General features: G+C 43.6%; 1 protein-coding gene across 1 annotated transcript; it reads left to right on the top strand.

Annotated features, from left to right (window-relative positions):
• Nucleotides 1-14,773: 14,773 nt before the first annotated feature.
• Nucleotides 14,774-58,943, top strand: VSTM2A (V-set and transmembrane domain containing 2A). Its single transcript, XM_035135714.3, has 5 exons — nucleotides 14,774-15,154; nucleotides 17,266-17,417; nucleotides 20,644-20,682; nucleotides 27,520-27,853; nucleotides 55,891-58,943. The coding sequence occupies exons 1-5, from the start codon at nucleotides 15,079-15,081 to the stop codon at nucleotides 55,965-55,967; spliced, it is 678 nt and encodes a 225-aa protein (XP_034991605.1). The 5' UTR covers nucleotides 14,774-15,078; the 3' UTR covers nucleotides 55,968-58,943.
• The last annotated feature ends 13,146 nt before the right edge of the window (nucleotides 58,944-72,089 follow it).

Here is a 72,089-nt window from a genome sequence, read left to right as displayed (position 1 = left end):
GGACGGCGCTGGCGCTGGACCGGAAGCCTCGACTTACATTTTTTTCGACTTACGAATGTGCGTTCGGAACACATTAAATTTGTAAGTAGAGGTACCACTGTACAAAAAAATTGATGTGTATTAGGGCAGGCTTCCTCAACCTTGGCCCTCCAGATGTTTTTGGCCTACAACTTTCATGATCCCTAGCTAGCAGGACCAGTGGTCAGGGATGATGGGAACTGTAGTCTCAAAATATCTGGAGGGCCAAGGTTGAGGAAGCCTGTATTAGGGTATAGCCTGCACATATATGCTAGTGAAAATAACATACAAATGCATTATATCAGGGAACACTGCTTGCAAAACTGTATATAAAACATGAAGTGTATATTGTTGTGATCATGGGAAAGAGAGGAGAGGAGCTCCCAGGCTCATCTGACTGTTGGATGTTGGAACCAAAAAGAGGAGGCTGATGGACCTTCATTTTATCTGGCAACACAATTCTCCTGTTCCTGTTGAGCCGAGTGATATGAAGGCACAAAAAGCTTGTTTGAAGTGGGGCCGGCATTACCCACCTCTCCTACTCTGCTTCGCCTATTGAGACAGACCCTATGATTTTCCCCACGACAGAGAATGGCAAGGAAAAATAGGGGTTACATGCCTTAACATTGCCTTACGGAAGGATACATGCCGCACTAAATTCACAGGATGGAACAAAAGCCGTGGCTTAACATTGGCAAAAGCAGAAGAAGAAATGAATGGGAAGTATGCAATGTCCTCTTGCCTCATTTGAAGCCTGAGGTGAAGCCACCCAATTCATTTCCATTAGCCACTTAATAAAACTTTGCCCAAGTCTTTCAAAGGGAAAGAGGCCACAGTCTCTGTCCTCTATACCCCCCAACTCCCCAGGCTCTGCATTTGATGATGAATATTCTTCAGGCACTGCCTCTCCCTAACAACGTGGAGAGCTGTGTGAAACTCCCTTTCAACTAAAATTTCAAACAGGCTTCGTTATAAAAAAAATGTCTTTGTTGGTTCCACTGCTGCCTTCCCTTCCTAATTAGACTCTATTTGTAGCCCAATTGTTTGTGTCTTAGTGTTGGTACCTCTCTGCTCTCCCTCTAAAAAAATAATTAGATTCTGATAGCCACTAATCAACAATTGGAGACAAAAACCACAAAACCCAAAGAGTACAGAAGAATACAGAAATAACATTGGGCACATGATGCTTATGAATACATTAACATAAAAGTTCCAGGGAGGGGGTGAAAGTTAGTATAAACTCTTGTTCAAAAGTGTGACACCTTTTAACTGACTATTGAAATTTAATGAACCCAAAATAATATTGTAAAACAAGTTCTATGTATTGTTCAGTTATCAAGATATAGATCTTGAACATGTGTAATTTCAATTCTGTCACCTACATCTTATGTAAACTCTTAAGATTTCTCCATCCTACAACTTTTGTATGTCCCTCCCTAAAAAGAAAATATATACGTTTGCTCATACTTTCATACTTCATACAATAAGAAGATTAGGAGAGCTTGTGCTGTGTGTTGAAGGAGAACTTTATGAAAATGATGTATTGGTGGTATTTAACACTTGTAAAATTAGCAAAGATGTATAGAACTACTTCAAATGTTTGTTGGAAATGCAAGGAGAAAGAAGTCACGTTCTAACATGTGTGGTGGATGTGCAAGATAACAAAAGAATTCTGGAAAATGATTTACAATGAGTTGGGAAAAAATGTTTAAAATAATGTTTGTGAAAAAACCACAGGTTTTTTTACTAGGTATTTTAGGTGCAGAGATTCCGAAGGAGCAGAAATGACTATTTATGTGCGCGACAACAGCAGCGTGGATACAACTGGCCCAGAGATGGAAAGAAGACAAGGTCCCGACCAGAGACAAATGACTGATGAAGATGATGGACTACGCCGAAATGGCGAAATTGACTGGGAAAATCAGAAACCAGGAAGGGAAGAATTTTAAGAAGGAACAGGAAAAAATTATAACGTATTTAAGAGGACACTATAAACAACTAAAAACTTTGGCAGGATTTGAGTAATGCTTGTAATGTATGAAAAACTATGGTGAAAATGGATTATTTTCCTTAAAAAACTAGAGAAAATAAGGGAAGTAGTTGGGGGGGAAAGATTGATAATGGTAACCATGGAATGGCGGAGGGGAGTAGAAGGATTCAGGGAATTCTAAATGATTATGTGGATGTTTGGTGTTTGGATTTAAATTTGTTATGTAAAACTCAATAAAAATATTTTTTTAAAAGAAAGAAAGAAAAGAAGACGGGGAGAGCTCTGCTGAATCGGGTGAAGAAGTGCCCATCTCATCTTGTCCAGCATCATGTTCTCATGGTGACCATCAAGATATTCATGGGAAAGCCCACAAGTAGAATCTGAGTCGAACAGCAATCTTCCCACCAGTAATTTGCTGAATTCAGCTGACAGGAACATCTTTATGAAATCAGGTGAGTGACTGGTGGAGAATCTGGCCCGCAAGTCACATCCAGTTCCCACCCCCACCCCCATCATAAAGCTAGTATTTCTTGGATGCTTTGTTTTACTGGGTACTCGTGACTCTGCCCTAAGAAAAACGCAGGTATTGTTCTGCATCCAGACTCTGCCTTGCTTAGAGTAGACCTGGATCTGAAATTATTCATGACTTAAGAAGGGATCCAGCCCATTGCTTATTTACAGTATGAATCATAATTCTTAGCAATAACCAGTGGCTAAACTGAGCAAATGCACAGTGAGAGAAAGAGAATTCTGAATAATATGTCAGTATTGCCATTTGGTGATGTAGATTGAATTTTATTTATGATGGTATAGAAGGCAGTTCAGTGTTACTGCAGTGCTTTTAACTAGGAAGCAGATAAGTGCTCCAACTGAAATATTTTAATTAATTCAAATGCACCTTGCATCTTAATTTTTTTGTGATAGGTGACTTGCAGAAGCACTTTCTGCAAGTCACCTTGTGTAGGTAACTTGCAGAAGATTTTTACATCTGAAAGAATAATACTGTTGATGCATTGGCTGTTAGTAATGACTACAAAACTTTAACAGTTTCTTTTCTTATGGGGGGATAAGCAGACAAAGTTGCCAAGTGTGATTTTAATAAAATACCTTCTCAGTGGACAGAGCAAGGGACGGTTCAATGAATGGCAATGGTTTTGATGGGCCAGTGAGTGGTTCAGGATAAGAGGTCAGTAGGATAATATCTATATAGCTACAATTCTGGTCAGAATCCCACACTCCCTCACTCTATAGGCCGAGGGAGCCGGCGTTTGTCCGCAGATAGCTTCCGGGTCATGTGGCCAGCATGACAAAGCTGCTTCTGGCGAACCAGAGCAGCGCACAGAAACGCCGTTTACCTTCTCGCTGGAGCGGTCCCTATTTACCTACTTGCACTTTGATGTGCTTATGAACTGCTAGGTGGGCAGGAGCTGGGACCGAACAATGGGAGCTCACCCCGTTGCAGGGATTCGAACTGCCGACCTTCTGATCAGCAAGCCCTAGACTCTGTGGTTTAACCCACAGTGCCACCTGGGTCCAAAGACCTCCAAAGAAGGAGACTCCACCACACTCCTTGGCAGCAAATTCCACTGTCGAACAGCTCTTTCAAACACGGTCAGTGATCGACCGTGATCTACCAAAACATCGCAGGGATCTACCAGTAGATTGCGATCGACCTGTTGGACAACCCTGTAATATAGCATCTAAAAGATATGAACCAGGCAGAATTTCCAGACATACTGTGCACAACATGGGCATGCATGCTATGTGAACTATAGTGTTATATTCTTTACAGTGAGGATATTGGGTCTGCACGTGTAATAGCATCTTCAGCTTGGCAGGTATAGTTCTTCAACCACAGATAGCCTTCTCCTTGGCCTGCATCAGTGAGCATGTGTGTGTCTTAGGTTGTGGTAGGAAAGGTGAGAGTCGGAGGTTGACTTGCTGCTTCGCTTTTGTTTTGCTGAGGAGTTGGTGAGGACAGACAAGCTATAATTTATGGACTGCACTGAAGAAGTTTTGGAATCAAGAAGCAAGAGGACCCTCTCTTGGGCTCAAGAGAGTGAAGCACATTACATTGGACTTGGTATATACGTGCTGTCAGAGGTTCTTGCGACTACTCTAGAGTAACGATGCTCCGCATGCTTGTCTTTAAACAGTTTTTATTAGTGCAGTCTATTTACAGTGAGACAGGGGTGTAAAACATGTCTGCTCAGTCCGATGCAGAATCCGGCACTGCCCCCCCCCACGTGATCTTCTCCAACATAGGAGTCTCGGGACAGTGAATCTCCTCCCTTTCTTTCTCCTGCGTAATTCCGGAACCGGAGGAAAGGGTCTACGCTCCATGCTTTCCTTTTCTCCCTTCTCCCCCTCTCTTTCCTCCCTCATGTGTAGCCGGGGCTCTCCCATGCTGCTGGAGCCCTGTCCCTCTCTCTCCACTTCCTGACTAGCCTCCTCAGAGCCCTCGCTTCCATCACTGCTTGGGGAAGAGCTGCTTCTGATGCAAGGGGGAGGTTCTCTGTACTTTCTCCCCCTTACACGTATGATACTGCTTGTAATAGTTGCCATCCTGAGAAAATAGTCATCTTCAAAGCCTTGTGTGTGGAGTCTACTTCATCACTAGGGCTTCGAGGGTGAAACCGCTGCATGACTCAGAAAAAATAGCCAACATTCCAGAGCCCTGGCCTTGGTTCAGATAAAGAGGTAATCCCATCCAAGGGAAAACTTACACTTGGAATCCTTTGGGAAAGAAAACAGAAACAGAAAGTATTGAAATATTTCAGCCCCTCACCCTAATGCTTATTGCATTCCCATCACTAAAGCTGTTTTTTTGATAGACTGGTTGGAGGAATACTAAGTTTTTGCCACATGCATTTATGGATAATGCTTTAGATCTCCTAAGAGCATAATTCCTGGTGCTGCTTTTCCAAGGTGTTTTCCTGACTCTTTAAAGGAATGCTTCTTGTCAAGTAAACAGAAACTATTACATAAAAAAGAGCAAAGGAAAGTGCCAGAACAACAGTTGCTAATTTGAAAAAAGGTAGATAGTAAATTAATGTGATGCTGTTTTCAAAAGTAGCTGACAGATTGCTGGCAACACTACGCAGCTCCAGGGGTCTGCAGCCTCAGGCAATCGCTCCATCATCTGTTGTTTTAACAACCAGTTGTTATCAATGGTGGCCCTTAAAATACAAATTGCATTGATTTTGGACAGAATCAGCAAGACTGCAAAAGAAAAAAAGGCCACAATCCTCTTCTTGCCATTGTTACCTGATATGTAGTTACAGGTTACCCAGTTTAAATGCTGCCGTTTATCATCTCCCATATGCTCGTTCAACCCAGCTTCTGGCCTACGGACAGGAGTGCTAATGGGGAATACTCAGCCAGCAGTATCCTGAATTGCCTTTCAGTAGACCCTCAGCCAGCCAGCCAGCCAGCTCTGAAGAACAAGTGCAGCCTCAAAAAGGACACCAATATGGCAGTTTCCAAGTCAGCAGAAGCTGAAGCAGGCCAACCTGGCTCAATTGTCTGCATTATAAGGCCCCAAAGATGACTTGTGGGATTTCCTCATGGAGCATGCAAAGTTTGCGACAGTCATTTTAAGGCCATCACAGAAGATAACATGGGAAGAACACAGTGAGGAGCTATCTGGGAGACAAACCAGAGCTTAGGGGTTGGCTTGGGGCCTGTAATAGCAGCTGGCTTTTCTGTGTTGGTCTAGAATGAACCCCACAGAGGAATTTAGTGCATCCTAGTCACTGAGCCACCCTCTCCCTCCGTCTTATTGCCTGTCCACCAATTTCTCATGAGTGAGCAACTGAGTTTATCTCATCACTGCCAAGGTGGTCAATAATTTTATGCATACCTGTATTTCCCCCGTTTACATTTAAGATTTCCCCAGTGCTCTGAAGCCTCCCTAGGTCTGAGAAAGTTCCGTGGGATGAGTTACATCATGGTGCCTTCCTTTGAACTTGAACCAAAGTGTGGAAAGTGAGAGAGGTTGTCTAGGAAGCACCAGAGATTGACAAGCTCACAGATTTTGTTGACAAGGGAAGCCCTTCCTTTTATCGTGTTTTATTTTTAATCCACATTGATTTCTCTAATAGTAAAAAACACTGACAATAAAAGCTTCTAGGTGAATGGTAGACAGCCTCCTCAGCTTCCTGAGATTATAGGGAAGCTCACCAAGAGATTTTCAGAAAGCATGAATACCTAAGCAGGCTGTAGAATGCAGGCCATTGGATAAATGATTTATTGAATGAAATGTTGTTGTTGTTGTTTAGTCTGACTCTTTGTGACCCCATGGACCATAGCACGCTAGGCACTTTGGCCACCTCATGGGAAGAGAAGACTCCCTGGAAACGACCCTGATGTTGGGAAAGATGGAGGGCACTAGGAGAAGGGGATGACAGAGGATTGAATGAAATAAAGGATACTAAAAAACAAGCAACCCACCCAAATCATATCTCTGTTATTTCAGAATTAAGCGCAATAACACTGCAACCCACCTATATGAATTTTACTGAAATTTCCCCAACCCCGTTGACAATTTTTCCTTCTTAATTGGTGGAGAATGGTCACACACACACACACCATTCCAGCACAGCACTGAATGCCAGCAAGTTATCCTTATGTCTATGAACCAACTGTGCGTAACTTGATAGAAAAGCAGAAAGATGGGATAACAGCATAAACAAATCCTTCTCCATCTCTGCAAGGCAAAAATGTATGCCAGTATTGCTGCAGAAAAGCACCTGACCTCCTGCAGCTCTTGTATGATACTCTGACCTGACATTAGTAGGATGGGGGGGGGAGAAGAAGCTCACTTCATGCTGTCCAGTTGTATTTCTGTAGCTGGGGAAAATGATGTGTGAATTTAGAGGGTGGGTTTGAAGCAAAGCAAATTGACAGCCTCTGTTCACTTAAGGGTGGAGAGAAGCCATTACAGTTCTTTATAGTTTCAGGTTCACAGACATATGCAGTAAAGGCCCCCAGTTTATGAAGGTAGTTATTAGCTTCTGAAATGGACCTCTTAAGCAACACCCTTTTCCTTCTTTGCATCCTATAGCAAGAATTCCATATGAAGGCTGAGCAACTCCAGAACTGAATTTATGTAAAGGTCTTTGTATTGGCATCCTGTAGCTTGATTTTCCAGGTGGAATTTATACTAATGCTGCAAAAGGCACAATTTTTCACTCTGAGTGCAAGACTGCATGTTTGCTGATATCATCCCAGTTAGGCAGTGTCATGAATAGGTCACGCATACAAAGACCCTAGGCACAAAAAGCAATAAAAAATAAAAAATTGTCTTTACAGATATCAGAGTTTACAGGGTATTAAAAGAAAAAAAGGAACACAAAACTGTTGAAGGGGTGGTGATAGGAATAAAAAAGAATTTATAGGGATCATAGAATCATAGAGTTGGAAGAGACCACAAGGGCCATCCAGTCCAACCCCCTGCCAAGCAGGAAACACCATCAAAGCATTCTTGACATATGCCTGTCAAGCCTCTGCTTAAAGACCTCCAAAGAAGGAGACTCCACCACACTCCTTGGTAGCAAATTCAACTGCCGAACAGCTCTTACTGTCAGGAAGTTCTTCCTAATGTTTAGGTGGAATCGTCTTTCTTGTAGTTTGAATCCATTGCTCCGTGTCCGCTTCTCTGGAGCAGCAGAAAACAACCTTTCTCCCTCCTCTAGATGACATCCTTTTATATATTTGAACATGGCTATCATATCACCCCTTAACCTTCTCTTCTCCAGGCTAAACATACCCAGCTCCCTAAGCCGTTCCTCATAAGGCATCGTTTCCAGGCTTTTGACCATTTGATCGTTTCCAGGCTTTTGACAAGCTGGAATGTGTCCAGAAGAGGGTGACCAAGATGATTAAGGGTCTGGAAACCATGCCTTATCAGGAACATCTTCAAATGTCTAACGTTCCAGCTTGTCAGTATCCTTCTTGAACTGTGTCGTCTGCAAACTTGCTCAGGATGCCCTCAAGCCCATGTTCAGTGAGTGTTAGTTTTACGGGGTCCCTTAAGCATACATTGTCCTAAGCCTCACTTTCAGTTCAAGCCCCACAATTTAAGGACAATATTGACAAACTGGAAACTGTGCAGAAGAGGGTGACCAAGATGATTAAGGGTCTGGAAACCATGCCTTATCAGGAACATCTTCAAATGTCTAAAGGGCTGTCATGTAGAAGGTGGAGCAAGCTTGCTGTCTCCTACTCCGGAGGGTAGGACTCAAACCAATGGCTTTAACTTGTAAGAAATGAGTTTCCGTGGACAGGCAGAGTCCCCCAAACGCTGGGCAGCCCCCCAAGTGGAATAACGACTCAAGACAACATGCTATGGGATTAAAATTGGCCACAACTTCATTATGTTTCAGATGTACCGGTAGGGAGACCTTGGCTCAGGCATTGGGAGTTTATCCCTCCCAGTCACCTGCCAGGGATCTGGGAGAACATCAGGGTTATTCAGAGTGTGGGGGGTGGGTGGGCTGGCTCTGGAGAACGTATGTTCAAGCAGAGAGCCCACCCCCCGTTTCGCTGCCATCACAGGGGAGAGCAATGACAACCTCTAGGCATACGGCCAAAGCCTCCCATCAGAACAACCCCTTTAACGGGGAACCCTGTGATCAGGAAGAACTTTGACAGCAAGAGCTGTTCGACAGTGGAACTTGTGGACTCTCCTTCCTTTGAGGCCTTTAAGCAGAGGTTGGACAGCCATCTGGCATGGATGCTTTAGCTGAGATTCCTGCATTGCAGGGGGTTGGACTAGATGATACTTGGCATCCCTTCCAATTCTATGATTCTTTGATTCAGAGAAGGAGAAGAATACTGGATCAGCTGCGCCCTTTGATCACCCATTTGTGAATCTTTTTTTCTCTTTTCAGTTTCAGTTCCCCTGGGCTGCTATGTTTTGGTTCCTCACCAGAGAAGTGTGGTAGGACGTGGTTAGCTCTGATGAAGGTCTAAGGGGAGAAGAAGGGCTGTTCTTACCCTTTGCCTTCTCAGGGCCTTGACCCTGGCCAGAATTTCTGTCATCTCTTCATCCTCCTCTGATAATGACAGTTCTCAAAGTGGGCATGCCATTTGCCCTGCCTTCCTTTCTTGTGAGTGATCTTCCTTGGACCTATTAGAGAGGCTGACCTCTTGCTACATAAAAGGTATCTCTCTCTTCCCCTCTCCCTATCCATTTACAGCCCTTTCTCAACATCCACCAAGTCATAACACACACACACACACACACACACACACACACACACACACGTCGTCATCATTATCAACAGGGAATGTATGTTGTTGCATCAGTTCTCTAGTGGCAATTGAAGACTACCTACTAAATCCTTTGAACTCCCCAGCTTTTGGCATTGGTGTGGGCTGGAGGAAACTCCAATTCTTTGCTCCAAAACCCTTTGGGGTGGGGGGCTCTAACTACTCTTCCAAGGGGACAGTATTAACTTGTAGTACACACAAATGGCCTTGCCAATCAATACCCTCTCTAATATTGACTGTTAACCTAGGATGACTGAGCTGATTTGTTGCTGCCTGCCACCTTCTTTGTCTCTTGTGATGCCCTGTTGCCTTCTTCTCTACCCTGGGACTCCTATCACTGCTGGCTAGGCCCTTAGTCCATCTGGCATTCAGCAATGATTGTTCTTGTAGCTGTACACTGATAATTGGCATTAGAAGATAGGACTTGTGAGTTTATGAATCCAACTGTCTCTCCACTTGTGACCGTGAAGCTTCTGATTGGCTGAGCTGCTATGATGGCAGAGAATGTTCATAGACATGTTAACTACTTAGAGAGCAGAGATTTATGAATATTGAAACCACTCTTTGAGGGGGGGAAGAGAAATTGTAAATCTGGCTAGACTAAATTCTTTCACAGAGAAACATTGTGGAATAAGTTACGAATTGGAAGTTGTTCTTAGATAAACTAAGGGATAATGAGCCCTGAGGCAAGAAGAAAAAACAGAATGGCAATGAACAGTATAGGTGTGAGTTGATTTCACATTTGGTTTGACCATCCAGCCAGTTATTTGACTTCAAGCTTCTTGTTATTTCAAACACGGCCTTCAACCCTTACCAATCCAGACCAAGGAATGTTTCTTTAATAGCACTTGCAGAATTCTTTCCCCAGCCCTCTTTTCAAAGATAGATTAGAATCTGAGACCTGTGAAATGAGACTAGAGTGTGTCAGTTCAAGCTGTGTAACCAAATAAAAGATACTTATCTTTCATTGTTTAATATTCCTAACTGTATGGTGATAACATTTAAGATGATGAAAAGCAACACATGGCAGGGAATATAATGAAGCAAAGCCGATGGAATAATTATGCCAGCATGCTGAGGCATCACGAGGAAGCGGCATTCATCAGATTCCCTAAACATGCCACGTGAGGGAGGTTGTACTAAAACTGGACAGTGTGACTTTTTCCAGCATCAGACACTGGAGTTCAGTAAGAAGCTGAAGTGTGACACGATTAGGGAAAGTCTTGTATAGACTCTGGCAAAAGAAAACTAGCTGCCTCTCACATGTTCTGTGCATTGGCTTTTGCTGTGGTTTCAGCATATGATCTGTTAATGTTATAATTATAGTTATAATCATCTGGCTGTTAAAGCTATGGTTTTCCCAGTAGTGATGTATGGAAGTGAGAGCTGGACCATAAAGAAGGCTGATCGCCGAATAATTGATGCTTTTGAATTATGGTGCTGGAGGAGACTCTTGAGAGTCCCATGGACTGCAAGAAGATCAAACCTATCCATTCTGAAGGAAATCAGCCCTGAGTGCTCACTGGAAGGACAGATCGTGAAGCTGAGGCTCCAATACTTTGGCCACCTCATGAGAAGAGAAGACTCCCTGGAAAAGACCCTGATGTTGGGAAAGATTGAGGGCACTAGGAGAAGGGGACGACAGAGGACGAGATGGTTGGACAGTGTTCTCGAAGCTACGAACATGAATTTGACCAAACTGCGGGAGGCAGTGGAAGACAGGAGTGCCTGGCATTCTATGGTCCATGGGATCACAAAGAGTCAGACACCACTAAACGACTAAACAACAACAACAAGGTGGTTTGAGTCCACCCAAGTAAGGCTGTGAGCAGCATAGAAACCAACTCATAGGGGCCAAAGGGTCTTTGGCCCGCCCCCTAAAATATTTGAGGGGGTCAGGGCCCCCAAAGTTGATGGGCACTGCCATTCAAATAATGTGTGCACTGCATCATGTGTTCAATTATGTGGGGTGGGGCTTACCTGCCCCCTATTTTTTATTGAAGTTGGCACCCATGGTGGGTAGGGTTGCTGCATTGCAGGGGGGTTGGACTAGATGATACTCATAGCCCCTTCCAACTCTACAATTCTTTGATTCTAGGAAAAACATTTAAGGAAACAAACAAACTCATACTGGTGTATAGTTCTGTTGCTCTGAGTCAGCATTTTCATGCTAGTTGTAAGTTTCTATGCCCAGCCCTTCGGGTTGAGTGGCGAGTGCTTAACTACTATTCACATTCCACACATTTTAAGAGGGTGTGAACCTCTGCAGTCAGATGTAAGCACAACTGAGTTCAGTGGAGCTTACTGGCTTGGTCATGTACATGGAATGGAAGATGGCAAGATCCCCAAAGAGTTGGCTTCAGACACCAGCATCTCCATTACAAAGATGTCTGCAAACAAAATGTGAAGGCTGTCAATATTAACCGTGCTGTGTAGGAATCTCTTGTAGATGACCAGGCCTGGGGAAGACAATAAGGTCAGGTTTGACCAATCACCACGGGTGGCCAAATTGACCTGATCAATTGGCCTGTGGAGTGGGAAGATATAAAAATCTGGCCCATTGGGCCATAAAGGTTCCTTGCTCCTGTTCTAAAACACCAGGTCTATTTGACTAATGACTTACTAAGTCAAACATTGTGGCCTATTATGTGCTGGAAAGCCCTCTTGTTTTGTTTGTTTGTTTTATAGTCTTATAGATAGCATAAGCAGATTTGTCAAGTCCCTGGATGACCAAACAGCTGGTGAGCTGAGTTGAGGCTAGCAGGTCACAAGTTGTGTAGACCTCAAGTAAAGCACAGGGTCCTCCCCCAACCCCCGCATGCCATGTATAAGCTACCATCTGCTTTGGAAATGTGCTTTGCTTTGCAACCAGGTAACTGAATAGGAAACTGTAGTCAGCAGTTGGCTTTATCACTGTGTAGGCAAAAAAGCCATTGTATCAGAAGACGCAGCAAGCTTAGTAGAAAAAAATACAAATTGTTCTCAATATCTCATTATATTAGTGCTCAAATTGCAACCCCCCCTCCCTCCACACCACCCTTTTACTCTTAACCAGTAGGTTAAGCAGGATAGGAGAGTAGCTTATGAGGAGCAGGGCTAAATTGGGTGTGCATATTAGATTTTGTGGATTCATTAAGCCCTCCACCCCACCCCACCCCCCGCCAATCATAATTCAAATACTGTTGTTACTTGTGACGGGTTATTACTGATGCAGCTGAATGGTTAAGGAAACATAGGTCAAAATGCTGATTATGTGATTATGTTTATTATGTGATGGGTAAGATTTACCCTCTGTGGGAAGAATAGACAGCAGTAGCTTTAATGCAATTACTCTGAAAATAATAATTCTACAGTTATTAGAATTATTATTTGTTCAACTGGTTGCCCAGTGCAGAAAATCCATAGATAAAGAAGCATCTCCAATACACATGGTTGTGCAACCTCTTCTTGAACACCACCAGCCAGCCAGCGAGCCCACCACTTCCCTAAGTTATCACTCCTATTGCAGAACTGCTTTTACACATCAAGACATTTCTCTTCAACAAAAATCTACCCTCCAATATCTTTAGTCCATTATATTCTAGACCTGCCCCCTGTAGCAGAAGGAGCTCAAGGTTTATCCTAACATTTATCCTCACAACAACCCTGTGAGGATATGTTAAGCTGAAAGTGGGTGACTAGCCCAAGGTAACCCAGAGAGCCTTGTGACTTAAAGGGATTTGAACCCTTGCCTGCCAGGTCCTAGTCCAATCCTTGAACCACTACACCAAACTGGCTTCATGCCATAGGATGGTTTTGATTCTCATCTACTGAGCTGAGAAATACGCTTCAGCACAGCACCAGAGAAGAATCAGTGAAGGTAAAGTCAGTACTGTGAACCAGAATTGATTCCATAGCCAAACCATTGTCCTCCTGTCCAGGTGGCATGGACTCCTATTTCATAGGCCACTTGTCATTTGAACTTGTCTGTCTCTGTCCTACCCTTTGCCAATCATGGGTCAGCCAATGTTGATGGACTACAATCCCCATCATCCCTGACTGGTCATGCTGGCTGGGGATGATGGGAATTATAGTCCAACAACATTTGGGGACCCAAGACTCACCTGGAGCAACAGGAAATAATTGTTAACCTCCATCTACGTACAGCCCTTCAAATACATGCAGGTGGCCATTTTACCACCTCTAAATTGAAGGGAGAGCCTCAGCTAGTTCCTAGTTATGGCAACCTTCTTAAACCGGGGTTAGGAATAAGGAGAGCTTGTGTATGTATTATTGTTTAACAGTATTGCTATTGCTAAGTGATAAAAATACACTTACATATTAAAAAGAAGTTTAATTTAACAGCATAATGAATTTCACCCATGAACGTATCCCTAAGGCTTCCTCTGCACTTACAAATTACAAATCAGTAAATCACATTGACGCTATAAATTATTCTTTTCTTAACCACGTTGGGAAAAATACAAATATGTAAAAACCGGGTGAAAGAAGCTAATTGCCCTTCAACGCACACTTTAACCAGCTTTTTGAGTCACAATTAGCATAGTCACAGGGTAGTCCAAAAGTGTCTCCCCTTTCCCTCCCCTCTGATTCAAAGTGCATCCATTTGTGGGGATTTAAGTTTGAGAAGAGATGCTAGTACTGTACTCAAGTCTGCCTGGAAAATGCCTTGGATTCAAAGGTTGGCTGAAGTTGTTTAAAGGTGAAGGGAGACACTGGGAACATTCTCAGATGTTCTCTTTATCCTTAAATTTTAGGATACAGCATTGGTCTAGAAACAATGTCCAGGGATGAGATCTGCTGAATTCTACCTACCAATTAAACTTTGGCATCTATGTAGAGATTACTGGATTCTAACCTTAGCTGTTGTGCACATAAAACCGTGTGTGTGTGTGTGTGTGTGTACTCTAAAGCATTTATTCTGGAATTCAGGTGTCTGGTCTTCAGCAGGTATACAGTGGGAAGCGACTATGAGGAACCCATGTAACAAACAACGTTGACTGCATATACAGCAAACCTTTCAAAAATCGGAGGCTTACGGATTCACAACACCAAACGGGGATAGGAAATAAGCTTCGCTCATCCTTAAATATTTCCCCTTCTGTGTGTATGTGTGCCTGAGAGAGATGGTGGGGTGAGGGGAAGAGAGAGAGGGAGAGGGAGACCATCGTCTACGAAACCACCGCATTGACCTCTCAGTCTGAGGTGGGAGGCGGAAGATTCCCCCCATCAGCTCAATGAAAGCTGCTGCCCTCCGTGATCATCTCCATTAGTCGCTTCCCTCTCGCGCGTCTTTCAGCACCATGGACAGCGGGCGAGGGAAGCCACCGAGGAGCCACCGTTAAACGCAGCCTTTCCCAGGAAGAGGAGAACGGGAGGGGGGGGGAGAGAGAGAGAGCTGAAGTGCTGGAAGCTCAGTTAAGCTCCTTTCTCCCTCCCTACTTTTCAAGCAGGCTGAATGTTTAGGGAGGGCGCTCAACACGCAGTCCTGAGCAGCAGGGGCTGACGGAGCTGCCAGGTAGCAAGGAAGGAAGACGCCCGGGAAGCACCCACTCTCCAACCACGGGGAGGGCTGGATCCGGACTCCAGGCACCCGAGAACCCCCAGCCTCTCCTCCGTCGGAAGCCGATCTTGTCCCCCCCTCCGCCTTGCCAAGAGAATGCTGGCAGCGGTGCAGCTGGGGCTCCAGCGCCCAATAGCCTTGTAAAAACCCTTTGCCCTGCCTTGCCTTGCGGGAACGGGCGTCTTCTTGGCATTACCCCGATGTGACCCCCCCTTCCTCTCGCTCTGGAATAATGGGGATCTTTTGGGCTTATGTTGGATTCCTTTCCTTGTCGGTATTATACATTCAGCAAGGACTTTCTTCCCAAGGTAAGAGCTGCCTTGTGTGTGTGTGTTTTGTTTTTTGTGTGGCCAAAATTGCAGCGGGAGGGTCTGTGGTGGACAGGACAGGGCGATCTTTGTGGAGGTGGGAAAGCCATGTGGAATGGAAACGCCGTGCTATCTTTTTGCCTTAGCCTTATTCTCGCCCCACTGGAGGGAAAAAAGTTCACCCGAAGTGAATATGAAACCGATCTCCTGACAACATGAGCATAACATGGCCCGGCTGAGTAGATGCAGTGTTTGTGCGTGAGCGGGGGTGGGGTGGGGTGGGGGAAATAGCATGCCACTGTGTATCTTCCAACTCTTGTTTTCAGGATTCATACAGACACAGCGCCTGTGAAAAAGGGTTGTGCATGTCTGCTTTGAATAGTGCAGTGTTTTCATTGCGTTGTTTCCCCCCCCCCAATTTTTTCAGGAGCCCTGAGGTCCGTATTCTTAAACATTGCTTTTCGTCTGCAAGTATGTGTTTCTACAAAGCACACCCCTCCCCATCACCCTGTCAAAGGCGCTTCTTGCATTCCAAGTAGCCCCTGCTCTGCAGAAGCCACCCAGTTGCTGGAGACTTTGAGGGCTGCAGTGATCATTTCAGCACCATGGATAGATCGTATCCATGCCGAATGCTGCACCCACAACCGAGCAGTTCTCCGCCGCTTTGTTTGTTTTAACTCTGGAGAGAGGGCTGGCTGAGGTGGTTGTGGGGAAACAGACTGAGAATGCAGAAATAGGATCTCTTTTCCTGCTGATGAGGTGAATAGATATCACCAGCAGCGATACAGTGCTGGCTGAGGAGCGGAAGGAGACGCTGTAGAAAACACACATGGAGACTGGCGGTGTTGGGCTTATTTTCACATATGCCTACTTGGAATTTAAGTACTTAAAAAGTAAACACAGCTTTTTTTCTCATATAGCACTGCTATGAGTCCCGGGGCATAACCTAGCACATATGCATGGGTTATTTTTGCAGTCTTTTCGGTCTGCCCCCCCCCCTATCAACCTGTAACGTCATAGAATTGAAAGAAGTGGGCAAACTGGTAAATTCTTGCCCTTTCAACTCTTTCTAAAAACGGAAAGTATTTATTGTTAGTTGTTGTTGTTATTATTATTTCTATTATTATTATTTTGTCTATCCTGATTGAATGAATCACATTCTTAAAGCCCCGTATATGAATAGAAAGTGGACCAAGAAGGTTGTGATGATTATGACTTCTACTAAGATATATGCTGGCATCCTGAAATGGACTGTCAAGATGCATGTCTTCTACTATAGGGAGCTGGAAAGGGTAGCCATACTGAAGTGCCAGAGGCAAAGTATTTCTTGTTGGTGAATCTCCTAAACTTAAACATGATCAAGTCTTTCCTTGGCTTGACACTGCAAGCAAAACAAGAAAATGAAATTGAGAATAAATGATCACATGACAAGCTACTTCTTTGAAATATTAAGACATAATGCAACAAACAAACAGGACCCCATTCCAGTAGTCTACAATGTATTTAATAATTAATATGGTATAATGTCATCTATAAAACACAATAAATCATCTGAGCTTATTTTCCAAATGGTTTTGCCCCGGATCCCTAAGCTAGAATGCTGAAAGACTGCCTTCCTAAGAATATTTGCATGCAATTATTTGTAACTTTGCAAACTCCAGTAAGATGCTGGTAAGGGTGTTCAATTTGTCCATTAGCAAAATAGGCTTACTAAGTTATTTATACATGTTTGTAAGGGATAAAGAGGTGGAGGGGGAGGAAAGGGTCTGATAAATAAGTAAAAAAAACATGGGGCTGCAAAGAGGAATGAGAATTAGAATCAGAAAAAAGGAGGGGCAGGGAGAGGGAGACAGGGCTGCAGTCCAGTGCATACTTACTTGTGAGTAAGCTCCACTGAACTCAGAATACAGACTTGGCTTAGAAAGCACTTGCCTAAGCCTATGCATATTTACTTGTAAATAAGCCCTGGTGCATTGAATGGAATTTACTCCCAAGTAAACAGGCATCAGATTGCAAGTGAAGGCAGATAAATTTAAGGGGGGGGGAGGAAATAGAGGCAGTGAAAAAAATGAGGGAGAAGAATCCCAATAAGATATGCTTTTCTTTTGCAGCCAAATTTACTGAATTCCCTCAAAATGTCACAACTGCTGAGGGGCAGAATGTGGAGATGTCTTGTGCATTCCAGAGTGGCTCTGCCTCAGTGTACCTGGAAATCCAGTGGTGGTTTCTACGGGCAGCTGAGGACCAAGACCCTGGAACAGAGGTGAGGGCACTCTGGTATCAATTTGCTGCCCCTGAAATCCTATGCAAGTCAGCCACTCCCCAAAAGCAGAGGAAAAATGGGGACCAGGGGAACAAGGAAGGTCCTGCCCGCAAGGCTTAATATATCTCACAACAGTAGAAATCCATTGAGAAATAGCCACCACTAGGGGATAAAACCTTGAACCCTTCCAATTGGTTTTTGGTAGTTGATAAATTCATATGCATGGATAATGCATTCTTTCTTTCTTTTTATTTTCTCTTTTTTCTCATCAGTGACAAGGCACAGTATAGATATCATAGCAATGGGTTGAATTTGCAACCCAGGCTGTTGCAAAGACTTCCTACCCCCCCCCCCAGAAGTCTGCTTGCTATCATTCTATCATTGCCTCCTCCTCCATTGTTTCAGACTGATAAACACAGGGAGCAGAGATACTTACTAACATACTGCTGGAACCTATTATAGACAGGATTTCTAGAAATCAAACAGGCCTCCTTTGACTCAGTTGTAGCAATCCTTCCTTATTTCCTATTTGGCAAGAAGAAACAATCTCACTGGCTTCAGATGATGCTTGTTTTCATTCCTGAGACAGGGGGAGAAATCTACCTAATCTCTACCATTCCATTTCCTTCCAGCCTGTCCCCTCCCAAAAAGTTTTTATTTGAAGAATTCATTTGAAGTATCCAGACTGCTTTAGAATTCATACTAATTTTCCATGGAAGGCAAGCAAACATATAAATCTGTTATGTGGCACCTCACTCTTCTGAGACAGCCTGCAATGACAGGCATTAAATACAGCCCAATGTGAAGAGATCAGCCTCCATCCAAACTATGTAGCACAGTGGCTAAATGTGACAGAAAGGAATACTGTTTTGCCTATAGGTGGCAGGCAGAGCATGTGAGTGTTCTCCAAGGAAGAATCCATTTATTTAAGTAGTACTGTATTTCCACAGCAATTAGTCATCAGAAACATCACAAGCTATGGACAAGCTCAGTCTTACCCCATGGTCCTCAGAAACAGATCAAGAAGTGGGGAAACCCAAACATCAAAAAATCCACACATACACTGTTCAGGTATCATGCCCATTTTAAATTGGTGATTGGTGTGTACCCCAAATCAACTCTGCATCTCACAAGCTCCCTGGTTAATCCATAAGCATGAGCCTATTTTCTCCTTCCCAGTGAGCTGTTCCCACAATTTCCATGATTGCAAACATGTGATCAGCTTAACTTAGCCCCTTCCAGTGTGCCGAGAATTAGATAATTGTCTTAATTGCCTTACAGGATGACAGATAATTCTCTGTGGCAGCTGATCTATGACATGAGCTCATATATTCAGGGATATTTTAGGCACTGTTCTGATCCCTGTCCCCCCTGCCCAAATTTACCTCCCTCAAACACAGACATCTGCTTCCTCATGCAATGTCCTCCCTCCCCCCTCTCTCTCACCCCAACACCCCCTGTGTGGAGCTTTTATCTATGAAAGGAACAGAAGGAGGATTTTCATTTCTGCTATGGCTGCTGCTCTGATCTCTCAAGGCTCTACATCAGGCACCCCCAATTCCCCACCCACTGGAACTGTTAGCTAGGGATTATGGGAGTTGTAGGCCAAAACATCTGGAGGGCCGCAGTTTGGGGATGCCTGCTCTACATTCTATTGGGAGAGCCTTCTACAGAGGCTAGATCGGGCTTCCTCAACCTTGGTTTTGAGACTACAATTCCCATCATCCCTGACCACTGGTCCTGCTAGCTAGGGATCATAGGAGTTGTAGGCCGAAAACATCTGGAGGGCCAAGGTTGAGGAAGCCTGGGCTAGATTATCTAGTGGGTAGTCAATGAAGACTTGAGCAGTGGCAGAGCCCTCCTATTTATTTATTTATTTATTTATTTATTTAACTATCTGTCCATCATGTTTCTCAACTGGTTTAATTATATAATGGAATTAATAATTTAAAAACTAATGAAAATGCAACCGGGCATCTTATTTGGATTGAAAGCAGAACCTTTGGGCAGAAATGTTCAGAGGAGAGGGAAATTGTACGTGTCATATAAAATATTGTGCCACATTCTTTATTTTTGTGAGAGTTCTAGGAATCAAAGCATCTAATTTGCATTTAATAGGCTTTTGGAAGTAACCTTTTTGGCCTTGCTATGATCTAAAAAATATATCAAAGGCTGGCGAAGGAAGGCTAACTGAATGTACTCAATATGGGGTTGACAGAAAGTATAGGTCCTTCAGGATGTGGAGTTTCCATATGCTTGGTCTGAAAAACTCAGGGATGGTTTAGCTCCCTTGCTTCTGAGCCTCCAGACCTTCTGAAAGCTTGCCTACATATTCTGGAACCTTAAGGAACCACCTTTTACAGACAGTTGCTTACTTCTAACTAAGCTGCCATTAGTGATGAGGCCTTGGATGTTTATAACAAAGCGTTTTCTATTCAGATGCAGAATTGTTTTGGCATTCTGAGTTGTAGAAGAATTTAGGGACATGGCATCCAGTTTCTAATGCATTAGTGTAGTACAAGTTCAGCAAATTTACATCCTGGATCAATTAATTATGAACTGCAGCAGGCATTATGGAATCAGGCCATCTAATCTAGCTAGCATCCTGATTCCAACAATGACAAACCAGAGGCCTCAGGGAAATTCAAAAGCATGAAAGCAAAACCTTCCTTATTCTTTGTCATCACAACCAGATATCCAGTAGTGCATGGCCTCTGAACATGGATGTTCCACCAGACTATTAGCATTAGCACCTGACCTGTTAGTCCATTCCTTTGGCTTAACTCCCCTTAAGTTAATGGCTACCACCACTTTTTGTAGCACATGGGCCAAAGAAGCTGAAGGAGGTACGAAAGAGACATTTTAAGCCATGTTCAATCACAATACAGTTAGGGACCCTCCTTTAATGAGTTCATTAGGAAACTACTCAATACTTTAGGAGCAGCTTGCCTATTTTTGTTGATATGATCTATCTCACAGCTGTGTAGCCAATTCAACTGCCTTTGAGTGAACACCCGCCTTCCACCAGTAAACCCTCTCAAACCAAACTATGCTTGAGCTCTGCTTGTCATGGCTTATTACAGAGCTGGGCAGTAATTAGGGTGGGACCAAGCAGAGGCTGTGGGAAACCCCATGCAAGGAAAGGAAGGGAAGAAGTGATTTAACCTTTAATGCTGGAGGTGCCTCACCTGCAATATGCAAAAACAGTTATCCATTGCCCCCACAGGTGGAGAGAGATTTGGACAACGATGGAACAAAGATAAGCGTAAGTGGATTACAAAATATAGATTGTTGCTAGATTTTCAATTACTTTCCATTTACTGTGCTGTCTTTCATTAGCCAGCCTCCAAAAATGCATGAGCCTGGGACTAGTGAATGGGGTTTATTTTCTGCAGCTTCCCCTGTGCCTTTTGGGGCATGGGCATTATCAAAGCCTTTGGAACTCTCTTGTGCAGATCGGCCGGTTCACTTCCCTGGCCCTGCTGAGGCAGAATTTGAAGAACCTTTTAATTTGTTCAGGTCTTTGGAAGGGGCTAGGTTCCTTTGAGGCCCTGTAGCTTTGTAAAAACTGTCATCTTAATTGTTGGATATTGGATTTTCATTATATTTTATGTTGTTAGCCATCCCAGGCACTCTTTGGGAAGGATGACTAGGATAGAGAATGTTTACTCCTGTATACAGAAAACATTAATGTATGTTGTTAGTCAAATTGTGGGTGGCCCTTGCCTCTAGCAGAGCTGGAAGTTTTGTGGAGAGTCCAGGCAAATGAAGAAACTCGCCATTCAGGGTCCTGCCAGACATGCAGAGAGGGTATTATTGATCCTAAAACATGCTGGAGACCTGCAAGTAATACCTAGGGCAGCTGTGGGTGCCCCCAGGATTCAGTAGAGCCTCCTGCACATATACCTGGGGGCATCACTTGGGGTATGTTGGGACATATGGGCTTCAAGTTAGGAATTCTTCACTTCTCACACCATCTCCAAGATCACAAGGGCATACCAGGGAGAATGCAGTGAGCACATAAGTGCCTATTTTTATTTTATTTTATTTTATTTACCTTTTCTGTCCCATAAGGAATTCTCTGCTTTCACACAGATTCCAAAAGGGGGTCAAAAGTTCAGTTTGACAATGTGCAGATCTAGAACCCTTACAACATACGAACTAGTAAGAAAAGATAAAAGTAGTGTGCCTTTAACTCTGGTTATGCGATAGATCCTATTCTCTCCCAACCGCCTTCAAGCATAGACACACAACACGATGAAGAAGGGGGGGGGGATCATTTTTTGTAGTTTTTTAAAAAATGAATATGGGAACTTAAAAAGAAAATTGCTACAGAAAACAGCCTTTTTTTGTTTTTGGAACCACACATCATACTTTCATTAACCTTAATGGATTTTTTGCCCCCCAAAAAAGCCCTTCTGAATACTTTGTATTTCTTTAATCTTTATTACCAAGAACTGAGGAACATGTAGGACCTAGATTTTCTTTCTTTCCCTCAATATTATTTTATTACTTAGCTGAAATGCAATTAAATAAATATAGGAGAGCCGATTTTCAAAGTGCTAACAATCCAGGGAGGGAGTAGATTCCAGATGTTCTTGTATTAATTGAAGCATACAGAACTTGAGACCCACCAAAACATTTACAACCCAGTAGACCAGAGACTACCAAGCGTTTTATTAACCCTGACATCCCTATCCCCCACGGTTTGGACAATCTCATGCTTGCAAGTTTTTGTAGCACTGAGTTGAAATGCCTTTCCCCCCCAAAAAAACCTGCTGCACTCTTCCTAGGTGGAAAAATTGGGAAAATAGTGATTAAGATGAGGAGATCAAAAATTGGGCCTTTCCCCCAGTGACAACATTCCTTTCAGTGCCTGCCAGTCACCGTCATCCCTCCCCAACCCATGGGATGATGTTATATGATTGCAAGTCTTCTTAGAAGGAGAATTGTGTCAGGATAAGCATGGTACTGTTGGCACTACAAAATAAAGTGAGCCAGAGGAGGGGGGTTTCCTCTTGTCTACTGATCTTCTTCCAACCCTCCTTCCAACCCCACATTCTCCAGCTTTATTTGGAAGGTGTTTTGATTAGTCACATGAGCTTCTAACACCTACCATATTTTTTTTGCTCCATAGGACGCACCTGACCATAGGACGCACCTAGTTTTTAGAGTAGGAAAACAAGAATTTTTTTTTGCTTTCTTGAAAAAACTCCTAGAGGCCTAGGTGCCTTTGCCCCCCCCCAATTAAATATTTGAGAAAGCTTCTTTTGAAAAGAGGGAACGCTCCAATTTTTTGAGGATCAGCTCAAAGTTGTGCAGTTTTTTTGCAAATGGGAAAAGCCCCGTTTTTTGGGGGGGGGGCAGCTCACAGTTGCGCATCTTTTTTGCAAAGGGGGAAAGCTCCATTTTTGAGGATCAGCTCAAAGTTGTTGAGCTTACCTTGCAAAGGGGAAAAATCCTGTTTTTAGGGGGTTCAACTCACAGTTTGGCAGCTTCTCTAGGAAAGGAAAGGGACCCATTTCTACAGTTTCCAAACAGATAATCTAATCAGCCAGTCACATGTCGCTGGGGAAACAAACAGCCTCTCTCTGCAGACAATAATTGAGGCCTGGTCAAGGGGCCTGGGCGGGGCAAGAAGGGAGCTAGCTCCTTTATCTCCCTCCCCGATCTTTTGCAATCAGCTGCTGAGCGGGTCCTTTCAACACTCTCTTTCCCTCTTGTTAGCCTTTAGCTCAGGCATCCCCAAACTTCGGCCCTCCAGATGTTTTGGACTACAATTCCCATCTTCCCTGACCACTGGTCCTGTTAGCTAGGGATCATGGGAATTGTAGGCCAAAACATCTGGAGGACCGCAGTTTGGGGGTGCCTGCTTTAGCTCTTTCTAAAACAAAACACTATCTGCCTTTCGCCCCTGGGCAATTCGGCTCCAGGGACCACACATTCGCTCCATAAGACACACAGACATTTCCTCTTACTTTTTAGGAGGGAAAAAGGTGCGTCTTATGGAGCGAAAAATACGGTATACTACTTGTCTGCTTTCAGTATGGCTCACAGCAGTTTGATTTGCAATTAAAGCAAATATCCCCAGGAAAAATAATGCACTCAAAGCTCCTTTCACATCCTTAAAATTATTTGCATACCCATCCTGAGTTCTCCTGACCAAAAAGACAAAATGTCACTTTAGGCAAGGGAAATTCAGTAGCAGTTCTGATCCCATATTCCACCAACTTGGTCCAATGACAGATGATGGACAGAAAACTGTGTAGTGCTGTTGAGGGGCAGGTGACTCCTCTGGCACACTGGAAATTGGATCCTGCATTAAACACTGATTGAGCTCTTGGGCCAATCTGGTAAAGTTAGTTGTGACTAAGACTGCAGTTCTAGGCAGGCTGGCCTAGGTGTAAGTCCCATACCAGGCCCTCCAAGTGTCCCTATTTTCCAGGTATGTCCCTGATTTAGAAAAGCCGGATGTAGTAAAGGTTTCTGATTTGATCCTGGAGTGCCCTACGTATCCTTAGAATGGCCCTATTTTCATTGGAGAAATGTTGGAGGGTATGGAGTTGTCTGACCCTCGAGTTGTCTGAAAGCAATCCTGTATAGGGAAGTCTTTTAAATGTTTTATTATGGTTTTATATATGTTGGAAGTAGCCCAGACTGGCTGGGGCAACCCAGTAAGATGTGTGGGGTATAAATAGTAAAATTATCATTATGAAATGGGATGTCCCTATTTTCATCAGAGAAATGTTGGAGGGCATACTATAGGATAACCTATGGGATTTAACTCCACCAAAGAACACATTGGTTAGGCCAGGGGTCAGCAAATGTTTAGGGGGCCAGTCCACTGTCCCTCAGACCTTGTGGCGGGCCGGACTATATTTTGAGGGGGGAAATGAACAAATTCCTATGCCCCACAAATAACCCAGAGATGCGTTTTAAATAAAAGGACACATTCTACTCATGTAATAACACCAGGCAGGCCCCACAAATAACCCAGAGATGCATTTTAAATAAAAGGACACATTCTACTCATGTAAAACACGTCAATTCCCAGATCATCCGTGGGCCGCATTTAGAAGGTGATTGGACCGGATCTGGCCCCTGGGCCTTAGTTTGCCTACCCATGGGTTAGGCCTACTGCTCCCTCGGAGATCAGTGGAAGAAGGCGGTTGTGCATAACTTTACTATCACTGCTATCAATGGGAACTACCCTGTTTCTCTGAAAATCAGCCGTAGCCATAAAATAAGCCGTAGCAGGATTTTTAAGCATTCAAGGAATATAAGCCATACCCCGAAAATAAGACATAGTAATAGGCACAGCAGCAATGCCAGCTGCGGCAGGAGAAGGAAAAAATAAGACATCCCCTGAAAATAAGTCATAGTGTGTGTTTTTTGAGAAAAAATAAATATAAGGCGGAGTCTTATTTTTGGAGAAACACGGTAGGACCAGATGTGAGAGGAGGGATCTGTGAGGTGGAGTCATCCCTCTCGCCCCAAATAAACCCCCTAAGATCAGCTGGTGGTGATCAGATCAAGACTTGGGTGCTGGTGGTGGGTGATGCTCCCTCTCCATCCCCCAGTGTCATTTTGTTAATCAAAATTACCTCCCAAATTATCATGTGCCTGTGGCACACTTGGTAGCTTCAGGAGAACAGTTTTTGTCAGGAAAGATGGTCAGAAGGAATATTCACCCCCTCTCCCAGCAGCATAGTTCCACTCTGATCCCTGTCCCTTATGGCAGCAGCTGCTATCTTTAAAGAAAGGATATTGGTGGAAAAAAAGCAGGTGTGTTGAACCTCAGGCTTGTTCCTCTTGGCCTCTTTATCTGGCATCCAAAATTCTCCCCACACCCCACCTACTTTCCCCAGCCACATGCCATCTCTGGTACCGCTTCACCCAGCAAGAGTGCAAGCTCTGGCAATGCCTCTTTTTTTATCTGGACGGAGGGCAGAGAGGTTTGTGAGAGAAATTCTAGAAGCCAGCCTACAATGCAAAGGTAATTTTGCACACATTTGCCTCTGGCCCCACCTACCACTGTCATGTGGCCCTCAGAAGGCTGCCCAGAAGAGAATGTGGCCACATGGCCCGGAAGCTTTCTGCGGACAAACGCCGGCTCCCTCGGCCTATAGAGCGAGATGAGCGCCGCAACCCCAGAGTTGGACACGACTCAACCTGATGGTCAGGGGCACCTATCTATATGGATATGCCTTTTTGTTACGTTCTTTGTCCTCCTGAATTCCATATAGCTAGATATCATTGAGCATTGACATCCCTCCCAGAGGAGGTGGGGAGCCTTCAGCCCATGGCCCCACCCCACCTGGACTGGGGCACCCAGCTTCTGCCATGTCTCTGCACTGCAATTAGGCTTCAAGAAGAAGAAGAAGAAGAAGAAGAAGCCGCAGTGTGTGTGAAGGGAAACTAGGGAAAAAACTGGTTGTTGCATGGGGGTCTCTTTCTGGACTTTAAAAAATGCTAAGATGGAAGGGAGAAAAGCAGAGAGAGGGGGATGGAGATGAGGTGGGAGTGAGGGAGAAAAAGTGTGTGAGAGAGCACATTGATGGAAGAGTGGGCGTGCATTTGTATGGATGAGTGAGGAGTTCTGGCCCAGTCCACCATTAGCATGTGGCCTCCAATAGGTCTTCCTCACCCCTGGCCCTGGCTCAGAGATTAAGAGTGTGAGTTCTGGATTGTCAATGCTATAACTAGTCGTGCCTGGAAATGGATATATGACATATTGAACAAAATAATCTTAGCGAGAGCTATTAAGACTGGTTTTGGACATTTAAGGGTCCTTTTGCTCAAATGCAGAGTTGTCATCGCTCATAATAGCTCCTCCTGCTGGGAAGCTATTGTGCAAAATGCCTCTCAAACGTCACTATCCAATCAGTGATGGTTAACAGAATGATATGTATAATTTCTCTCCCAGCCCCCGGCCATTTTCAATGGCTGAATGTGATGTAGATGTCCTAGTCGGCAAGTATAGAGCAAATGAGAAATTGCAATGGCACCACTCTGTCCTGCCTGCTGCCCACATTCAGTGTGCAATTGATTTCTGACACGTCAGCCACTATTTTAACAACTTATCTAATTACTACATGACCTTTAGTGCCTGTTTCGCCCCCTCCCTGTCCAGTTTGTGTCTGGGGTGGGTGCCCTTAGTGCTCTTTTTTTAGATACAATATTGCTTAGCATCTTGCTTTAATTATGAACCCACCAGGTGGTCTTGGCCAAAGCCATTGTCTTACATCACAAAACCCATCCTGCCATCTGCAATGGGGGGATAATAAGGATGCCAGCCTACTTTACACAGAACTGATAAAAGAATTGGAAAGACAATAAATGTGAAGTGCTTTGTACACCGAAGAAAATGTTATATCATTAATAAATATTTTTATCTTGTCAGAAGGGTTTATATATTTATTCTGCATTTATTTTATATACCCCCCACCCCAAGGCAGTTTACAACACATTCAGAAAATATCAACACTACCCTATAAAGACAACCAACAAACTCACATATTTTTGTGGGTGAATTCTGTGTATTCTTAGAACATTATCTTTTTTTAATAAAAAAAATGCTGTATCACTTAATGTTGAATTAAACAATCTATTTTATTGGATGAAGGAAGCAATGTGATAAGAGAGGAGTGGATAAGAGGGAGCCCATGGCTTCCCTCAATAATGTTAAAATAACATTAAATACTAATAGATCTAGAGTTGCACCCAGCATGCATGGATGGTGAAATGGGAGGGACCATTTTTCCAAATGTTCTCCTGGGGAGGAGAGGTACTTGAGGTATCTAGAGGTACTTAAAAAAAAAATTCGCCAGAAAATAGAATCCCCACCCCTCTGCAGGATAGTTACTCAACTCCAACACATGCAGAACCCAACAACTCTTGGTTCTCTAGGCAATTGGTGGGGGGCAGAGTTTGCTTTCCCTTCATTTCTACAGTCCTGGGGCAACTGGAAGCCAGAATAGGATTGTTTCTGATAGAGAGAAGGGAATCACCACTCCTGCAGATGCTCCTTCTCTAGATGATGGTTGGAAGACCTGCTGGTGGCAATGTCTAACGTGATATGTTGTTTCTGGAAATTTTGCAGACAGTGAAAGTACAAGGGAACGACATCTCCCACAAACTGCAGATCTCCAAAGTCAGGAAAAAGGATGAAGGGTTGTATGAGTGCAGAGTGATCGATGCCAATTATGGAGACCTCCAGGAATACAAAGTCCAGGCCTATCTCAAGGTGAATGCAAACAGCCACACCCGACGAATGCAGGCCTTTGAAGCTTCCCCAATGTGGCTACAGGATAAACCTCGTAAAAACATCTCAGCAGCCATCCCCAGTAGCATCCATAACTCTGCCAGCCAGCGTATGCGCCCCACCTCCAGCCCTCCAGCAGATGCCAAAATCCCCAAACAAAGTCCACAATCAGGTATGCGTAACTATTTTGAGCACTTGAGGGATTTTGTTGCTGATGACTTTGCAATATGGTTTTTTTTTAAAAAAAAAAAAAAAGGAGGAGGGAAAGGCCGTTTACTGGACAAAAACATGATATGCACTTTCTTACACCTGAAACACAGTTAGGAAAACACATTGTACAAAAATCCATACTTTCGTACTCCTGACTATGGAAGGCCTCAATGTATGGCTTGATCAGTCACAAATTATGTAGGTCTAATTCAAAGAAATTGCAAGATAGTGCATCTCAATGACCTAAGCAAAGGTTTTAATAGAAAATATAAATAAATATCAAGGTCCAAAGCAAGAGGAGTTTTATTCAAAGGTGCTATAAAACGTTACTATTATTCCTCCCACCACCTTTCTTTCTTTCCTTTGTCTCAGTTGACTTTGTGTCTCTGTAGGCCTAAGCTGCACATTGTGTGACTCACTAGACTGCAATCTGCCAGCTATGTGCTGTGTCCTGCCTACTGCTTGTCCAGTCTCCTTGTTTTTGAAGGCAACAAAACCAAGGAGGTTTAGTCCTGGTGGACCATCACACCTGGCTGGGGGGCTGAATTTGTCATAGTGGTCTATAACAGGCATCCCCAGACTTTGGCCCTCCAGATGTTTTGGCCTACAAATACCATGATCCCTAGCTAACAGGACCAGTGGTTGGGGAAGATGGGAATTGTAGTCCAAAACATTTGGATTGCCGAAGTTTGGGGATGCCTGGTCTATAAGTAGGGATGGTTTTGTCTAAATACTTGCTTATTGATAGTAAACAAGCATTTAGAGTTAAATGCTATCAAATGAACATCAAATGGAGAAAAAGAGAGAGAGGGAAACCATGAAGGCCTTTATATCTTGGAATGTAGCACTCTTCCAAATATAAATATGAATTCCCTCATCACCTTTGGATGTAATTCCTCAGTTTTGGGCATTGGATTAATGCAGACATCCTGTCTGCTTACCTGCATGAAACCACTAGTTAAGCCAGCCTTGTGTCATTCTGCCAAATGGTGAGGAGAATTTGACCACTCCACAGTTCTCCCAGATTTCTGACTGAGTGTGGAGAGTTGGGGTAGCTTTACGACTAAGAAACTGAGTGATGAATTATGATGCCTTTGGCATGAACAAGCTAGGTGGCCTTTTAAAGTAGGCTACACTTTCTCACTGGGGATAATAATATTGACCCATCTTACATAATTATTATAAGTACAGTAAGATGATAGAGATAACTAACAATGACGACAGTAGCACTGATCACGGCAATGCCTCATTTTTAGGCATATGGGAACTGAAATGTAGATTTTCATAGTGTTGAATGAACAGACAAGATGTGAATGTACACAGCAGTACATTTGCTGGTGTGCTGCCCTGCGGTCAGATGGAATTTAAGAGGAAACCTAGCAACAGAAGGGAAAAATATAAAAAGACTCTGCTGTGGATTGATGAAAACAAGCATTTTCCCTCTCTCTCCAACATTGTAAAACACCCCAGCGGCAATACATGTTCTGATAAGACAAATGTGCAAGTTAAATATTATTTTGGTTATTTTCTCCAAGCAGATCAAATTCACTATAGTGCCGAGGACTATGTCTTGCTTTAAGGACATGTATGATTCTATGAATGCCTATGAATGCCTTAAATGTCTCCTTGATACAAGGCTACATGGCAGAAACACCACTTTTGTATACTTGTATTCTGTGCTCCCACTGGTGGTGACAAGTTGCAAGGACACTGCTAGAGACTGCAAATGGTTTCCATTTGACAAGAGAGCACCGAGGGCTTATGGCGTAATCGAATATATACAGATTTTTTTCTCACTGTTTGTAACTATTGGTGTGGATACATAGCAAGGTGACTCATCATAAGAATTCTTTTGAACAAGCGAAATTAAATACTTTGATTTGCCAACATTTTCCTGCAGCTCAGGAAAGCAGGTTAGATGGTGATTCAGCAAATATCCTCCAATATTCACAGCTGGGCAATACTTATATTATGACACCGAACAGAGCAACATACATAGAAACTGTGGGTGGGCCTCTAAATGTAAATAGTTGCAGCAATAATAATAAAGCAGAAGGAAGTGGAAAGCAAGGGAATAGACAAAGCAAATAATAAATGGCACCATCTTGAACCCCTTTAGGAGCAGGTGGCTTATGATCATAGTCAAGGTCTTTGCGTGGCCAGGCGGCGACAGCCCCAGCCCCCAGGGATCATAAGGAATAAAGACTCTGACAACATTACAGTGGTACCTCGGTTCATGAACACAATTGGTTCCGGAAGTCTGTTCATAAACTGAAGCGCTCATAAACTGAAGCGAACTTTCCCATTGAAAGTAATGGAAAGTGGATTAATCCATTCCAGACGGGTCCGTGGAGTACTCAACCTGAAGCGTACTTAACCCGAAGCATGGGTGTAATTGGTTCCGGAAGTCTGTTCATAAACTGAAGCATTCATAAACTGAAGCGGACTTTCCCATTGAAAGTAATGGAAAGTGAATTAATCCGTTCCAGAGGGGTCCGCAGCGTTCGTAAACCGAAAATTCGTAAACCGAGGTGTTCATAAACCGAGGTTCCACTGTATATGGAATTAAAATTAGGCCACAACTTTATTAAACTTCCTAATGTAGGAAGACCTTGGCTTAGGCCTTAGGCATGTATTTCTCCCAGCCCCCCAGCCAGGGAGAACTGGAGCTCACTAGGGAAAATGGGATATGGGGGTGCTCTGCGAAACATAAGTGTAGCAGGCAGCCCAGCCCATATCTCCGCACGCAGGGTAGCTCACTGACGACCTTTCAGTGTATGGCCAGTGACACCCATTATATAACCCATTTAAGAGGGGACCCTGGAATTGCTGCAGCAGGGGAGTGAGTCACCACTTCACAGCCCCCCCCCCATATAGGGACGAAAATGCTAAAGTATTCCACCGAAAGCCTTAAACTGCCAAAGTTGTGACGAATTGCTACGGGGAAGACAAAAACCTACCAATGCAGGAAAATTTCTTCCCAGTCCTTCAATAGCAATCAGTCAAAGACCGCAGCAGCGCCCGCTAAACAGGGGAAAAAAAGTTAACCTGCAAAAAAGAAATAAAGGGAGGGTGGGGAGGGTGAATCTCCAGAGCTGACTGCCTGGCTATTGTCGGCTTCACCCCCTATTTATAAATGGGGCTGGCCCCACCTCCCCGCAAGAAACATTATTACTGAGGCTGGGCGTGAACCTCCAAAAATTAACACTGAGAGGCAAGCCAGCCCCGGTTTCCCAGTAAGCTCCCTGGGAACGGTAGCACCCGCATGCGATCCCACAAAGGGCACCCACATTATAAAGTGTGTATGCTCAATGTTGCCATTCATATAGCTGGTCATGTAGAAGCTTTGCATGTTGTATCGACAAATGATTAAGGCTTATCTTCCCCTTGAAGTATGTGGCTTGGTGTTGTTTTTTTACTGGCGGGTTTCAAAGTGATTCACTGTTTTGTGCAAGCTTTCTCAGCAGCATTGTAGTCTAGACGGAGGGGTTTAGCCTGACATGTGGACGGTGACGCATTGCAGTAGATCATTTAACTCACTGATCTTTTGGTTCCCCCTCAAGCACATGAATTTGTGACGCTCCTCGCTGAAGGGGACTGTTTGTGAGACTCAGCATCGTTCAGGCAGGTCTCAAGCGTTATTACTATAGAGCAAAATTCAGAGTTCCATCTGGCATTTCCTATGAGCACATCTAACAAATACAGTTCTCAAAATACAGCAATGGAACACAAAATTCATGTAAATGAAAATTTCTCATTTTACTCATAATATCGGATAGAATTGTCTTGAATTTTGAGTGAACAAAAATGAGGCAACTGTGGAGGATCTTGTTTTGAGCTTAAAGAGAACTGAGAACTATGATCAGAGTAGGGTGGACCAGGTCTTGGTCTTCTGAGGGCCAATTTTGACACAAGGGCAGGACCATCCACCTGTCAGTCATTTGATGTGACAATGATGTCAGGTGATTGGTATGGGGGTGGCATCACCCACCTACCAAAGTTGACCTGCAGGGCAGCCAGAGAGGTCTGCTTTGCCAGCCTGTTCTCTACTAGAAATGTCCTGTTGAAGAGGCACAATTGAACTTTCCGCTCATCAGTCGATGAGCAGAGGGTTCAATCTTGTTCTCTGCAGGGGTCTACTGGCAAAGCAGGACCCAGCAGGATTGAACCCCACCCATCAGCTGATGTCACTTAGTGAGATCAGATGATTGACAGGTAGGTGTGGTTTTGGAAGATGGTGCACCAAGATTTGCCTGCAGACTGGAGGTTTCCAGTCCCTGACGGAGAGATTAACAATTAGTAATAAGGGAGATTTCTCCCTCCTGTTTCATAAATATTCACTCATAATTCTTTGCACTTTTCCAGATGAAAGCTTGTTTCATCAGCAATTTTTATTCTTTACCTGGCACTAACTTTTAGATTTCCCCCCCCTCTCCCTTAGCCTTTATTTAAGATTTTGTGTAGCTACCTTATGTTTCCGTGGGACTTGTAAAGGAGAACTATTCAGTTGTGTAGTATTTTGAGTTGTGGGCCTTGTAAGCCTGTTGCATAAAGAGGCAGAATATACATAATAATGCATTTCTACAAATAGTTACTCAACTGTGAACTAAAAAATGCTTTGTTTGGGTGTTGGGCAGAGGGGGGTAAAATACAGGGCTGCACTGAATATATCTTAGCTTAAGAAGTTTTTTTTTAAAAAAAAAAGATTTGGTGGAAAATATTTATGAAAAGCCAAGTACCGTAGTTTTGACTCAGCTTTAATAAAATGTAGCATCATCACAAAGTACATTTCATTCTAAAGGAAAACCTAATCCAAATGGGCAGGCAGTTCAGAGTTACCACCTCTTCTATTTTATTTAGCTGGCTTACAGCAAATGGAGTTGGCCAACAAACCAAACCTTAGGGCCTTAGTAAACATACAGCAGTCATTCTGCACTGTTTGTCCCCAGTATCTGGTGTGCTGCTACTGTAAATGGAGGGTCCATACGACTACACTGGCTACTACCCATTGATAGCTCTTGCCTCTGCTTTTCCCACTGCTACACACACACACACACACAGAGAGAGAGAGAGAGAGAGAGAGAGAGAGAGAGAGAGAGAGAGAGAGAATGTTGATTCCAGCTTTTAGAAGGTCTTTGATCACCCTCCATGATCCTGCTCCCTCAATGAATCTACATCCTCGCTGCAGCATTTCCTATGTTGGTTCCTGTAAAGGTAAAGGGACCCCTGACCATTAGGTCCAGTCGTGTCTGACTCTGGGGTTGCGGTGCTCATCTCACGTTATTGTCCAAGGGAGCTGACGTACAGCTTCCAGGTCATGTGGCCAGCATGACAAAGCCACTTCTGGCGAACCAGAGCAGTGCACAGAAACACCATTTACCTTCCCGCTTGGAGTGGTACCTATTTATCTACTTGCACTTTGACGTGCTTTCGAACTGCTAGCTTGGCAGGAGCTGGGACTGAGCAACGGGAGCTCACCCTGTTGCAGGGATTCGAACCACCCACCTTCTGATCAGCAAGCCCTAGGCTCTGTGGTTTAACCCGCAGGGCCACCTGCAACCCGCTTGGCTCCTGGTAGTGGGCTTAAAACATGCCAAGCCTCGATACTGGCCCTGCCAGAGGAAAAGGAAGGAATATATATTCTTGCTAAAACTCAGTTCCTGAATTCTTATGTCTATGAAACAGTGATTTTATGTTGTTCATATTTATTTATATAGCGTGCATCAGTGTGTGTGACACTTTATAGAGGAGAAGAGCCAATCCTTGCCCTTGAGAGCTTGCAATCTCTAAATTTCAACAAGAGGCAAGAGAGGAAGAGAGGGTATGGAAAGTGCATGGTTGTTTCAGCAGCATGTGCTAAGGTATAATTGCACACGGTTTGCAGCAAGGCAAGGGAGGTAGAGGTTGTGTCAAAGGCCTCATGTGGAAAGGTAGTTTCCAAGAGGGATTTGAATGAAGTGAGAGAAGTGGCATCATGCAGGTGTTTTCAAAGGTGGTTCCGAGAAGATGAGGTAGCAGAGGTGGAAGGATGAGGTCTTCTGAGGGAACTACAGACTGCCATGATGGTCAGCAGTGGAGTTGGGAAAAGCAAAGGGATATATTAGGGCAGGGGTCAGCAAACTTTTTCATCAGGGGGCAGGTCCATGGTCCCTTAGACCTTGTGGGGGGCTGGACTATATTTTGAAAAAAATATATGAACGAATTCCTATGCCCTACAAATAACCCAGAGATGCATTTTTTTTTTTTAAGGACACATTCTACTCATGTAAAACCATGCTGATTCCCGGACCGTCCGCGGGCCAGCTTTAGAAGGCGATTGGGCCGCATCCGGCCCCCGGGCCTTAGTTTGGGGCCCCTGGATTAGGGTATCAGAGCAGAGAGATGAAGTGGGGGGAGAAAGAAGACCATGGTGGACTTTGAAGGCAAGGGCAGGCAGTTTTGCCAGATCTGGGAGTGGAGAGGATACCAATGTGGGGATTTAATGAGAGGTGTCACATGATCAGAACATGGGAGAGCTGAAAGATTTTGACAGCAGAATTCTGGAAAGATGTCAGGAGACCCACAAGAGACAACGAAAGGGCACAGCAGAGAAGATTGCAGTAGTCTAGGATTAGAGAAGACCTGGAGTAGCAACAGGTGTAAGTTGTCTGCTGCATGAATTTGCAAATGAAGGGCTCCCTCTGCCTGAAGCGAGATGAGTGCTGCACCCCATAGTCACCTTTGACTGGACTTAACCATCCAGGGGTCCTTTACTGCAATCATTTCTCCCAGGTGCAGTAAAGAGAAATTGGTGAGGAGAGAGGAACACACCATATGCCAACCCAGAGGGCAAGCAAAGCATCCCTAATTAGTCCCTAAGCGAGCAGTGCTACTTATACTACCACTTCTACGACATGAGGAGCCTTTCTTGGAGGTTTCTAAGCAGAGGATTCTAAGCCCATCTGTCAGCAATGCTTTACTTGAGATTCCAGCATTCCAGGGGGTTCGACTCGATGACCCTTAAGGTCCTTTCCAATTCTGTGATTCTATAGGTGCCACCGGGCTCAGGCATCAAGTGGCAGGCTGAGATGGAGGAGGAGGAACAGGAGGATAACATGGCCCGGGGGGGGCAGAGACTGGAGAAGCATATAGCTGCTATGGATGTGGGAAACAAGACTCCCTGGAATCCAGGAAGAGCATCAAGCAACCATTCAGGGTCGAGGAACCTGAGTCAGAAGGGGAGGGCACATCCTAGTTGCCCAGGACCCAGCAGTACTCTAGGAAGGGAGCCCCCCCCCCCAATGCAATGAGCACCTGAAAGCTTCACAGTCTTACAAGACACGAGAGTTTCACAGGTAAGCCCACCTTGTCCCATCTTTAGGAGCTTGGCAGGTGGGCATGCCAACCAATTGGGACACCTCTGTTGTTTCTGCATAGTTGCAAATTCCTTTCGCCGAGCTTGGACTTCATAGGGCAGAAGCACTGCTTCTAGCCAGACCACTCTCTTCTTTCATCGAGCCTGAGCATAAAGGCTGCTGTGACACCCTAGCTCAGACATAGGCAAATCCAGCCCTCCAGACATATTACTATTATTATTATTATTATTATTATTATTATTATTATTATTATTATGAAAAACAATTTATTAAATTTTCCAATTGAACACATTAAACAAAAACAAAACATTCAACCACACACAACAACAACACATAATAAACACAAAATTTCCTCTTTTTAACATCTAATCAATTATTACAATTTACTTTGCTCTGCCGAGCTTTGACTTCCCTCCTTCCCCTCATTCGGTTTTCTTGTCCACTCCTATCTGACAGTTCCTATATTCCTTCTACTTAAAGTCAGTTTGTAGGATTTATTTCAGTCCTGCAAGTGTCTTTAGACTTCTACAGTTCTTCTCCATATAGTCCACAAATTTACTCCAGTCCTTTTGGAACTTTGACTCTTCCTGGTTTGGGATCCTGCTAGTCAGTCTTGCTAGTTCCGCATAGTCCATCATTTTCGTCTGCCACTCTTCAATCGTCGGTAACTCATGAGTTTTCCATTTTTGGGCTAACAAAGTCCTAGCTGCGGTTGTTGCATACATAAATAATACTTGGTCTCCTTTTACTATCTCCTGTCCTACAAGTCCTAATAAAAAAAGCCTCTGTTTTTTTTGGGGGGGGGGAGGTGTATTTAAAAATCTTTTTCAGTTCATTATATATCATTTCCCAAAATCTTTTAATTTTTTCGCATGTCCACCACATATGATAAAATTCACCATCCTTCTCTTTACATTTCCAGCATGTTTTACTACTCATCCTATACATCTTAGCCAATTTTACTGGTGTTAAATACCATCTATACATCATCTTCAAAACATTCTCTTTCAGGGCAGTACATGCAGTAAATTTCAATGTTTGATTCCATAATTTCAACCACGCATCATATTCAATATTATACCCAAAATCTTTTGCCCATTTTATCATCACATCTTGCCCTCCAGACGTTTTAGGACTACAACTCCTACCATCCCTAACTAACAGGACCAGTGGTCAAGGATGATAGGAGTTGTAGTCTCAAAACATTTGGAGGGCCGAGTTTGCCTATGCCTGCCCTAGCTGCTACTGAAGCTGTGTCTCTCCTGTGCCTCAATAAAGATCTCTTCCCTGCTCTCGAGTAAGAGCCTCTGTGGCCATGGTCTCAGCAGGAGTCAGGGCCATATGGCATGCTGCACATCGCTCCATGCCCTGCCTCACCCTCAAGAGCAGGGGTCAGAAAACTTTTTCAGCAGGGGGTCGGTCCACCGTCCCTCAGACCTCGTCAGGGGCCGGACTATATTTTGAAGGAAAAAATGACAAATTCCTATGCCCCACAAATAACCCAGAGATGCATTTTAAATAAAAGGACGCATTCTACTCATGTAAAAACATGCTGATTCCCAGACCGTCAGTGGGTCAGATTTAGAAGGCGATTGGGCTGGATCTGGCCCCCAGGCCAGAGCGAGCTGAGAGTTGTGCCCACACCAGCCTTTCATTCAGATGACTGGGGAAAGGGGATACACTGTTTATTTTCACCTCATGCCTGGAAAGCGCTGGGGAAAAGATTGACAACTGAACTCAAACAGCCACACAGATTTCAGCAGAATCCCACCTCTGGATGTAATTACAGTGCATTCAAAGGCTCCTATCTCATTCTCTTGTCCCATTCCAGTTCTCTTGGAGAGATTAAGACAAAACCTGGCTTTCTTTGTTTTGTTTGAACTTACTCTAGGTGCTTTCTGTCAGAGAACTGACAAAAGATAGTGAGCCTATTTCATTTTTACCTCCAGGCTACTGTGACAAAGGGAAATGACTGTGCTTGTATCTAGAGTGCTGAGGCTTCCATCACTGTGCTGTCTTTTCAGCAAGTGAAGGACACAAAAATTTTCACTTCACATTTTGATATCAGTTATTATCCAGATTTCCTTTACAACTTGCCCCACCAAACTCAATAGATGTTAGGCATTAAACAGGGGTGAGGAACATCTAGACTGCAGGTGGGGGATCTCAATTCCCCCCCCCCCAAAAAAAAGAATTCACACATGTGTCTGGCAACTCTTCTTCTTTGGCGATCACTTGTAGTCAAGTAAGATTGTCTTCCATAAACACAGTTTTAACAATGAGTCCTTAAGTGACTGTGGAGGCTGATTCTGGATCCACAGGTCCTTCCACAGTGAGGATATTGGTTTCCAGGTGGGAGTTGATCACGGTGTGGATTTGCCAAGCGTGCCTTTCTCTTAGCACGTTTCTCCCTTGCGTCCTGAGTTCAAGTGTCTTCAAAGCCCATGACACCTTTGGTAAAGGCTGTTCTCCAACTGGAGCACTCGCAGGCCAGTGTTTTCCAGTTGTCAGTGTTTATACCACATTTTAAAAGATTTGCCTTGAGGCAGTCTTTAAAGCTCTTTTGTTGACCACCAGTATTATGCTTTCCATTTTTAAGTTTGGAATAGAGTAGTTGCTTTGGAAGTCGAGGATCAGGCACCCACACAACATGACCAGCCCAATGAAGTTGATGTTGAAGAATCATTGCTACAACACTGGTGATCTTTGCTTCTCCCAGTACACTGTTATTAGTTTGCCTGTCTTCCCAAGTGATGTGTGAAATTTTCTGAGACACCATTGATGGAATCTTTTGAGGAGTTGGAGCTGGCGTTTAGAAGTGGTCCATGTTTCACAAGCATGCAGTAAGGTTGGTAGTAAAATAGCTTTGTAAACAAGCATTTTGGTTCCCCTGAGAATGTCCCGGTCCTCAAACACTCTGCACTTCAATTGGGAGAAAGCTGCACTCACAGAGCTCAGAGGGTGCTGGATTTCAGCATTAATGTTGGCCCTTGTAGAGACAGCTACAAAGGAACTATCAGGGTCGTCAAGGGGATCACTGGGAACCAGGGGAGGCCTTAACTGATTTGCCATATGCCGTGCCGGAATTACATATAAGCTAAACGAGCTATAGCTTAGGGCCCCACTCTCTTGGGGGCCCCCCCAAAATTAAAAGTATTTCACTATTAATATACTTCTTCTTAATTGTATTTCAGTTCAACAATTACTTTGATAAAAATGCATATTTTGTTGTGCAAATGGCTTTAGATAAATTACCCTACAGCATATATTCAACAACAAAAAAGTGACAATTTTTTGTGGACATAGGACAGCTGGACATAGGACAGCTGGACATATAAAGGGCCCCATTACCTTCAGTAGCTTAGGGCCTCATCAAACCTAAATCCGGCCCTGTCCATGTGAGGTGAAACAGGAAGATGATGCCTCCTGCCTTAAGTCACGCTTACTGGGGGTCACATGGCAGTGACCTTTGGCAAGATCCAGGGCCACCCTGCAGAATTATGCCACCGAAGGCAACTGCTTCACTCCATGTTTATAAACAGAGTACTTCCCCCTATGCAGAGATTTGAAGCTTCTTTAAAGGTGCGCTCCCAGTGTTAAGTAGCACTGAAATTCCATCTTCAAAGGAAACTGATTACAGTTACAGTGACACTCCTTCAAATATTGGCAGGTGTCCATCACCTGACACTACTGTGACATTAGGTGGTTGATAGGTGAACAGCCTCTGTTGGTGTGTGAGTTTATCTTCAACACCTATGAATTTTGCTTTCTCTGTGTGCAGTGTCGAAGCTACAGTAATTATCCTTGCTGAACAAAGTCCATGTGCAAGTTCTAAGTCGATTTGCACAGAGTCCTGCTACTGCTTAAAATTCCCTGAGTCCTGAAGTCTGACAATTGTCCAAGTCTTCCTCCCAAATGAGCTCTTCTCAAAGAGTTCGTGTAACTTCACAGTTCTGCAATGACCCACTCCTTCCTGATAGTGACCAATGACCCATCACCAACATTGTCATCTGATCCCTTTTAACAGTTGCATGCCTAGTCTGCCCAGTAGCACTGATAAGGAAGTCACCAGATTCAGCCAGGTGCATCTCAGGAATGAGCTCTCTCCTCTTTAATGGAATTAACCTATTAACTGCATTCCTTAACAGCATCACCTACCTATAACAGATGGGGGGGGTTAGGAGCTGGTTGGATTGACTTTCCCCTTCCTGCACTCATTTCCTCTGAAGATTCTAAAATAATATTTTGCAATACTGATAGCTCATAGACAAGGATATATCACAGAACCGCAACACATTTCAGAGATTTCTGCGGAATGTTTTAAGGTGTCTGCTTAGGTAATGAACACTGAGTGTGCCCACTTCAAGAATGTTGCCCAAGAGTCACCTGTGGCTGTGCATTGCAGAAGAAAATGAATGATGGGGAAACCTCCTCTCTTGGGAAAGTTTTTCCACCATTGTTATGGAACTTCTCACTGAAAAACCTCTTATGTGTTTCCAAGAACCCAGACCACCGGTATAATATATTTGACTAAATTTGACTATATTTAATAGTTGACATATAATGGCATCTTTTATCTGACAAAGTTCATTGGTAATTAGCATCTGACAGTGTTTCACAGTTGGCAGCTTAGGAAGTTTAATAGAGGAAGCCTGCCAAAATCAAAGCAATTAAGAAAAGCAAAATATAAAACTGTAACTTTTAGAATTTCCAGATTGGATGGTAAACATTTCACACTTAACTTACAGCTTTATTTATTGAGTTGGGGAAATTTCAAATATCCACTTGTTTTATTATTATTATTATTATTATTATTATTATTATTATTATTATTATTAGCATGCAAATATATAGTGATGCAGGGAGGGAAAACGATGCAAAGACTATGACTGATTTTTGAAATGGCAACATTTATCAGCCTGTTCAGCTGCCCAATGCAGATTGTGGTGGGTGACTTACTGGTGCCCTGGATGGAAGAGAGGCATGCTGCAATGCTAGATGCATGGCAGGCTGCACATTGCACCAGTGCTGCAGGGGGGCAAGGCTATTGTGTCTAAATAAGCCTCTGCCCTCTAAGCCAGGCCTCTATACAGCTTTATAGCACCCACCCATCTTTTGGCTGCAGTATGAGACTTAGATCAGTGGTGGGAAACACAAACCACTTCTGCATCGCTTCTCCCCTGCCAGTGGAGTTGGTGGAGCAGGCAGCGGAGGTGAGGCGAGCTCTGCCCCTTGGGCTTCCACTACCCAAAGTGGGCACCTCTGCCTGCCTCATCAGTGGGCTGAGCCTGGGTAGGGCTGGGGGTTATAGTATAAGTATACGGCAATATATTTATACTATAACCCCCAGCCCTACCCAGGCTCAGCCCACTGATGAGGCAGGCAGAGGTGCCTTATACTTACACATTTGGTCGAAAAATATAGATCCCAAAAGCAGCTTTTGTAGATTTCCATGGTGCCTTTGATTCAGTTGATCGTGCAAAATTGTGGAAGAAACTTGTAGAGCTAAGAATTGATCAACGCCTATTGATTTTAATACAAAATTTATATTCTTTCAACATCTGTCAAGTTAAACTCAATATTAAAGGTCACCTCTCGTCTGATATCCCTAATACGAAAGGGATAAAACAAGGGTGTATTCTTGCCCCCTTTCTATTTAATCTATTTTTATCAGATCTTCCAGAACACCTCCAAAAAATAGAATCACACGCCCCCAAACTCAATCAGAAGCCTGTTCCTCTTTTATTATACGCAGATGACACAGTCCTACTATCATTAACAAGCTTGGGTTTGAAACGTCTTATACTTTCCCTGAGTCTCTACTGTGAAATTAACAAACTTTCCATAAACTACGAGAAGACGAAAATCTTGGTTTTCTCCAAAGGTTGGAAACTAGGGAAATGGAAAATAAGAGAACAAGAAATCCAGCAAGTAAAGATGTATAGGTATCTGGGAATCTTATTCCAGAGCAATTTAGGGTGGTCAAATCATTGTACAAATGCTATAAAACAGGCAAAGAGTGCCTCCTCAGCTGTTGCTCGTTTCTATTATCAGAAAGGAAACCAATTTATCCCTGCGGCCAACCAAATTTTCCAAGCAAAGGTGTTATCCCAGATACTCTATGGGGTCCCAATATGGGTACAAGCATTTAATAGAGATTTAGAAAAGATTCACTCAAGTTTCCTGAGACGTATCCTTGGACTCCCAACTTCCATTAAATATGAAACAATGTGTGCAGAATTAGGCATACACACAATGGAATATTGGGCTTGGACTATTGCCATAAAATACTGGTTACGATGCCATTTCCGTTGCCCACCATCAAGTCTGCTCTCTGACCTGCTCAAGGACTCTTATAAATCTAGATGGTACCAACTCCTAGAAAACAAAATTAGATCCATAGGCATTGAGCTGGAGCCCTTGTATAATTCAAGTGAGCAATATATCTTCCACAATATCCAAATCAGATTAAAGGATGTTGAAAGACAAAACATTGTGGCAGCTCCAAATAGAGTTTGCTCCCCGATGTTCTATGATTTAAATATCTTAGATAATAGGGTCAACTATATTACAAAGCTAATAATCCCAGCCCAACGTAGGGCATTTATGCTAGCCCGACTGAATGTATTTCCCTCTGCATTTGTCAATGGAAGATTAGATATAATGCTTGTAAGCAGTCCAGGCAATGGTGCTAGCTATATATATGGTCAAATTTTTGATAAGCCATAAGCTTGCTCATGAACTCTTTCTCAAATGGTCTCCATCCACTTCCTCATGAAAATATCCAGAGGAATTTAACAAATCTCACACAGTTTAAGAAGGTTCAATGCAAATCTCCTACATGTTAAATCAGAAAGCATTTGCTTTCCCGTCATTACTTGTCACTTTTGTTCTTATTTGTAAGACCATCAATATCAACAGGACTGGGAAGCAGCTTTAAGTGGCCTCATGTTGTTCCAAGTCACACTTTTTCTTTTCTTTTCTTTTCTTTTTTCTTTTGAAAGAAAGAGGTTGTTGCCACATAGATAGAGATGCACTGGGTTGACAATTGCCAGGAATGCTGAGACACAGATTCTTGGCCCAAGGCCGAATGTAACCAGAGGGGTGGTTGGCACACAAGGTTATCATCCCTAGGGCCAGCTGAGCAGTTGACGGCTTGTGACAGCACTTCACTGCCATGCTAGCAATTGTGGTGGCTGCATTTAGAACACTCATGTGTAGGTGGTAGACCCAGTTCTCATGGCAACTGAAGCTCTGTTTGCAGAGTGAGATGGGTCTGTGCTTTTAGCTTTGCCCCTGACATCAGGTCTTCTTCTTTAAACAGTGTGCTGCCCACAGACGTCAGTAGAAAGCCTGATGCGTGAGCTTTTGCTTATTATGTGTAGGAGCTGCACACAATTGGGACATGGGGTTGTGTGGGTATTTGGATGATGCAGAGCCCCCACAAGTGAGTATCACCTCACTTTCTGGGCTTTCTGTACAAACAACTACATGGAGGAGGAGCCAGTGATGGGCTGTGGCACATCTACGCCCCATAAGTGAGTAACACATGTATTTGGCTTAAATAATGTAGCCTTATTAGCTACTAAGGGTTCTTAAGTTGCGCCCAGGCAGGGACAGAGACAGTCAATAATGACACCGGGATTGAGTTTCATTCTGAGAAAGAGTTTAATACTTAAATTTAAGAGACTCTTGGTGATCAGCTCACGACAAGAGTAAAGAAACACAAATTTGCAAAGCTTCTTATACACTTCTTGGGCTCCTTTCCCCCTCCTATGTAAATGTGCGCACGCAAGGGGGTCACAGGTTACAAATCCATATTAGGAAAATCCGTATCCTGTCCTTCTCATAAACACAAAGGGGGTCACAAGTACATATAAGGAAGATCCGTGTCTGGTCCTGTGCATAAACACATGCTGACTCAACAAAGCCTTCAGTAAAACTATGCGTCAAGCATAGCAGCTTCCAGCGTCAAGCTCATCCGCTGATAAGCCTTTCTCTGTGTTCCAGACAAGGCCAGCTTATTCGGCCTTGATAGGAAGCTGTCTCACTTACATTACACTTTGGCACACAGAGAGGCAAAGAGAGCAATATTGGGGGGGGGGGGTGGCTAAGCCATACACTCAGAATTATGCAATGCAAACTATAGGATCAGATCTAGCTCAATAACACAATTGGCAAACCTCTCCCTTCAATAACAGTGTAGTTTGGCACCAGTGTTGTTTGTGTATTTTTGTTTGTTTGTTTGTTTGTTTGTTTGTTTGATATATGCATACCGTTCTATACCTGGGGGTCTCAGGGAGGTTCACAGAATAAAATCAAGATATAAAACCACAAAATACATAATATAAATAAAAACAACAACCCAATAAAGGTAAAGGGGCCCCTGACCATCAGGTCCAGTCATGTCCGACTCTGGGGGTTGCGGCGCTCATCTCGCTCTATAGGCCGAGGGAGCCAGCGTTTGTCCACAGACAGCTTCCGGGTCATGTGGCCAGCATGACAAAGCTGCTTCTGGCGAACCAGAGCAGCGCACGGAAACGCCGTTTACCTTCCCGCCGGAGCGGTCCCTATTTATCTACTTGCACTTTGATGTGCTTTTGAACTGCTAGGAGCTGGAACTGAGCAACGGGAGCTCACCCCGTTGCAGGGATTCGAACCACCGACTTTCTGATCAACAAGCCCTAGACTCTGTGGTTTAACGCACGGCACCACCTGGGTCCCCAATAGCCCAATAGCCCCCCATGAAACTGCAAAATATTAACAAGAACATACTTGCCCATATAATATACATTTAAATATTATTTTGTGATTAAATATGCATTAAGTGGTTAAATAGGAATTTTCACGTTCTTTTAAAAATGGCAGCTTAATGTGGGAATGGGACAGAACCAACTTATGAATGAACCCATGCAAAACTAACATGGACCAGAAATTGATGGATCTGTCCATCCCTGGTTTGCATCTCTGCTCAGTTGTGAAGCTCACTTAGCAGTCCTGGGAATTATATTAAGAGCATAGTTTGCCATAAGAATATAAGAAGAACCTGCTGGATCAGGCTAGTGGCTTAAATAGTCCACCTTCCTCTTCTCACAGTGGCCAGCCAGATGTGTGTGAGAAGCAAGAAAACAGGACCTGAGCACAACAACCTTCTCTCATCTTGTGTTTTCCATCACCTAGAATTCTGAAGTACACTCTCTCTGACAGTGGAGGTAGAAGAGGGTCATTGCACCCACAGTTAGCCTTACCTTTCATTAATTTGTCTCATCTTCTTTTTAAGTCATCCATATGCTATGCGAATAAGTCCTTTCTTTTGTTTGTCCTGACACTTGTGACATTAAGCTTCATTGGATATCCTCGAGTTCTAGTGTTACAAGAGAGGAAGGAAAACTATCCAGTCCTCTATCCAGTTTCACAACACTATGCATAATTGTATACACCTCTATCATGTCTCCTCTTACTCAGCTTTTCAAAATTATTATTATTATTATTTTATTTTGACAAAGTAATGAACATACACAATTAAGAATTAAAATATGCACTCCACCACCAAGACCATTCCATTGTAACTATCCAGCTTCTCAAAATTTCAACACCTCTTGTGATGGCTTGATCCCTTTCCATTTTAACAGTACGAATTCTACAAACACCCTCCATATCTCCTCAAAACCATTTCTTCTGCATATTCCCTTCTTACCTTAATGGCACATGTTACTTTATCATTAATAGCTATATCCCACGCCTCTTTATACCATTCTTCCATTTTATATTCTGCTTGCCCCTTCCACTTCCTAGCTATCATAATTTGTAAGTACAGTAGTAAGGTGTCTGTTTCAGAATTAGGCACCAGGCAAAAAATATTCCTCTTCAACCAGGCCTTTGGCTGATTAATATTCTACAGACTGTTAAATGTGTGTGTGTGGGGGGGGGGCTATTGTTTCATACGTTTTGTTTTAACCATTTATCTGTGTTTGTATCTGGTATTTTGAACCTGTGAACAGCCCTGAGATCTTTTGATGAAGGGCGATATGTAAACCTAATTAATAATAGTAGTAGTAATAGTAGAAGGAACATAATTCTGCTTCCCATTTTTGTTTGAAAAACATCATGTTACATGTGTTAATGCTGCAATGAAAAGAACATCCAAAGTGTTCAACACCATTTGCAGTATAAAAAGAAAATGTGCCGCATAAGTGAGGATTTTTGTGGGAGCAGCTGCAAGAACCCCCTGGGTACTTATATCACATAGGGCTATAATATGTGCATGAAACTAGGTTGCAGCTGACCTTCTTATGAAAAGAAAAATACATCTCATTTTCTTTAATGCTTCAGAAAAGGAAAAGTTCTCACATCTATTGTTGCAAGGTTGTTCCTCTTGGTGCCCTTTTCCTTCTTCTTCACCCTCGCCGTTCTTGGCCTCATTTTCCCATACTGCCCTTGTATCCTTTTCAATGTCCTCACAATGCTATGCCTGGCATCATGGATGCTGTAAAGGGCAGCTCCCTGATCTCAATCTTGCCAAGTATGATTGACAGGAAGGTGTTATTTGGGTTTATTTGCTCCTGGTCTTTCCACCACCACTTTCTTTTTAAACCTATTCATGTCTAAACCTATTCAGGTCTAGAAGGAGATTCAGACTTGCAATATTTATAGTAAGCTGAAAGGGGAAGAAATACGCTTTGAAACTACTTTACAGCCAACAGCCATCTAATATGCAGTTCCCTGCAAAGGAGGATTTAGGGCAATGCAAGTGGCGCAGCCAAGGAGGGCACCTTCTCAAAGACCAGCTAGGGCTTGCCTAGCTTTAAGAAGGAGGTGTGAGAGCTCTGACAGGGTCCTACAGTCAGGTGAGTGCTTACCAGGTTTGGGGAAGTAGGTAGGAGGGCTCTAGGACCCTGCCAGAGCCTTGTGCCTCCTTCCCAAAGCCCATCTTAAGCCACTAGGGCAGTTGGGAGGGTGTCAGATAGCCTGGCACAGGGTGGCATATTATCTCCACCCTTGTTCCCAGGACCTGCCCCTTAAAGCTTAGAACATGGTTGAAATGGTGGTGAGGCCATGTGAGTAGACCAAATTTGTGGCTATACATAAATGTAACCAACTCAGGGTAAACAACAGAATTATGTTTATTATTTTTATTTTTATTATTATTTTTTTAAAAAACTGTGTAAGAAAATGGAGGAAAGCTTTAAAACAGGGATCCCCAAACTCGGCCCTCCAGATGTTTTGGGACTACAGCTCCCATCATCCCTAGCTAACAGGACCAGTGATCAGGGATGATGGGAATTGTAGTCCCAAAACATCTGGAGGGCCAAGTGCCGGGGTGCCTGCTTTGGAAGAAAGAAAGCACCTATCTAAGACAACCAACATAACTTACAAATACAGTGGTACCTCGACTTATGAAGATGATCCATTCCATGGCGCTCTTCATAAGTCGAGGTCTTCGGATGTCGAAGCACCCATACAACACATGCGCAAAGCGCGATTTTGTGCTTCTGCGTATGCGCGGACTGTGCACGCTGCTTTTGCGCAGGTTCAGAACCCACACCCGGCGAGAAAACTTCCAGGGTTGTCGACTTCGGAAGTCGAAGCGTTCAGAAGTCAAGGTACCACTGTATCTCCAGGAAACATGCAATCCAGTTTCAAGAGAGGGACAAAGTATACTGGAAAATGTTCTGCAGGAGGGGCTGGCCAGTTAGGAAGAGGAATCCAGATATTTATCACTTACACAGAGGGAAATCTGATTGTTCTCACTTTCCAACTAGGGTTGCCAGACTCAATAGAAGACAGGACTTCTGTGCCTTTAATTGCCCTGCTCTCTTTTGAGTCTGGAAACCTTAAAGAGAAACCAGCAGACCCTTTGTTTAATTTCCAAGCAAAGGGTCTGTTGGTTTCTCTTTAAGGTTTCCAGACTCAAAAGAGAGCAGGGCAATTAAAGGCACAGAAGTCCTGTCCTCTATTGAGTCTGGCAACCCTATTCCCAACTAGGTGGAACAAGAGGTTGTCAAGGGGATAAATGACCTCTTGAATTTTATTGTCAGATGGGACAACCTGTGGGGTTGAGTATGAAGGCTTCCATGTGACTTGCTCGCTCCCTTTTAATGGCATGGAGAGCTTGTGGGTACACAGCAGATACCCTCTTAGAAGGGAGGACTTGGTTTTTACTGTAGATCTTCAATAAAAAGCACACACACACACACGGGTTGCTACAGTGACTTGAAGTCAACAGCTGTGTCACTAAATTAAGCTGAGGAACGTGAGACAATGAAAAAAGAGGGGGAAAGCTCAGAGGAGAAGCAGCAGCAGCTAAGGGGAACAAACAGCAGTGGAAAAATAATAATGTAAAGTACTATTGACAGTTGATACAGCTCTCTGAGGTCTCAAGCTGGGAAGGGCTTTGTTCTGTATCAGAAAAGGTAGCAATCAGGAATGTGGGAGGAGAGGAGTAGGTGTAATTAAGTTATGTTTTGAAACCTCACTCACATTTCTGCAAGTAATGCAAAGGTCTCATAACCATCAAGGCTCTGTGTTGCTGTTGTATTTCTCTCCCCGCCCCCACTTTAATTATAATGCAGCGAATATTATTTTCTCAGGCAGGGAATGAAAAAGATTTAAAATCCCTCCACAATCATGCTGGCCAGATGCAGAGAAGTTTCCAGCACAGACACACTGTGCGCTGCCATTCCAGTACAATATGACTGACTCCTACGTGTGTAATAGAGACTCTCTTCAGGCAATGAAGACATTTTTAAGGGCTGAAAAATTTCTTTATTTGCTGCAACGCTCCTCAGCTTCATTTGCTGAGACTGCTGTTGAATCCTGCTTGCTGTAGGAATGCATGTGGGCTGGCTTGTTTGTTTTTTCATGGCCATCCATGTCAGACATGACATTGAGATGTCATTGAAAAAGATCCAGGGGCAGTATGTGTCAGGGGGAGTCCCTACAGGGAGCCTCCCCCCATCATCCTGAGCAGCACTTCGCCCAGCGACAGCGCTAGCAGCATAGCTGCCAAGTCTCACGTATTCCCCAGGAAATCCCCATTTTTCCAGCTGTTCCTAGCTGAAAAAACAGATTTTTTTGTTTTTTTCCGGTTTATTCTGGCGTGGTGGCCATTTTGGAACTGGGTGGAGCATGCTCAGAAGCGACTTTTGATGCTGCTTTGCCCAGTTCCAAAATGGCTGCAGTGCGACTTCTGGTGCGGCAACCATTTTGGAACTGGGCAAAGCAGCATCAAAAGTCACTTCTGAGCATGCTCTGCCCAGTTCCAAAATGGCGGCAGCGCTACTTCCAGTCTGCTACTTCCGCCCGGTCCCTTATTTCTCCGACAGCAACTTGGCAGGTCTGGCTAGCAGCGGGTCAGGGGGAAGCGGAATGGAGGGGGGAAGGCTCAGCGAGGCATCAGAGCCCTAGCAACGCTCTGGGGAACAGGTGGGGGAGGAAGGGGTCAGCGATGTATCAAAGCCCCTGCACCACTCTGACCAACAAGTGGAGGAGGGACGGCTCAGGGAGACGTCGGAGCCCAGGCACTGCTCCAGCCAGCAAGGGGAAGAAGGGGCACCGCTCCTTCTGGCACCCAAATTGAGGCGTGTGCCCAAACGCAGGGCGAAGGGGCAGCATTTCAGGGTGCCCAGGTTATTATGCTGGCCCGAAAGCCGGCAGATGCCATTGCTGGGTTCTGAGAGTGACTAGGAGGTCATGTTTTCTGCTGTCTCTGCACTATAAATATAGTATGCACCATAAAACATTTAAAGACACAACGGACTGGAGTGTATTTACTCAGGAGTAGCTGCAACAACTCCCTGACAGTATGGGGGAAAGAGGGCAAGAAGAAGAATGCAGATGAAGAAGAAATGGGGCACTGAGAGGAATCACAATGAAACGGAATCAGTTTCCAATTAATTCGAGAGGGGAATAGGAGAAAATCGGAATCAGTTTCAAAACTCATGCAAAAGACCATCAAACATCCCCTGGTTTTATGCTCAAATTGTGGCCCTGTGTATACTTTATCCATGAATACAACATCCATGGGTATATAAGGGACTGACGCTGTGCTGCACCCTGACTTTGCACGCAGTGCTCTAGTCGAACCCCCTTGTGTCCACAGGTTAAGCCCAGACATCTGCAAAGGGCCACTGATTTGCATCCAGCTACCTGGAGGCATGTAAGTCCACCACATGATTGGACACTGGGGGAGACACATGGATGTTGAGGACTGGGTCTGCTCAGGCATGCAGTTCCATGTCATGGCACATATGTCAATACAAAATCATATGGGTTTCTGCAGCTGGCTAGATCAAATGGTACTGAGAGCAGATGAAGCCAAGGAAGATGGACAGCTACTCCCTTGAGGTTAAAAGATATGGCCACCTAACATAGGACAGTAGAGACAATATGGTTGGCTGTGTCAGGGGCTGCGCAGAGGAGGAATGGTGGAGACCGCCTCCCAAGCCTGACCCTTGCGGAGAAGGGGAAGACAGTTCAGAATTACAACCGGGGTTTGAGGGAGGTCACAGCTCAGAGGCAGATGAGGGGGGGGAAGTTGGGAAATAATGGGAGAGGAGGAGGAGGAGGAGGAGGAGGAGGAGGAGGAGGAGGAGGAAGCACCAGGGGAGAGACAGCTGAAGGACCCAGTGTCTTTACAAAGCATTCCAGATCCTCCCTCTCCCAAAACCCAGCGGGCATTGAAAGTAGGAGAGCAAAGAGCTCAAAGACAGAGGGTACTTCTCAGCATCTGTAGTAGAGATGTTGTGCTTGATGAATGAGGAAGTGGGAGAGATGGATGGATTATCCAAGAAGCTAGGTTCTAAAGAAGATATGCCATTATCCAAGAAGCTAGGTTCTAAAGCCTCTCTCTGTAAATACTGAATAAAAAGCGGACAGTAAGAACATTACTTATCTTTGTACGTTCCTGGGCAACCGGCCATGGGAGTTGCTGGCAGCAGCCTTACAAGATGCAATTCTGCAGCAGGTAAACTTTATGTGCATCCCCGCATCCCCTCTCCAAATAAATAAATAAATAAATAAATAATAATAATAATAATAATTCATTATTTATACCCCACCCATCTGGCTGGGTTTCCCCAGCCACTCTGGGCGGCTTCCAACAAAATATTAAAATACAATAGTCTGTCAAACACTAAAAGCTTCCCTAAACAGGGATGCCTTCAAATGTCATCTTCTAAAAGTCTGGTAGTTGTTTTTTCTCTTTGACATCTGATGGGAGGGCGTTCCACAGGGCGGGTGCCACTACCGAGAAGGCCCTCTGTCTGGTTCCCTGTAACTTGGCTTCTCGCAGCGAAGGCAACTTCAACTTCTCAATTAACCCATGGAGTAGGTAGTCTGGGCAGAGCCAGATGGCAAGAAGGGTTGCTTATGAATTATGGTAGGGGCAGTTAAGCACCCACCCTCCTTATTTTCTCTCTCTCTTCATAGTCATGATATTCAAATGCTTCCCTTACATTACTTCAAAAATATTATGTCACAAGTTTCTTCTTCGTCCTCATGCCTCAAATCACATACCGGGGGGGGGGGGTGTGTGTGTTGAGAAAGAGTGTCTTGCTCATCTGTTTCATTTAAAAAAAATCTCATTCTTCCCTGAAGGAGTTCAGGATGGTGACCATGGTCTTTTACACTTTATGCTCACCAACCACTGTATGAGGTGGGGCCGGCTGACAGAGAGGGAATGAATGGCTCATGGCGAGCGGAGGGGCTGCGTAAATGAGCAGAGATTTGAACCCAAGTCTTCCCATCAAAATTGACCACTGTAAGCATTGCACTGCCAAAGAAAGTCTCCTTCTATTTATAATGCAAAACTTGCACCCACACTGTTTCAAAACCATTTCCCACACCTGGCAGTCACTTAAATCAAATGCCTTATCCAGAAAAGGAGACCAGCTTCTTATTTGTTACAGCTTATAAATAGAAAATCTTATTTGTTTCTTCTTTTATGTACATTTGTGCACCAAGTGCCTAGTTGTCTCTCACTCTTATGAACTGATGGAAAGGAAGAGTATTTCCAATATGCTAAATGAACCATTTCAACAACTGCAGCTGCCTTAGGAATAATTAATCATTGAGTTACTGAAAGAGGACCTAGTGCTGGGGATGTTCCAAATCAGTATCACAAAGGCATGCATAGGATCAGACCGTTTCAGCCACATCCTGCTGACAACCACAGTGTCAACAAAGGGAAGAAAGCCAAGCCCAAGTTCCCTTTCTCATCCAACATACCTTATGAAGGGCATTTAGCTGAATCAGTTTAAATGCCAGGCAGTATTTCTAGAATTACCCATGCCTAGTTTCAATAGTAATGTTTGAAAAAGGCCCAAATAATCCATCATTAAAATGCAATCTATCTTTAGCATTGATTTAAGCCCTCTATAATTTCCCGACATAATCTAAGCTCTGTACAATGGGAACCCCAAATCCAGTGCATAATATACTGCAGGAAACTATGTTTGTTTTGCATGAATTTATGTGCTTGATTTTCAGCTATGTTTTTGAGGGGCGAAGCACACATTACTTTTAATGCATGGTAGCTGGGGGAGGAGGAGGAGTTTGGATTTGATATCCCGCTTTATCACTACCCGAAGGAGTCTCAAAGCCACTAAAATTCTCCTTTCCCTTCCTCCCCCACAACAAACACTCTGTGAGGTGAGTGGAGCTGAGAGACTTCAAATAAGTGTGATTAGCCCAAGGTCACCCAGCAGCTGCATGTGGAGGAGTGGAGACTCAAAAGCAGGGGTCAGCAAACTTTTTCAGCAGGGGGCCGGTCCACTGTCCCTCAGACCTTGTGGGGGGCCGGACTATATGTTGAAAAAAATAATATAAATGAATTCCTATGCCCCACAAATAACCCAGAGATGCATTTTAAATAAAAACACACATTATACTCATGTAAAAACACCAGGCAGGCCCCACAAATAACCCAGAGATGCATTTTAAACAAAAGGACACATTCTACTCATGTAAAAACATGCTGATTCCTGGACCTTCCACGGGCCGGATTTAGAAGGTGATTGGGCCACATCTGGCCCCCGGGCTTTAGTTTGGGGACCCCTGCTCAAAAGCCTGGTTCACCAGATTATGAGTCTACCACTCTACACCACTACACCACACTGGCTCTCAGAAGCCGACATCCCCACACACCCAAATAGTGTTTATTCAAAACTGACACATGGTATGATGTCATGCTGCATATTTCACCTCCATGGTTTGACTTCATTGGCTCCTGTTTGTAGGGTGTGGGGCAGCATTGAGGGTGATGTAGGGTGACTGTGCACAGAGGACATTTGAAGGGCTTTCAGAGAACAGCCCTCAACTTGGAGGAGCCCTCCTCTGTTGAAAGGGCTGCTCAGTCCAGGTCCAGTTTAAAAATAGGAAACTATAGGGAGAGCCAAGAAATTGCCTATCAACAGTTAGGACTTGGGCAGCAGACGTAGCTAGCAGGCAAGGCACATGGGGCTCCAGTTCACACAATATCAAGGATTGGACTCAAGAGGGTGAGATTGAGGAAGAGGAGTGGTGGTGATCACCCTCCTTCTCCTGACACTGCAGGAGAGGGGGAAGGCAGCATTGAATTACAGCAGGGCTTTGAGGAAGATAACAACTCAGAGGCAGGCGGACAGCAGAGTTATGCTGTGTTAGGAGAAGGAGGAGGGGAGGCAGGCCAGCTGGCTGACATTTCACTGGACAGCATAACCAACCCCCCTTCTCCCCAAAGGGTGCAAGAACAAAGAGCCCAGAGACAATTGTCCATGGACAGACGCGATAGAAGCAGGTGTTGTTGTGAGAGGGGGAAGGGGGAGGAGCTCCGTGCGAGCAGCTTCATTATGGAGAAATGACTGGAATTCTTTGTCTTTGACCATGATGACTGACTAAATCATATGCAAGAACTTTCTTGTTTCCTCCCTGCCTTGTGGTGCCATGGGCGAGGGGGGGGGGTGAGAAAGAGGATTCCTCAAGCCTGACACACAACCTCTCTATCTTATTACGATAGCCAATGCTAGTTTTCTAGAAAAAGAGGTACTGGAACTCACCATGAGCATCTTTCTTGTTCTCTTATACTGGCAATGGTTCCGGCGAGTTCCGGCGTTAAAAAGCCTTGGTTATAGCCATTATTTATTTATTTGCAGCTAGACCTATAAATCAACATGTGCAAATTTGCATCCTCTTTGGTCTTGTTTTGGTGATGCATTTCTTTGGCGGGCGGAGGATGTGTGAGTGGGCATTCTACTAGGAGACACGGCGTGGAGCTGTGGAGCAGTAACAGCTACTGACTGAAAACCATGTGTAGTTTGGTCCAAACTCTTCAAAAAAAATGGGTTGTTGGTGATGAGTAGTTTTACAGCAGGAAGAGAAATACTGATATGGGGGGGGGGGGACTGATAGGTAAGATTATGACTGAAGTCACAGGAAGATGGTAATATATAGCCATGCAAGGCAGGGCAGTATTGCCTCCTGAATCCTGGGCTCTTTTGCTGACGCTAGGGGATTAGACCTATATTTCCAAAATATAGGGCAAACGTTTTCTTCTTTAAAAATTCATATTCTACCACTAGATTTTAAAAATAAAAAATTGGGGAGGCCTGTGCAGACACATAACTGCAGAAAATGAAAACTTTCTATGCTACATTCTGGATCTTGGACATATCAATGAGAAATGTGAAAGAGATAGTGTTTCTTTTCTTTTAAATTTATTTACATATTCAGGTCTGCTTTAACTTGCACATGTCTTGTCAAACATGATTTGAAATGAAACTAAATGAAATGAAAACAAATAAATCTGCTACAATCGAAATAAACTGTGTATGTGGTGGCACTCACCTGGGGGCATACCTGATTCTTGCCATGCACATTCTTGACCTTACGTGCCAGTTTTTAGTTCTGAAACTATTAATTTCCACGGGAAAAGGCTGTTTTGCTTTCATTCAACAATCCGCTTGAAGTGTTTTAAACCTCTCAAGGCCAATGGAACCCCAAGCCTCGGGACAAATAGGTCTAAGAACACAGGCCATAGTGCAGGAGACCATGAAAACTGTCATAGTGAAATTACAAGGAAGTGTCCATTTTAGACGTTGCTCACACTTGAAAGGTACACATGGAGAAGAGAGAATAGGACTGTACCTCTGGGGCATCAAGCTCTCTTGGTGTCTATATATTCATTGTGATAACTGTGAAGCAGCTCTGAGGCATGGCAGCTGAACACAGAATCACAGTATCATATAATTGTATAGTTGGAAGGGACCACAAGAGTCATCTATTTTAATCCCCTGCAATACAGGAATCTTTTCCCCAACCTGGGTCTTGAAACCACAACCCTGAGATTAAGAGTCTCATGCTCTACCAACTGAGCTATCCTGCATAGGTGTGTCACACATTTGGACCTGCCATTTAGAGGAGCTTCTCCATGTATTTAGCCCAGCTGAGTTGTTTTCAGCGTATGGATATTGTGGGTGGAGAGGGCATCATAATCAAAGTTCATGATATCAGGGTGGATACAGTCCCACTTCCCCTTTTCCATATGTAGTATACACACGTTAATTAATTTCTGCAAAAGTCCATGTGTTCACAATCTTTTGGGTCACAGCCATATCATCAAAGTAACAAAAAAGAGAAGGAAAAAATAAATAGATTTAGCACATTCTTCGTCACTTCACTTGTATGAACCTTTTAATATTTGTTACAGTATTCTGTTATTATATTGTGCTTTATAGTGATAGTATCATACTAACATGCATATTTTTGTGATCAAAGAAATGTTCTGTACATTGCAGTCCCCAAGTCACACCTGTTAATGTTTATTTGAGCTAGCTCGTGCTAATTTTAAAACATATAAAAGAGCAGGCTCTCAGATGTCACCGGCATTAATCCAGTCCAAAACTTTGTTAGGCACATTTAAACCCATTGGTTTTTTACTGGATTTAAGTACATATCTGGTTTGGACTCTAACTGAACACAGTTTAGAAGCTGTGTGACAGTGGTCTACCAGCCAGGGCAGCAAGTTGCGTAGAAGTCAGCTATCTGTGCCATAGCACCTTTTTGTTTTTATGAACATTTGTAGCAACCTAATACCAAGTCTAGCCATTTGTACCAGGACTGGGCTGGTGGCAGCTCTGTCGAGCCTTGGGCAGCTGGAAGTCTTCCCTGTTCTGGTCACCCAAGATAATTTTGGGGCTGGATAAGCCTTCTATGATAAACACGGTCGCAATGCATCACTCCTGGTCTGTGTTTGGTTTGATGGGTCACAATCTGCACAGCGCTGCCTGCTTAATTTCTGCAGGAAGTGTTTTCTAGCCAAGGGGGGATTGCTTTACCCATGATGTTACATATGTTTTGTGTTAAAAAGAAAGAAAGAAAGAAATGCTTTGAGGCGGAAGGTATTTCAGTTTGTTCCTTTTGCCATGCGGCAATCGGATTGCATTGTTGGGACTGAGAGAGGGATACGAGAAAGCTAAGCAAAGAACTTCCATGGGACTGAAATACTTTGTATGTGTTGTTATTTGCAGTGCATGCCAAGACAGTCATGGGCACAAGAGCCAAGCTGGCCAGCTAATTAAATATAAAAAAATGTATGTGTTTAAACAACCTTATAAAGGAGCATTGGAAATCTGCAAGATGAGCGAATATCTTATAACTTCTTCCGCAGGTGCGAGGATAGCTACAAGCCATGGACTTTCTGTCCTGCTTCTTGTTTGTGGCTTTGTGAAGGGTGCTTTGCTTTAATCTAAAAAGTGCTGACTTTTTCCAATATCACTTTCTCTTCTTAAAGCAAAGAGCAAATCGCCTGTAAAACCTACGGAGCGGACAGCAAAGTTGACCCTAACTTCCAACCACCTCTCTGCACCCAATGTACTCTAATTCTCTACACAAAAGGAGCACCTTCTTCAGGACACACACACAAAAACAAAATGTTAAAAAGAATTTTTATTTTTATTTTGCAAAAGGAGGGAAGAGGCTAGCATATAGTTTCTTCAAGTCTTACTTTCTTTGGAATGTACCACTGGTCTTTTCTTTGAGGGGAGCTGGAGTGCTGTAACAGAACATTGTTCAACTTGACGACAACATTTCTTCCACTTCCCCCCCTCTCCTTTTTGATTCAGTGAAGAGAAGCATTGAATTCCCTTGACTCTTCAGGGGTTGCCTAGAAATTTTTAACATCATCCAACTGAACATTTGTTCTTATACTTGGACAAGCACCACTCTACGCCGAAAGGAAGCAGAGTCCAAACTTCCCCTTTCACAAATCCCAACCCCAAACTTGCCCAGCCTGCAAGATCTAAAACAACACAACCTTGTGTTGAAAGTGCTTTTTGTTCTAGGCAGCAAATCCGACAAGAATTCAAAGCTGCTCACTGTACAAGAGGACTATATGTTTCTGGATGAGACGGAAGAAAGTGTTGGAACTTCTCCTGTGCATCCTATCTTCTTTCATTTGATTTTCCCTCTCCCATTACTGTTTCTTGCTTTCCTGTTTGATGGTGGCAGCTGCTGGCCTTCGCCAACCCCTGGGCAGCACTTGAAGGTTTCTATAAATACATCTTTTCTTTGTGTGTGTTCTCTATTTTGATGTGTTTTCTCTAATTTTGCAACTCCTGTATATGCAAACCTAACTTAAATTCTGTAAATTGCTTACAGTATGTGTGATATAACTTCAGAATAGACATTCTGTGGTCCATCCTGCAAGCCAGTTTGAGTATTATCTCCGTGTGGTGCCACCAAATGACATCTCTGTTTCCTTTTCAACAACGCATTCATTTTAATTTGTAATTCAGTGCTCTGTGAGATTTTGTAATCCATGCAATCACTTTTCACTGGTCTGAGCCCTTGCAGATGGCAATGCGCCCCTCTGTTTACTCTGTACAAAATGCACATTAAAATTTGTTATGGTCTCCAAGCATTGAATTATTTGCGTTGGACATATGTCATGTTGGAATTGTATTGAATCGTCTTTTAATTTATGTATGTTATTGGAGGTGAAGTGATCTTGATTGTATGACCAGAAAAATGTAGAACTACAAATATTTTGATTATTTACTATACAGTGGTACCTCGGTTTATGAACACAATTGGTTCCGGAAGTCTGTTCAGAAACTGAAGCATTCATAAACTGAAGCGAACTTTCCCATTAAAAGTAATGGAAAGTGGATTAATCTGTTCCAGACAGGTCCGCGGAGTATTCAACCTGAAGCGTACTTAACCCGAAGCATGGGTGTAATTGGTTCCGGAAGTCTGTTCATAAACTGAAGCGTTCATAAACTGAAGCAAACTTTCCCATTGAAAGTAATGGAAAGTGAATTAATCCGTTCCAGATGGGTCTGCGGCATTCGTAAACCAAAAATTTGTAAACCGAGGTGTTCATAAACCGAGGTTCCACCCTTCATCCAAGGATTACAGGGCGGTTCACAATATGAAGCCACACAAATGCATAACATAGTAACAAACAAAAACAGTAACTCTTTCACACACATAACACATTGTTTAAAAGGCCTTGGTTTTTTTTTTTACTGAGTCTAAGGCTTGGTTAAAGAGGAATGCTTTTTCCTGGCACCTAAAGGTGTCTCATGAAGGTGCCAAACTAGCCTCCCCAGGGAAAGCATTCCACAAACATGCCGCCACAGAAAAGACCCGCTCTCATGTTGCCTCTCTCAGGACCTTTTATTGAGGAGACACACAAAGAAATGCCTCAGCTGATGAATGCAGGATTAAGGCCAGTTCATATGGGGGAGAGGCAGTCCTTGAGGTATTGGGGTCCTGAGCCATTCAAGGCTTTATATGTCAAATCAGGCATCCCCAAACTTCGACCCTCCAGATGTTTTGGACTACAATTCCCATCTTCCCCGACCACTGGTACTGTTAGCTAGGAATCATGGGAGTTGTAGGCCAAAACATCTGGAGGGCTGCAGTTTGGGGATGCCTGGGTCAATCCAGCACTTTAAATTGGGCCTGGAAACTAATTGGCAGCCAGTGCAGTCGGGCCAGAATTGGCATTATATGCTCAAAACACTGCCCTAGTGAACAATCTAGCTGCCGAGTTCAGCACCAGCTGAAGTTTCTGAGCTGTCTTCAGAGGCAGCCCCATGCAACACATTGCAGTAATGTGTTACCAAAGCATAGACCAGGCACCCCAGAAACTCGGCCTTTCAGCTGTTTTGGGACTACAATTCCCATCATCCCTGACCACTGGCCCTGTTAGCTAGGGATTATGGGAGTTGTAGTCCTAAAACAGCTGGAGGGCCTCACATAAACAACAGAAGTTAAGCTATCCCTTTCCAGATAGCGGCACAGCTGGGCCACCAGCTGAATCGGATGGAAGGCAAAGGATCCATAACTGCTCCCAAGTAGTGTACCCATATCCCATGGCATGCAATGAAAAGGCACAATGGAAAAATGTGCCTCTGTATCTGGGTGGATATTCTTTTAATTATGAGGCTAAGGAAAGATAATTTGCTATCCTGTCTACCTGAATTCACTCAGAAATCCCGAGGTTGCCTACTTTTTCCTTTCTTTGTGAGGATTCTAATGGAATGTTTTGATTTTTATTGCACCCCTTATGTGAAAATGGGATTGCCTGTACATGATTTGTAGTGAGAATTGCATTTGACTGTGGTAACAGGTAGGCAGATATGTCCAGGTTTTAAATTATTTGACTCAAGGAGGAGGAGGAAGGAGGAACAGTACAATAAACTATCACAACTCTTTCTCAGTGGCTTACAATCTTAACAAGCAAGACAAAAGGGGATAGCAAATGATTAAAGATGAACATGTCTGCACTTGCCAAAATCCACAGTGCAGGTCTGTAGCAAGTATGCATGTTCTGTATCTGAATATATGCTGCAGTATCAGTTTTATTCCAGTTTCATTTCCCCAAAGAATCTTGGAAATTCTAGTTTGGTAAGAGTGCTGTAAATTTTCTGGTGAAGACCCCTACCTCTCCTCACAGAACCACCCATGCTGCCCTTAGTTCACTGGAGAAAAGGGAGGATTTAAAACAACTTTTTAAGTAGAGTGAGTATTATATAAGTTTATGGTATAGGAAGAATAGTATAGGAATGGTATAGGAAGAATGCCTTCACAATACAGTGGTACCTTGACTACTGAATGACTCGTTTTAAGAATGTTTCAAGTTACGAACAGAGTTCTGTCCGCCATTTTGGATGCGGTTTAGATAGGATTTTTTCGACTTACGGATATATATTTTTTTAAAAAAATTCCCCATTGGCTTTGACTTACGAATGTTTCGACTTACGGAGGTACGTTCGGAACGGATTAAATTCGTAAGCTGAGGTACCACTGTATGTCATGTGATAACAAGTTTCTGTACCTTTAAAAGTTGTGTAGACAGGAAAATGTCAGCCGTGGGCACCCACAAGAATTTTTCAGGGGTAGTAAAACACTCAAAGGTGGGAACAGGGGAATTCCTCACAAAAATGGGAATAGCACCTGCACACTTTACCTCGTACCTCAGGTTCTACAAATGCTAGACATTTACTGTTTGTTTTAAAATGAAAGCTTGGGACTCCGGGGGGGGGTGGTTCTTGTGGGAGGGGGACAACTGCCTCACTTCCCATGAATGGCCATGATGTCAGAACCTGCCACTTTTCTCACCCCTGCACAATAAGATGAATTTCCTTCTTCAGTGGAAAAAAGAAAAGGAGAGGCTCTTCCTGAGGAAGCAAATGAAGAAAGTGAAGAATGAGAGGTAAGCAGTTATTGCAAAAGATACATTGCATACATGGATCAGATATAAAACATAATAGATAACAACAACAACAACAACAACAACAACAACAACAACAACAACAACAACAACACAACCAGATAAATAAGTAAACAAAGCCTCTGGAAACAGACATGAACTCAATTCAGCAGGTGTCTGAAATGTGAAATAGCTCCAAACTCTGAAAAATCTACAGAAATCATAGTGGTCGTGTTTCTCCGAAAATAAGCCATACCCCGAAAATAAGCCATACCCCGAAAATAAGCCATAACCCAAAAATAAGCCATAGTGATAGGCAGTTTAACCTTGTAGGCTAAACTGTACCATACTTAATAAAAAATAAATAAGACATCCCCTGAAAATAAGCCACCGTGTTTGTTTGTTTTTTGAGGAAAAATAAATATAAGACGGTGTCTTATTTTTGGAGAAACATAGATATAGCTGATGGAGAAGCTGGTCACTTTGCCTATCTTATTGTTGCCAGTAGTTATCCCTTTTAATTTTCTTTATCTGAAATTCACTCTTGTAGTCAACTGGGCCCTGCCCCTCTCTCTTCTGCCAGAGCATACTCCTCCCCTTTGTTCACATCGGAATTGTTGCACTACAACTCCCATTGTCCATGACCATTTCCCCCCACATTGGCTAGGCTGATAGGTGTTGGAGTCCAGCAACTTCTGAAGGGTCATCTTAGCCTCTTCATATGCTGAGATCATCAGGTAGACTAGGGTACAACAAGAGACTTGATTACCGTCCTCCCAAGGTGAGGGGGACGGGTGACCTAACCAAGCCTCGCATGTCAGCCTTAAGCATATTGGTTATATGAGGCTGATTATCCCACAAAACCGTCAATAAAAGCAGAACCACCACCAGAACACTCCATGCACATGACAGAGTGAACTGTCGTCCACTTATGACAAAATACATTTGTTAATATTTATGGTACCACAAACAGCACCAGATCTTGGCACAGGGTGCTGAGATGAGGGGGCACAAAATCGAGAAGATCCATAATTGAGAAATTTGGGGGTGCCAAATGTTGGTCTCTCACAGGGTGCCATATTACGAAAGACTCTGTTTTTGCTGCAGCAAACTAGCATGGCTGTCTGTCTAGATATAGCTATAAGATAGAGATCCTAAAGACGAATTACATAGATATTAGATTGTGTGAATTTGGTTTACACATTAAGAATATTCCTTCCTATCCCCCTTCCCAAGTGGAAAGCCTGTATTAGAGATGAATATTTGCACTCGGCCCTGTTATCTGCAAATGTCAGCTGGTGTTGACAGAGCTAAAAACATTATGGTCGAGGAATCAGATCGACTTACACATTTCAAAGGCTAATCTGCTATGATTAGCTTAGGCAAACAATGCTAAGCACAGAATAAATTGTTTTACACGAATCACTATAAATTGCTTAAGCCATCTGGTCCAATATTTCTTTAATGGCAGTTTGGCTTATTTTGTTTTCTATATATGAAGATTGATAGAATTATAAAGGGTCATCTAGTCCAACCCTCTGCAATGCAGGAATCTCAACTAAAGCATCCATGGCAGGTGGCCATCCAACCTCTGTTTGAAAACCTCCAAGGAAGGAGAATCTACCACTGTTCAACAGCTCTGAAAGAAAGTTATTCCTGTTTAGCTTCATGAAACTTGAATCCAATAGTTCAGGTCCATCTTGCACCATCTTCCATGTGACAGCCCTTTAGACATTTGAAAATGGCTACCCCATCTCTTCTCAGTCTCCTCTTTTGCAGGCTAAGCTACCAAATGTGCAGCTGGCACATGGATTGGCCGGGAAGCCAAGATATGCACCATGATAAGTGTAATTTCCATTGAGTATGCAGAATTCGCCTCTTTTTCATCAGATACATATTTCCCTCCCATCACTGGGACAGGAGAAAAGGGAATCCCAAAGTTCAGGTGGATCCTTGGAGAGACAAGCAAAATATTCAAAAACATTTCTGCAACAAGAGACAGAAGATAGTGTGGTAGACAATGGAATAGCACTATGGAGCATAGCACTAGCTCTGTATAAATGCACTGACTGATTATTATTTTTTTAAAAAAAACCTTCTGAGCTGTCCCTACATACTTTGAGGATCTTAAGTAACTGCCATTACTCCTAAAAGAACAAAGCACACCCAAAACTATGTGCTGGGGCATCTCATTTTAGTACAGTGGTACCTCAGTTTACAAACAGTCCCCTTTATGAGCACCTCCGTTTACAAACGCCGCAGACCCGGAAGTGTTTACATCCAGGATCCGCGGTTTCGGATGCGCAGACGCGATCTGTGCAGCTCACGCATGCACAGAAGCACTCTATCGGCGCTTCGCGCACACGCAGAAGCGTGCCTTCGGGGAGCGAACGCCTCCATTTACGAACGCCTCCGTGGAACGGATCATGTTCGTAAACCGAGGTTCCACTGTACTATAAAGCATGGACAATTTTAAACAGCCTTGTACAACATCTTTAAAAACTCCATTTTTATTATTATTAAATAATATAATGACTATACAGTGGTACCTCAGAAGTTGAACGGAATCCATTCTGGAAGTCCATTCATCTTCCAAAATGTTCAGAAACCAAGGTGTGGCTTCCGATTGGCTGCAGAAAGCGCCTATAGCCAATTGGAAGCTGTGGAAGCCCCATTGGAAGTTCGGGTTCCAAAGAACATTCGCAAACTGGAACACTCACCTCTGGGTTTGCAGTGTTTGGGAGCCAAAACGGACGAATACCAAGGCGATCAGGATCCAAGGTATGACTGTAATTCCATGCTAATAGTATTTTTTTAAAAAATTATTTTTTATTCGGTTTTTATAAAACACACACATACAAAAACGAGACAACAAAAACATACAATATCACAACAAACATTTCAACTTAATAACAACACTACACTTATAATTTTAACCTCAATTTCCTAATCATTGTCTTTTGGACTTTCCCTTTCCCCTCCCTTTCTGATTTCCAATTTATTCTCCTCTTAATGGTATTAACAAGGTAATCACATAACTATGAACATGATCTATAGTTACAGGTTGTTCAGAGCATGGTTCTGATAACACCAAGGTTGCAGTTTCAATCCCCATATTTCTTCATATTTCTGCACTTCAGAGGGTCAGACTAGATGATCCAGAGGGTCCCTTCCAACTCTACAGTTCCATGTTTCTATGATATCAGTTATTCCACAAATGGTCTTCTTGTGAGATCCAGAAGTGGTCAAAGAGTTTAAGAAATCATCAGTGGGAGAGTAAGAGAACTGCTGGAGTCAACTGCCTCTGATCTGAGAAGTCTGATCCAGGAGCCAGGGCTGTGCAGACACAATCCTAATCAAACTGTCTTCAGTAATACCAGCCACCTGCCTGCGGGTCGGAAGAGGGAACAGATGGCTGAATCCAGCCCTTCCTGCCATCCTCCCTAGGAACAGATGATCAGAGGCATTAAAGGCTGACTCACTAGCAGCTCCAGCTCTGAGACTAAAATTTTCCGCCAGGAGTAACGAGCACATAACACCTATTTGCAAGTGCATTTCCTTCTGTTGAATCAGGGAAACAGAAGGAAGTGCAAATAAGTTAGGAGAGGATTGACGACAAAACTGCATGGCTTTGGGTTATAGTCAAAGAAGCTGGTTTCTTACTCAGCATATTCTATAACCTCCAAATATCTATGTATGAGCAAATCTTTCTGTATGCTCTGAATGACTAGCCCAGAATGCCCCTACAAAATTTAATTCTAATGATTCTAATGATTCTTATTTATTCAATTTCTATACTGCCCTTCATCCGAGGATCACAGGGCGGTTTGCAATATAAAAGCACAAAAATACATACCATAATAACCAATGAAAACAATGCCCCTCCCCCCAGTTTAAAAGGCCTCCCTGAGGGAAAATTCCACAAGCGAGGAGTCACCACAGAAAAGGCCTGCTCTTGTTTTTCGACCCTCCAGTTGGTGTTTGGTGCCTCGTGGTGGGACCTGTGACCCCCACTCCCTGTGGAAGCAGGCTGGGTCCACCCTTTAAGCAAAGCATACCTCCCAAGTTCCTCTCTGAAAAATAAGGGACCAGACCAAAATTAGCATACCGGAAGTAGCGCTGCCGCCATTTTGGAACTGGGCGGTGCATGCTCAGAAGCTACTTTTGATGCTTCTCTGCCCTGTTCCAAAATGGCCACCACACCAGAAGTCGCGCTGCAGCCATTTTGGAACTGGGCAGAGCAGCATCAAAAGTCGCTTCTGAGCATGCTCCGCCCAGTTCCAAAATGGCCGCCGCACCAGAATAAACCGGGGGGAAACAAAAAAAATCCATTTTTTTGGCTGGGGACAGCTGGAAAAACGGGGGTTTCCCGGGGAAAACGGGAGACTTGGCAGCTATGAAGCAAAGGGAGCCAAAGGAGCACAAAATTGAGAATACCCATTACTGAGAAGATTCATTTGGGGGTGTCAGTTTTTGGCTTTGCTAAGGGCAGCATACTACCAAAGATTACCAAAGTCTCCCCGCCCCGGCCAGTTGCTTCTGGTGGCTGATGAGGGGGCAATGAAGGAGAGATTGGTAGCTCAATCTCAGCTACTAATCTGAATGTTACAGTTGTTCCCCCCTCTTTCCACTTCTGGCAGCAGTTTTCAGGATCAGCACTGCCTTCACTGTTCCCTTCCTAGCCACTGCATGGAGGGCATATGTGCCAGTTAGGAGAGGGGACAAAAGTTGATGGGAGCACTTTAAAATCGCATCCTTCTCTCAGCCCCTTCCTTGAGCTTAGTTGCTTGCCTGTTCTCCACTACAAGGTGTTGAGGGGGGGGGGGGGTTCCTTCGTAGCCTATCTGGACTTCTGACAGCTTGCCAAACCTCAGACAGGAGCTAAATGTTAAGGGAACTGGGCAGCAGGAATAGGAATTTGCCTTCATTCATGCATTTCAAAACACATGGCAGAGCTCTAGCTCAGTGGTTGTCAAGCTTTTTTTTCTCTGGGCCACACTTTCAGAATGAAAATTTGCTGGTGCCACACCATTTTTTTTTATTGATAAGAAATATGTTGGAAAACAAAAAGAAACCACAACCAGCAGTGCTTGATATATAACATAGAACACAATTACTTTATAATATGATCATTGGGACATCCAGAAAGTATGAAACAATGCAGTTACATAAGAACATGAATCATTCCCAAAATATGATGATAAACAAGCCTCTTGCATACATATCTTATAAATACATATACAAACTCAGTGAGAGGTGTGAGTTTGCTTTTGCCAGGTAACCTCATTTACAGTATAAAGGTAAAGGTAAAGGACCCCTGACAGTTAAGTCGAGTCACGAACAATTCTCAGATTGTGGCGCTCATCTCACTTTATAGGCCAAGGGAGCCGGCGTTTGTCTGCAGACAGTTTTTCTGGGTCATGTGGCCAGCATGACAAAGCCAATTCTGGCAAAACCAGAGCAGCATACGGAAACACTGTTTACCTTCCCACCAGAGCGGTACCTATTTATCTACTTGCACTTTGACATGCTTTCGAACTGCTAGGTTGGCAGAAGCTGGGAACGAACAACGGGAGCCCACCCCGTCGCAGGGATTCGAACCGCCGACCTTTCGATCGGCAAGCCCTAGGCTCAGTGGTTTACACCACAGCGCCACCTGCACCCCCAATTACAGTATATTAGGTCTAATTTGAGAAAAACAAAGTCTCAGCTCCTCATCAACACAACAAAGCCTTTCTCTTTTCAGATCCTTCATATCTGTCAGAGCTGAAAACCCCTCTTCACAGCAATATGTTCTGCAGTACTGTAAAACAAGAGCCAATGCTCTTGAAGGGAGGTGTGGATACTGTTTCTGGTTGAATATCAAAACAAAACAATTTTGATGCTATACTATACTACACTACATGGAAATGTTTAAATGTTTCTTTGATTGTCCTTGAATCTTCCTGCCACAATTGCCATCCTCTGCTGCCACACCAACGTGGTGCTCCACAACCTTTGAGAACCATTGCTCTGGCTGGAGACTGGCTTCTTTGTCGGAATGGCTACCAGCACAAAAACATGGTTGTTGTTGGTGGCATCTCCCCCTTTCAAGTAAATTACGCTTGTAACATTGGCTGTTGGGACACAAAATAGGCAGAAGACAACACATAACTGTTTGGAGGCACCAGCAGGAGGGAAAATGTTCTCTCTCCCCTCCACACACACACTTTGTTTGCTGATTAAAAATAAGTTTCTCAATGCAGTCATCTTTCCTCCCTACAAAGAAGTGCAAACTTCAGCAAATGAATGATTCACAACACCACACCAACACAATGATGTGGCACTTTGAGATAATATTGCCCATTCTCTTGAAAATCTGAAGTTCTCTTCTGCACAGAAGTGTGCATATGGAGAATGCTGAATTGGGCACTCTCCAACTGGTAAGAAGAAATCTTCTGTGAAATAATTATGTCTTTTCTTAAAATAAAATAAAATATGTATGGAGGTAGGATGCTAAATTCTCCTTTTGCAAGGTCTGCTCTTCTTTAGAAAGAAATCTCTTGATGTTAGTCACCCGTGGCTATTTTATTTCACTCTGTGCTTTGTAACAGCTCATATGTAAATCATTTATATGTGATCTGTTCTCTTATTCTTGCAGTGGAAGGAAGCACCAGTCAACTTCTGAAAGTGATTTCACCCTCTGCAAAGGGGCCTTTGCTTCAGCCTTTCTCCACCCTCGCCATAATATATAATATTGTGGCCTATCCAAATCAGCCAAGTGTCAGCATCTGTCCTTCAATTTTTCTCCAAATTTTTCTTTCCCAGTGAAAGGTTTCTGTTTTTCTTCCACATTGTCTTGGTACTACAGAACTTCTGTAGGGTGGGATTTTGAGCTTACCCTATAATTGCAATGTGACTTGAAGGTGGAGTGCCTCTCCCTGCCCCCACAACACTCTGTAAACTCATTGGCTGCTTGCACTTCCTGATCTTGAAAGAGTCCCATGGGAGTTTCCTCCTGATATTTCCCTCTGGGTTTCAATTGATGTGCCAGCAGCTAAGAAGCTTGCAGAGTGAAGACCACTGGTGAGATTTGCATGGACAGGCGGAGACCTCCCCCCCCCCAACCTCGGGCGACACCCGGGTGAATGATTACTCAAGACAACGTGTTATGGGATTAAAATTTGGGCCACAACTTTGTTTAAAACATCAGATGGAGGGAGACATTAGTTTAGGCATTGGGCATTTATCCCTCCCAGTCCCTGGCCAGGGATATGGGGAACTTCAGGGATATCCAGAATGTGTGGGGATTGGGCTGGCTCTGGAGAACATCTGTTGAAGCAGAGAGCCCACCCCCGTTACGCCGCCACTGGAGGGGAGAGCAATGACAACCTCACAGCATATGGCCAATGCTTCCCCTCAAAACAACCCCTTTAACAGGGAACCCTGGGATCATCACTGTAGGGGGGGGGCGTGGGTCACCGCTTCATGCCCCCCCTCCAATTTTGGGAAGATAGACTAAAGTTTCCACCCATGGCCTGAAACCGCCAAAGTTGTGATGTTTTGCTATGGGGAAGGCAAAACCTTCAACAGCGACCATAATGTAGCAGCGCCCGCATACCTGTGAAGAAGAGGTTAACCTGTGATGAATGCTTAACTGAGGGAGGGCAGGGTGGGAGAAGCTCTGGAGCTGACTGAGAACCCCCAGGTAAGTTCCGCCCACTATTGTGTGGGCAGGTCAATCCCTCCCCTTACCCGGCCAACTCTCTCCTGGCAACGCCTCCCCAACTGGGATTGGGTAACTGGCGGAAGTAAGCAGCCATCTCCAGGTGTCCAGCCTGGGGGGGGGGGTGTGCAAATCTAGGCTGTACTGCCAGGAGCCTCATGGGATCATGGGGGCTGCGTAAAAGGCGCTCCCCATTTGATGTGGGGAGCGGTCATTGTAGAATGAAAGGCCATCCACCACCTCAAAAGCAAGACAAGTGCAAGACATTTTTTCGCCATTTTGAAAACTTTTTAATGCAATACCCCACTAACTCTTTACAACAAAGTATTTCCCCTTCTTCCAAAGGACCATAGACTTGCCAAGTAGATCATAAGGACAAGGGAAATAAAGAGAAAGTGAGTTTCAAACATTCTTTCTTGAAAGAGTGTGTTATCTTCGACAATACGGCCGTGGCATATTTTACCCCTTGCATTAACTAGAGTATAGGATTGCCACGTGAGGCTGCAGTTCAAAGCATACGTACTAATGAGCTAGCTCCATTGAGAACAGCGGGACTTACTTCTGAGTAGCATGCAAAGGAGTAAGCTGTTTAGTGTGCAGCCTTGGCAAGATTTTTTTTCTCAGTTAATTGGGACTGGATTGAATAATTTGAAAACTTGATTAATATAGACAAAGTAAATCAGCCTCTGGTAGATTTGGAGTCATTTCAGCTCTAGTCTGGGGGGGGGGGGGAAGGCAAGGGTTTTCTTCAGCAGTACACTTGTTTTTGTGGGTGATTGATGGATAATCCAGCCCTATGTCAGCGCCGCAACAGATAGTTAATTGCACTGAGAGAATTATCCAACATCAGCAGTTCAGTTTACTGACTTTTCCCAGAAAAGGACACAGAACTGCATCTATTTATCAAAACCAATCAGCATCAGCACTCAATCTCCAGAGCTACTTGTCTTCCTTCTTGAGATAATCCTTGTTCTTTGTTTGTGGGACACGGCGGGTTTTCTTACATTGCTAGACAGGCTTAGATGTGCCAGCTTCCTGTCTGGGATTTGACCACAGGACTTTTGTTGTGCTGCTAAAGTGAAAATCAAAACTAATTTTGGTGCTTAGTCTATAATGAGCACAAATCTACAGGTGAAACTCGGAAAATTAGAATATTGTCGAAAAGTGCATTTATTTCAGTAATGCAACTTCTTATTTTTTATTTTTCTTTTAATTTTTTACAAATGCTTTCTTTTGGAAATTCCACAGTAATAAAACAAATAGTTACAATAATACAAAAATAAACATCGCTATTACATTTTATTAATTACATTCCATTTAAAATTGATCCGCCTAACGACAAATAATGACAATTACAACAAATAAAGGCTTGACATATCTTGATTTGCATGTCAAGCATCTATCTCATATATTGGTTTCACCTTTTAAATTGTGTTACTGAAATAAATGCACTTTTCGATGATATTACAATTTTTCGAGTTTCACCTGTATGTTGTGCTGGATATGGTGGGAGACTGGATGATAAACAATATTAACAGGTCTGGATGGTATGCAACACTAACAAACAAACAAAAAACCCATTCTGTAAAATATAGTTAGCTCGAACAGGGCACTCAACAACCCATCCAGCACACATCCCTGCCATTGCCACCCCTTTTATAGATCTTTTATAAATCTGGTGCTCTCAGCAGTCCTAGGCAGTTGAGGTTCCATTGGAGTATCAAAGGGCATTTGTCCACGGTCAACTCAAACCCAGCACTGACCCTGAAGTAGAATTTTTGCACAAAGGGCCGTAAGTGGTGAAAGTACAGAAGCAATTTCTATCACCTGAAGCTCAACATCAAAAAAACTAAGATCATGGCCACTGGTCCCATCACCACCTGGCAAATAGAAGGGGAAGAAATGGAGACAGTGAGAGATTTTACTTTCCTGGGCTCCTTGATCACTGCAGATGGTGACAGCAGTCACGAAATTAAAAGACGCCTGCTTCTTGGGAGAAAAGCAATGATAAACCCAGACAGCATCTTAAAAAGCAGAGACATCACCTTGCCTACAAAGGTCCGTATAGTTAAAGCTATGATTTTCCCAGTAGTGATGTATGGAAATGAGAGCTGGACCATAAAGAAGGCTGATTGCTGAAGAATTGATGCTTTTGAATTATGGTGCTGGAGGAGACTCTTGAGAGTCCCATGGACTGCAAGAAGATCAAACCTCTCCATTCTGAAGGAAATAAGCTCTGAGTGCTCACTGGAAGGACAGATTGTGAAGCTGAGGCTCCAATACTTTGGCCACCTCATGAGAAGAGAAGACTCCCTGGAAAAGTCCCTGATGTTGGGAAAGATTGAGAGCACAAGGAGAAGGGCACAACAGAGGACGAGATGGTTGGACAGTGTTCTCGAAGCTACCAACATGACTCTGACCAAACTGTGGGAGGCAGTGGAAGACAGGAGTGCCTGGCATGCTCTGGTCCATGGGGTCATGAAGAGTCAGACACAACAAAACAACTAAGCAACAACAATATTTGCATTTAAGTTGCAGTCTTGCCATATGCAGTTCTGGTGAAATTCCCTGGCTTCCATCAGTGTGGTCATACATGAATGAGGCCTGCTCAATACATGCAGCAGAAATTAGTTGGGAGAACAATCCCTAGGCAGTAAAATAGATTCCATAGATGAGGGGTGCTGGTTTTGAATCTTGCTCCATGCAACTGCTTACAGAGAGGTGCCTGTTTTTTCCAAGCAGAAGATACCCCTCACCCATGTTATGAAGTGTTATAGTCTGTCCTACTTCCACAGGGATGCAGGTGGTGCTGTGGTCTAAACCACTGAGCCCAGGGCTTGCTGATCGGAAGGTCAATGGTTCAAATCCCCATGATGGGGTGAGCTCCAGTTGCTTGGTCCCACCTCCTGCCAACCTAGCAGTTCGAAAGCATGTCAAAGTGCAAGTAGATAAATAGGTACTGCTCTGGCAGGAAGGTAAACGGCGTTTCCGTACGCTGATCTGGTTTTGCCAGAAGTGCTTAGTCATGCTGTCCGCATGACCCGGAAGCTATCTCCGGACAAACATCGGCTCCCTCAGCCAGTAAAGCGATATGAGTGGTGCAATTCCAGAGTCGTTCGCGACTGGACTTAACTGTGAGGGGTCCTTTACCTTTTTTTTTTTTACTTCCCCAGAACCATGAAGACTCACTCCTATTTTGCAGAATGTGGAGTCCAGGCCAGATTCCATGCAGGATTGTAGATAAGAGGTATAGAAGGAGGGGGGAAGGGAAATCGTTGCTTCCTCTTTGGATTTGCATATTATAATTTTAACTCACTGAGTTAAATTGATTTCTCCCCCCACCCCCGGCTAAACCTGGATAATTACAATCAAGCTCAGCATTGGTATTTCTTTTCTCTTTTTTTAAAAAAAGCTTCGACAAGCCTCTTGTTCTTGATGTGCTTTGCACTCTGCCTCCTTGTAATTAGGTAATGTTCCAGGATCTTGGGCCAATTGGCACGAGAAACAGGTGCTTTGTTAGCATAGCACCATTACAAGAGCTCTCCAGCCCATCTCCTTTGACGATTATGAAAAGCTCTTGTGAACTTGTTGGGCGATAGTGAGGACTCTGAAATCAGAGGTGAAGTGGAGCAGCTATTTATTAAAACCGCTGGCTGTGATTACAGGAGTGGCGCGCATCAGATGATCAACATCTCTGCTTCTTGTTTTCTCCAAGGATACCTGTTAGAAATGCTTGTTTGAAGTTTAAAATCAAAAAGCAATCTCACCGAGGGGAAGAGCAAAGCAAGAGGGGCAAATTGTTACCTTTTTTCTCCTTTTCTTGTGTTCTACATTTGCAAGTGCTTGAGTTGTTTAATAGATTATAATTCAGCGCGTCTTCATTATACTTCAGGAGCAACACTGAATAAAATCATTTTATTCTATTTTACGTATTCTAAGCTTTATTTCCTTTTTATCTGGTGCAAATATTCTAAACATAAAATAAAATAAATGGTGTGTGTGCTTTTGTCAGTCATAAGGTCACAGGTACTCATAGAACATCTGTAGTGTCCCAAATATCATTGCATTTAAGTATAGTTAAACATGATCTTTATAGCCTCTAAATTTTAAATGTGTGGGTTTTTGGTTTTTTTAACTTGATGGAGTGCTGTGGCTGTTTATTTATTTTTTAATAAACTTGACTTTCTGTCAGAAACGATTTTAAACGCTTTCGTGTTTTAAATGGATTGCTGCTTATATGAATTGTTTTGAAGCCTCTGTATTTTCTGTGTGAAACACTTCGAGGGTTGATTGTTGCAAACATGACAATCTATAAGTGTTTGGACTATTAAAAGTAATAGAGAAATGTGCATATATGAATGTCATTTGAAACCACCCAATTCCCCTTCTTTTGAGATAAAACTCCATGGCGATTTGTTCACACCCTGCTTTCAGATGAGCTCCT

This window comes from Zootoca vivipara, chromosome 12 (assembly GCF_965207765.1).
Source record: "Zootoca vivipara chromosome 12, rZooViv2.hap1.1, whole genome shotgun sequence".
Taxonomy (NCBI): domain Eukaryota; kingdom Metazoa; phylum Chordata; class Lepidosauria; order Squamata; family Lacertidae; genus Zootoca; species Zootoca vivipara.
This window is presented reverse-complemented; position numbering and strand designations above follow the sequence as displayed.

Coding starts and splice junctions, on each gene's coding strand:
- VSTM2A (XM_035135714.3), top strand. CDS start 15,079: ATGGGGATCTTTTGGGCTTATGTTGGATTCCTTTCCTTGTCGGTATTA. Junction 15,155..17,265: donor GCAAGGACTTTCTTCCCAAG/GTAAGAGCTGCC, acceptor TTTCTTTTGCAG/CCAAATTTACTGAATTCCCT. Junction 27,854..55,890: donor CAAACAAAGTCCACAATCAG/GTATGCGTAACT, acceptor CTTCTTCCGCAG/GTGCGAGGATAGCTACAAGC.